Source organism: Xiphophorus hellerii, chromosome 1 (genome assembly GCF_003331165.1).
Source record: "Xiphophorus hellerii strain 12219 chromosome 1, Xiphophorus_hellerii-4.1, whole genome shotgun sequence".
NCBI classification, from domain to species: domain Eukaryota; kingdom Metazoa; phylum Chordata; class Actinopteri; order Cyprinodontiformes; family Poeciliidae; genus Xiphophorus; species Xiphophorus hellerii.
Genome location: NC_045672.1, coordinates 4,885,544 through 4,951,624, shown reverse-complemented (window position 1 = coordinate 4,951,624; position 66,081 = coordinate 4,885,544). Strand labels below are relative to the sequence as shown.

Sequence of the window (66,081 nt, the reverse complement as noted above, 5' to 3'; positions counted from 1 at the left end):
GCCATAGCTCTTATGTAAAACCGCAACAACAATTTCTCTAAAACGCAGCTTATGTATGTAACACTGCCATGATTTTTAGTGACTCATGGTGTGAACAAGTTTATTTGTGTGTGATTTCAATTAAATTTCTTATTTAGACCACAACTGTGGTCTTTCCCTTGTGGGAAATAGTGTTTTTTCATCATTAGTGGAAAATAGACTTGCGCACATTAGAGATGGAAATGCAAGTGCTACCAACTGCACTGCTCTGAAACCTATCAATGCCATTGATTATGAAAATTATTACTCTGCTTCCCCTGTCACTTTTATGCTCAGGAATAACACTGGAGGTATCATAAAATATTTTTCCCAAAAAGTCTTTAGCTTTCATGTTAAGCTGGACTTTTGCAGCACGACAACATAATTTTGTTGTCTAAGTATCTTTCTGAAAACAGAGACATCATGCGCAGGCTTCAGTAAACAACAGGAAGGAGCTCTTCACATGCTCTCAGCAGAGAAGTCTTAATCTAAGAGTGAAAACTTCAAAGAATACAAAGACTCCAAAGTAAGATATGAGATTTTTCTTCTGCTGCAGATGTCCAGCCAGCCAAGCAATCTTTTAACGTCGACGGGAAAGATGGATCTCACTGGTGTGTGGGGGATCCTTTACTTCTTGGCATGAGACACGCAAGTTATCAGCTGCAGCAATACTGAAATCATTCGCAATAAATGCATTTCATAAACTCTGCCACAAACAAGCGACAGAAAGCAGAGATGTTGGTTTGACATCACAGGTGAAAGAGAGAGAAAGCCAATGATTCCTATGTAGTAGTTGAGGTGTTAAATGGCACAAATGAACCTGGGTGGGCAAAATAAAAAGCATTTTGTTCATATAAAACATTGGGATTATGTGCTTGTTTAGAAAACTGGGTCTTTTTCTGCTATTCTGTGCTGCTGAATTTCTCCAATTCAGCAGAAATGATGGAGGCGAAACAGAGGACCTAACAGGACAGACAAACTGGAAGTCCTGCCTGCTGCATTTCAGCTGTGCAGAGTTGTGCTACAACTGCAACACTATTTTGAGTGTCAATGCCAATTTTTGATGTGACATTCCTACACATCAAAAATGTGTAGGAATATCAAGTAGATAGCATGTTGTAGTGATGGCAACTGCATCAGAGTTTGATTACGCATTCACATCTCCTCAAATGAACTGGACTTTCTAGACAAATGAACCAGAGTTCAATTAAAGCAGACTAAACAAGCCTGGTGTGGATTCACACTAAGTCTTGGTTCAGTTCAAGTGAACTTTGTTGTGGTTTGAATGCAGATTAGGATGCCAAGTGGAACAGAGACCGCTCCAAAAATCAGGAAGCAGGTCAAAGGGCCCTGCGTGTTCAGTCCACAGCCTTGGACATTTGCCCCTCAAAACTGTTGCTTCTGCTCTGACTGATAAACCAGATTTATCAGTCAACAAAATTGACCCTGATTTTTTGTTCAAGGTCAATTTGTCCCTGAACAGTATATGTGTCTCAAGTTCAAACAGATTCTGATTCTGAGAATTGATTTCGACAGTTCGGTTTGACCATGCAGAGCTGTTCAAGTGCATGGCATTCTGGGAAAATACAACCAAAACATACACGTTTGTCTACCAGTAGATAGGGTCTTTGTCAAACAGGGTCCTCTTGAAAAGCAAAATGTAGCAATATCCTCCTTAGTCTCAGTAGAGTGTTTGAAAAGTTTAAAGGTTCAGTCATTTTGTTGGCACAATAAAAACAGACTTTTAGATTCTTCATGTGTGGGTGCTTCATATTTTCCTGTGGCATCTGTCGAAGACAGCTGTAGATTTGATTTCCCTGCTGCTGAACAGCGACAGCAGAACAGAAGCAGCTGCATCAGACGGACTGCTTGATGTGTTCTGCATAGCAAATTATCGAGTTAGGTTTCTGGATTGATGGAATAAAAGGGAAGGCGCACCGCTTGGAAACGTTTCCGCACACATCCACGAGATTGTCGAACCTGGAGGCTCGCAGACAAAGACGGGTGTGGAAACATCTTCAGGAAAAACGGAGCCAAAGTTAGTTATCTTCATTGTAGGTCTGTTGTAGTACACATGACTCCTAAGAAGTCTCCACTGTGCACATTCTTTGTAACAAACCATTTAATGAATTACCAGTTTAATAAACTCTTTTATGTGTGTGTTCGGTTGGGTTAAACGCTTTCCCCAGAACATGACACTCTGCAAAGTATATCTAGCGTACATTGGGGTCTCGTGTTGTAGAGCATTGTCCTTCCTGTTTGAGGTGGAAAAAGGTAACAACTGGCTTCAAACATTTTCCAGAGCTATGAATGTTTTTTCTTTGAATTTCTTTATAAAGAATTTGTAACAGCCTCCCCACCATATTTTTTTAAGAGCATTACAGAATAGAACATGATGTTTCTAATAATTATCTAATATATGTTTATCTTAATTTCGTATTATTTTGGTAAAGCAGATTGCATGCTTTGCCACCACCGACATGGCCGATGCCACGTGTCAGATCGCTACAAATGATATTAGTGGGCCATGTTTGACAGTGACTACCAAAGAAGCATTTCAATATTTCACACAGAAACACATAGGGCTATTGCTTATTTATTCAATCAATTTCAGCTTTATGCATCACGATGGCTTAAGTCGTTTTAGCTTCTCCTATAACAATTTAGGGGGATGCAAAGCAACATAAAAAAGACATTTCTAAACCTAAATTTGCTAGATTTGTACATTTCCAACCAGTTTTTCAAAGTAAATACATCATGACTAATTAGTCAGTAAGCCAGGTCTTTCAGTAAGTTCGAGCCAGAGTAGTTTCTATCCATAGATGTTTTGTTCCGGATGTAAGTTGTGGGCAGCATAATTGTTTTTGCACAAAAAGGTATGCAATTATATGTGTATGCTTAAAAACCTAAGTCCTTTCCGATGTCTAGCACATGCTGTGTAATTGACGTCCCCAGAGCTCATACACAACAGGCAGCTTTGGTCCCCACATCTTTTTTAAATGCCACACTTTGTTGTTTCTAAAGAGAGATGCATACAAAAATCGCCTGTAGCAGTAGTTGAGTGCTTCCTTTTGTTTTTATCCCCAATCAATGCAAAAACGCTAAATATTACTAAGTCTCCAGCAAAACAGACAAATGTTGCTTGATTCATCACCAGTTATTTTATATATATATATATACACACACAAAGTCTTAAGAGGTGTCTTGAAAAATCACAAAATATAACAATAAAGTTTCTAAGTGCCTCTTTCCTCCAGCTGCTCTTAGCCCTCCCACTCATCCCCGAACTCGGCTGTGCCTCTCCACTTCTTGGTTCCACCCAGTTTGTTGGAGTTTTTCAAAACTTTGATTCACGCTTTAACAGGGGGATTAGTTGCACTTTTGTCTTATGCTGCACAATACAGAAACTGTCTGCTGTGATGAAGATTCCCTCAGTTGAGCAGGTTAGACGCTCAGAGATGCTCCAACAGCAGCACAGCCTGACCTACTTTCCGATGATCATTTTCGGCCGACTTCATATTCAACTCATACGCATTTGATCACAAAGAGCATCTGTAGACTGCAGTTCCAACAAAAAACTTTCTCTTGTCCTGATGCCGTAGCAGACTGTCCACGTTACACCCTTCATCCCAGTAAACACATTTAAATGGGAGAAAGACTTTGCACTTCAATAAATGTGACTTATTGTGTGTGTATTACCACCTACACCATCACACACTGCAAGGCCAGGAACAGTACACCAGCAGCCTGGGAAAAAATAAGATGTACATAAAATTTCAATTTGAAATAAACTAATAACTTTTCTCTTTGCATCTGTGTTACTGCTACAACAGTGTTTCCTCATAGACAGTTGGGGAAAAAAAATGTTAAAACAGAATTTCTCAGCTCACTTAAGTGAAAAAATAAAAGCTTTCTTCTCAACTCATACCAAGGCAGTTATTCTTTAAAATCCACATTGTTTTTAACCTTGCACTGAAATTGTGCATTAACACATTGCGCAGAGCAACCTTTTGTAAGCCTTCAAATTTCATTTTCGACCCAACATGCTTTATTTTTCTTTTCCGCTGCCATAATTTTCATTTAGGGAGAATGAAAGGACCTTGAACAACTGTGAAGATGTGTTGAGAGACAAAAATGTCGACTACTCTTTAACCACAAACTATCCCGGAAACAGTGTCTTTCCATATCATGTGTATTTGCGTTTCCCAGTGACAAACAAAAGCCCTCAGGTAAACAGATGTCTTAACTATGCATCAGTTTGAAAAATATCAACGCTTGCGAATCTCTCGGAAGACGTTTCCTGCAGCACCCAAACAGGTGCCTCACAGAGGACGAGAACCATTTGTGTGTGGATGCAATAAACGTGATTAAGTGTGTGCTGGCAGGCCAGAGTCCTGCCCAGTAAAAGAAATGGAGTTATCCACGGCATGGGAAGAGCTGCAGACACACCGCTGGCTGCTAAAGAGCTTGGAAGAAAACAACCTGCTTTCTGTTGGGTTTGTTGGCAATAAAGAGGCAGAGCTGCTTTGCAACACTGGTTTGAACGGTGCCGGCTATTGCCAAGTAACCGTTAGAGCAACAATTCCTCTCTTCCTGTCCAGCGATAATATCTCTGCACGCTGTGAGTGGATCATTAGCAAAGGAGACCCAGCCACAAATGAAGTCCTGAGCACATTGTGATGCATTGAGGTGAGCTCTACGGTTGTCGTCTGACATTACTTCTCTGCATTCTGACAGAGGAAGAGAGGAATACCCTGCAAAACCCCTTCTTAATTAAAATGCGTCTGCATTATTAAATTAAATCCTTTTAGATGAGAAGAGAAAGATCTTAAAGGGCAAATTTCTTCAAATGCTTGGGATTGTTCTCTGCTTCTTCATAATCTAATGTTGGGTTGAAAAAGAACTCAATTAATTTTTATTTCTTTTTTTTTTTAGTGCTGGGACTGGGTTCAGATTTTTAATCAAGTGAATTGCAGGGTCTGTAATTAATTAACTGAAATCACATTTTTAATCAAAAGCCATTGATGAATGAAAGAAGAGACATTTTCAGTTCCAAAACCCCTTTGCTGCTAAAGGATCGAATAAATATGAGCTCAACTAAGACATGTGTTGTTTTGAATCTGTTATCTAGATTACTCAAATAATGATGTTCATATTTTGAACGTGTTAAAATCCATGTAATTAATTAATCAAAAGTAGGGCATCAAAGACCCTGGGTGCTTCTTTATAAAGTCCCACATTTAAAAAATAAAAAATGCAAAATTGCAACATCCACTTTAAAGCACAATATTTATTTCTTTACTTACCAGCGTAGAGTAACTGATATTTTTCCTTTATTAGTATTTAGCCCCCCCAAATAAAGTCTTATCCCCCCTTTGGACACCTCTTGCTAAAAGTCTAGTTCCGCTACTGGGAGCAACTTCATAAAATGTATTGATAATCTGCCCGTTCACAGATGAAACTCTCACTAACTGTCCAAGCGTCATCAAAGCGGCGCCAATAGCGAGCGCGCCTCCCTGCTGTGCCAAATATAAAAGCAGCTGCGCTCCGACCTCCACGGATCGGTTCGGCTTTTCTCAAGCAGCTGCAGCTCGCGGATCAGCGCACAGATCGCGATCCTTGGATGCTTCAAATTCAAAAGCAGAATGGATTTAAACTTTACGCTCTCGGAGCGCAACCTGGCCGGCTTTGGCGCGCTGGCGCAGCGGCTGTTTGGGAACAAGTCGCTGTCTCCCGTCGGGAACGACACGGGCGCTCCCAGACCCGAGGAAGAAGACCTGGAGGTGAACACCGACATCTACTCCAAGGTGATAGTCACCGTCATCTACGTGGCTCTGTTCGCCGTCGGCTCTCTGGGGAACTCCATCACCCTGTACACCCTGCTGACCAAAAAGAGCCTGCAGAACCTCCAGAGCACCGTGCACTACCACCTGGCCAGCCTGGCCGTGTCGGACCTGCTCATCCTCGTCCTCTCCATGCCCATCGAGCTCTACAATTTCATCTGGTTCCACCACCCGTGGGTGTTCGGGGACGCCGTGTGCAGGGGCTACTACTTCCTGCGGGACAGCTGCTCCTACGCCACCGCGCTCAACATCGCCAGCCTGAGCGTGGAGCGCTACATGGCCATCTGCCACCCGTTCAAAGCGAAGAGCATCATGTCCCGGAGCCGCACTAAGAAGCTTATCAGCGCCATGTGGATCGCGTCCTTCGCGCTCGCCACTCCGATGCTCTTCACCATGGGCCAAATGACCCGCAACGGGGAGAAGATCTGCACCACCATCGTCTCCGCTGTCACCATGAAGACCGTGCTGCAGGTGGGTGGAGATGGTGCGTGTGCGGGGGTGTGAGTGTGTGTGTGTGTGTGCTTCCAGCTGCTGGCCTTTGCGCAGCGAGAGTTACGGAGCCCGAGATATTCACTGCAAATATTCACACATCAGAACTTATAGAATAACCAGCTGTGAAAGGACGGAGTGTGTGTTGCGAGAGATGGAGGAATGCAATGATGAAATTTGTGGTTAAACTGTGGGGTGAAGGCTTTACGCACGGCTGTGTGTCTGATTCCAGTTTGCGCTCCGATGTGTGCGGTCAGAAGACTGCACAGGAATTTACAATGTTATGTAATAGGGTTTATTTTGTTAAAATCTGACATTAACTGTACCATAAATCAACATTGTTTCAAACTTCATCAACATATAAAAAAAAAGTCATGATTTTATTTTCATCTAAAGTGAAGAAAAATGATTTAAGGTTAAATCCATCGGTGCTGAAGGAATGCTAGAGGTGTGATAAAGCTATTTTGTTCACTTCTAATTAGGGTTAGGCGATAAGGAGTTAAAATTTGATTGTATTTTTGTAATAATAAAAAAGTATTTTTTTTATTTAAAAAAACTGCTCTCTTTTGTATACAATACTCTCTATTGTTGTTTTAAAACAGGTTTCTCCAGGACACCAGTTGGATAAGAAAGTCTGAATTTAAGCATCAAGCTTCACATAGTGAGCAGAAATGGGCTTTTTGATTAATGATTGGTTTAGATTTTTACCAAGAAAGTTATGACCTGTGGGTGTTTATTATAATCTGTAAATAGAACGTCACTTAAGAAATCCTTAACTAATGTTAATAATAACAACATGTTTAGGTTTGGAGATCTGAAAACCTTTTCTTTTGTAACAGAATTGTTATTGTGTAATTAGCGTTCTTATTGCCATGGTGAATGAATGTTAATGTACATTTTGTCTTTTCTTTATCTAATGAAGCGATATTTTCAACCAGATGGCAAAAGTATAAACCAAATCAGTAATACTTTTAAAATAGATTTATGACAGATCATTATTTCTTGGTTAATGTCAGGTTGTCATATAACAAAGACATTTTGAATAATGTCAACTTTGTATTAAAAGTGTCATGATTTATCGAATGACACTTTATAACAACAGTCATAAATATTCATGAAGACTTACTCATGTTTATGACAGGTGTTATGTCATGTTTGTGACGGAGTCATGTCAGTCTTATTCACAACCCGTCAAATAAAGTGTTACCAATTATTGTGTAAAATGAATTAGGAATGCTGCAAACAACTAATAATACCCAAGTTGTTTTGGCCAAACAAACAAATTTGCTCACACATTAGTACACTAAGATCAAAGATATAAGGAGTTTGTAAAGATATCTCAAATTTACTATGTTTTATAAAATCCATTCTGCTTTTAAAGAACTCCACTTTAAAAATTCAGTAGGTTTCACTGACCTTTGGGTGGCTTCGGAGGCCACCGAGTAACAGATGTGGCACATAATGAGTTTTTGATTCATGCCTGTCTTCACATCTCCCTCTCTTGGTCTCACATTTTTGTCTGTTTAATGCCACCGCTGCAGCTGCTTCTCCTCCTATCCTGTTTCCTCTTCCTACCATCTTTACATTGCGCTGACTTAAAGGCAGGAGTGATAGTAAATCCTTAATGTATTGCGGTGCTAAACCGTTCAGTGGTTTATAAACTAAACAATATTTTAAAGTCTATCTGAGCTAAAGGGAGCCAGTGGAAGGCTTTTAGAACTGGTGTTATGTGCTCTATCTGCCTGGTTTTAGTCAGAATGGCAGCAGCAGCAGCAGTGTTCTGGATCTGCTGCAGCTGGAGGATTGATTTGTTAGTCAGACCTACCTGTCTTCATTTGTCTCTGAAGGTTCAGGTCAGAGTCCATCACTGCACTTAGATTTCAGGCCTGATCGCTAGTTTCTAGCTCTAATAACTGACTTTTGATTGTTCTTCTTTTGCTCCAAAGACAATAACTTCAATTTAGTTTCTATTCAGCTGGAGAAAGTTATGGCACATCCACCCAGGTAGGGTTAGAGTTCAGGCTGTATGGCAGTACCGAGACTGGAAGTCTTGATAACTTTATGACAGGAATAATTATCTATTGCATCTGTGACCAATTTATAGTTCTAACCCAAATGTTCGTCACACTTTAATGGAGCCTTTCCGCTGCTTTCGTCTCTCTTTGATGTCTTATTTTGTCATTGATGGTTTAAGATTAGCTGAGAAACACTGAATTTTGCTTCGCTGGATTAGAAATTGCCGAGATGACTAGATAAAATACTGCCACAGTTTTTTTTTGCTATTCTGTGCCAACTTGCTCCTCTGCATCAACATGCTGTTTGCCTCGTCCCCTCATACCCTCTGTCTCGTCTTTGTTCTTCTCCTTCTAATCACCATGCCAACATAATAATCGCCAACTGGAGCTGCAGCGTTGCTGAAAGATTGTATTCTAGATTGCTTTGGTTAAATTTATACATAGAAAAGGCACAAGCATATATTTTCGCTTCACAGAAGAAAATCTCTTCCAAAACATTCATTCTACAGAAGAATCAGTGACCAAGATAAGCCAATATCTTGCACAGAATTTTCTAGGAGTGCATGTTTTTCTGATGTTTGCATGCACTGACAGGTTGTGCCTGTTGGTTTCAGCACCAGAGGCTCCACGCATTTAGCCTCTTTCCACAACAATCAGGAACTTTGAGTGGCGAGACGGTACATGTGTGCCTCACCAGGCTTGTAGATGCTTGGAAAGACAAAATGCAGAGGGGACGGAGGAAGACGGAGGACGGACCTTTGTGGATTAATAGGAGCACAGAGGGAACTCTGCTCGGGGTGATAGTCCAGCCGTCTTGAATTCTTTTGCTGCTTAATCTGCACCGTAAATGGCAAAAATAAATAATGCAGCTACTACTAGTTAGTAGAGTGCAGCAGGACTGCAACAAAAAAAAAAGTGAGATCCAGGAACAAGATCTTGCATTCCACAAATGACCTCCCCTTGTGGGTAAAAGTGGTTTTCTATATGTAGTAAATTCAAGTACACACGCCAACACACCCCCACATTTCTCATCATTATCATGCAGTCAGTCAGTGGAAAGCTGACTGGATATGTGGCCTGGCTGTGATGATTTCTGTCCCTGCCTGGCCAGTTAATACCTGCTGCTAATATATTAATCCTTCCTCAGTCTGTTCCCGATAATTAGATGTGTTATCAATTCATGAAATACCAGTGCCGTTTAATGTGGATTCACCACGTTGCCTAATACTGATCTGCTTGCCCCCTCTCAGGTTGATGTTGATAAATGCCTATGCTTCTTTGTCAAAAGTATTGGCCCGCACTCTGCAGGTCTGACAGCTTCAGCTCTTCCGAGAAGCATGTCTGCAAGGTTAGGAGAATGTCGAATGTCATCCTTCGTGAAGCGCATTTGTAAGGTCAGACACTGATGAAGGACTCTGTCACAAGCTCCCCTCTAATTCATCCCAGATGTTTTCTATCAGTTTGAGGTTAGGACTCTGGCCAATCAAGTTTTTCCATACTAAGGTTATTCATCTCACAGCAGGAGGATGAAAATGACCTAATATGTATTGTTATGCTGGAGCATTAAGAATTCATTTCTCTGGAACTAATGGTCAGAGCTCAACTCCTGAAGAACGGCTCTACATCATTATCCCATTTGGGCCAAATTTTACTCTAGACCCAGTGAAGTCACCAAAGTCCTATTCCCACAGTGGGGCTCTGGTGGTTTTTAATTACTGCTCTGCTGGGTGGGGTTGTCTTTTAGATGAACAGTCCCAGCGTCAGAAAAGTAGCTAAATGTGATCTGCATGTAATACAAACACAACACGACCAAACAATGTCAATGTCAAGGAAGAGAGCCAGAAAAGACTGCCAGCAGGGAGACAGTTTCGACAAACGGTGGGTCAAATTTTTGTATGGCATTTGCCCTTTTGGTGCAACCAGTGATCCTAGCCCCTAGCCAATCAGTGACCGACATTTTTCTGATGTCACATCCCTGGTTCCAGCACACTTGGAAGCAAAGTGACAAAGGTTTCAAATAAAGGGACTGGGATCCTATGGCTGTTACTAATGGAAACCCCATATAACTGAGTACAGCTTAATCTAGCAGCGCCGAGCAGCCACTAGTGGAAACGAGTCAGAAGTACTGTTGTCCTGGTAACTATCAAACCCAGACTCCACAAATGGACTCTCGTCTCTCTATTGGTCTAGACTCCAGAAGCTATATGGTTTTCTCCACTTAGTTATCTCATGTCTTTTCTTCCTGTGGCCTTGTCTTGGGTTTCCTATGTGTCCTGTCCTCAGCTTTAATTTTTTGTATTTTTACATTTTATTCAGATTGTTTTCTTTTTGATAAATCTGACCTTTTTTTAGTTGTTTGCAACAAAGACTGAAGTCTCTAAACTTCTTCAAGAAGCACCGTGCGCTCTGCCACGTCTTGTGGATGTTTTTGGTGTTGCACCTCGAGTCCAGTCTGGACGACGGGACAGTTTCTAAATGTTTACCCTCAGCAGCTTAAAAGTGTTGGTGTAGTGCCATAGAGCAAAACATTGGTCTGCTTAAGATTGAGGAAAATGGTCTTAATATGTAAACACATTACTTTGTGGTATTTTATTGTGACAACAGTGAAGGTGGGAATAAAACGTATTACAGAAATCTTCAGACTTTCTGGGAAAACATGTCTGTGCTCGGTCAGAGCACCACAAACAGGAATACTGCCTTAAAAGTAAACAGAATCATCATCAAAAAGGCGACTTCAATAGACTATCTATGTCAAGTGGTTCCATTTCTACGTCTTAACAGCAGAGAAGAATTGTCTTTTGAATGTATTGATGTTTCTCTGGGCAGTTTAGTGGTGCAGGAAGAAGTCTCTGGTTTCCTGACCGAGGCTGTTGTGCTTGGAGTTTCCATGTTTGGGCATGAGTGCGGGCTTTTCTGGTGTGCTGACTTCCTCTCACTCTTGAAGAAACATACATGACATACATGTTATTTTGACAGATGACTAACATCTTCTTGAAACATGTTAGGTGGAAAATATGGACTCAGATTTAGTAACCAGACCTGCTTTAACTCAGTAGCAAATTTTACAGACCGAATAAGAAAACAGTCAAGCCCAGAAAATTAGAAACTGTGGAGCTGTCTTTTATGATCTACATATGTCTGCATATGTGGAAATTATTGAAAAGATCACGCCGTTGGAGGAAAGTGAACTTTCTCTAGTTCCCATAGTTTCTGTATATTTTCCTGTTAGATAAATGTTTTTTATTCCGTCGCCTCAGTGAGCACTTAGAGGGAAGCCGGTGCACTTTTGAGCTTGTTTGCCTTTGCAACATTAAGTGGCCTCATGCTGTGATGCAAGGAGGCGAGTTGTTTGTGCAGCATGGTGAGTTTGAACTGCAACCCTTCCAGTTCATCTGTGAGGAAAGACTTTTGCATTATTCCTCCTTTGCTTGGTTACGATGCATGTTTTTTTTCTCTCCGAGTGGCGTTAGTTTCAACAGTGTTAGCATTTTTCCAGCAGGTCTTCTTGGGACTTGGGACCGGATTTACATAATCTATAGGCTGAAATTTAGTCCATATCCATGTATAAACCAGCTCAAGCTCAATCAGTATTGACTAAGAGCATCTTGTCACATATCAGCCTAAGGGATTTAGGTCTAGATTTTACCTTACATCAAATTGTAAGGTAATACTTAAATCACCTTACAATTTAATGACTAAATTGTAAGGTAATGAGTGTATTTTGGTGTAAGCCGTTCCACTGAAACTCGTATTTGTTGTCATACTGGAGTGTCAAACTCTGGCCCAGTCTCAGGTTTTTTGCAGTTCAGCAGGTTTTCTTTCAGAATTTTCCTGTATTTAGCTCTATACATATACAATTTCCTTGTTCCTGCTGAAAGTTTCTCCAGAGCATGATGTCGCCAACCACCATGTTTCATAGTTGTGATGGTTTTTGGGGTAATGTGTAACGTCCAGATGTATTGTTTCATGGGTGTGCGTCCTCCTCTATATTTTTGCTTCATGGCTGTAGCAAACTTTTGAGGGAACTTTTCCTTGCTGTTGCTGTTGCACTAGGCTCTTTCACAGATGGTGGTGGATTTTCTGTGAGATGCTAAAAGCTTGGAATACCATCTTATAACCCGACTTCTTTACACAATGCGTAGTAATACGCTGATGCAGGAAAAAAAAAATGCTAAACTTAGTCTGTCTACAAACCTGGGTCTCTGTTCAGTTGAAGTTATTTTTGGTGCAGTTTGATTTTATGAGAATGGCAAGTGGATCAGAAACCGCTCCAAAAGCAGGAAGTGAACTAAATCACAGGGTATTCTGTGTAAATACAACTAAAACAAGCGTGCAAGTCAAACATTTGCAGGTGAAATGGCTCCTGTTTTTTTTTCTTTTTCTTTTTTCAGCTTTAGGACAAAAGAGAAATCTTTAAGCTGCTTAAATCTGACACCACTTCATTGTCATTTGCATTTTGTGAACAATGAAGTTGCGCTTAATGTCTTCTTCACAGATTCTTGTGTCGTTTCCATCAGTGAATCCTGGTACATCGCCACTATAAACAAGGCGGGACCAGGTTGTTCAGAGAGCTTGGTCGGTTTGACAGTGCAGTGTCAAAATCGAACTAAGTCTACCTGACCACTGGGTGTGAGAACATACCAGATTTCACTGAATATGTTGAAGTTTTGTGGCTGTGACAAAATGTGAACAGTTGTAGAAGCATGAATAATTTTGCAAAGCATTGTAGGTGAGGGAAGGTGGTGTTAGTGTGAGCTGGGGTTTTGATGTGTGTAATGTTATGTTTTCCTCATGCATGTCTGGTTTTTCTCTCTGTACTCCTGCATCTACCTGCAGCCAAAAAGCAGTCATGACCGGTTGCTTGGTGACTGTAAAGTGACCTTAGTAGGAGATGCAACTGTGGATGTTTGTCGCTGCACTGAACTGCTGAGCTCTCTGCGGTGTACCCCACCTTTAAACATGCTGATTGTGTCAATTGGAGGTAATTCCACTTAATTTTAATTCTATGTCCTATTTTCGGTTTTCCATCTTTCCAGTTGATATGCTCTGAGCTTTCAAAAGTGTTATACTCACTTTTGAAAATAGCCAAAGTTGTCGTTTAGCTATTTTTAAGTAAGATTAATTATTTCGATTTGTCCTTTTTTAAGTTCTGGTGGACTGAACCCCTGAGTGTCTCCTCGCTGTTAAGCCTGAGCCAAAGTTGTCTCCTTACAGCTTCAGTGATTTCAACTCTAAGGGATCTGCTAAATATCAAAGTTATGTCAGTTGTGACAGAATGCAGTAACTCTTAAGACTTTTCTTTAAAGATTCGCCAGGGCTACAGTCCTCCTTCACTGTCCTCCTCTATGGTCTTACTGAGACGACTTGGCCAAGGTCTTGTTGGTTCACCTACCTAACAGAATGGCTGTGTGTATAAAAAGCAGCTCAAATCTGAGCCAGAGAGGAAAACAGCACATTCACTGAATGGATGAGCTGCATCTAAACCCTGATCATGTTTTTGAGACATAGGAACAAAGGCCGAGATAATGTGCTTGAAAATAAATTACTTTTCTTTTGCAAGAAGCACATTAAGTTCATATCTCATTCTAGTCCAATGTAAGGTTGTATTTTTGCAATAAAAACAAAAAACATTCTGGGCATTTTGACGTTCCTTTAAAGTAGTTTTCTGGCAAACATCTTAAAAAAAAATTATCTAGTTTCAGCAGGTGAACAGACAGACAGACAGACAGACAGACAGACAGACAGACAGACAGACAGACAGACAGACAGACAGATAGACAGATAGATAGATAGATAGATAGATAGATAGATAGATAGATAGATAGATAGATAGATAGATAGATAGATAGATAGATAGATAGATAGATAGATAGATAGATAGATAGATAGATAGATAGATAGATAGATAGATAGATAGATAGATAGATAGATAGATAGATAGATAGATAGATTTGTGTAAAGCAATTTAGCTTGTCTGGCATAAAGACAGGACCAAGTGTATCATCTCTAGAAATTGATTTTTCTTCTCGACTGCTTTTCTTACAAACATATGATTTTAAATTGTTTTCAGGCCCATTATATGTCTCTTATCATGCTCACCATCCATTACTTTGTGTTTTTTTACGACCTCAGAAAAGCTCTCAGGATCTAACTAGTTCGCTCTTGCTTCGTCAGAACACACCAAACAAAATGCCTAAAATAAAAACACCCACACGTGTGTATGCGTATACATTTACCGTCGACACCTTACTGAATATTTGAAAAGGTATTTTCGTAAAACACCACCCTTGGGCGTTTGGCATTTTGTTTTGTTTTCAAAATATACTGAACAAATTTGGTTCACGTGTTCCAGCAGTCTAACAAGGTGGAAGCTCTAGAAATCTAGACATACCTCGGTTTTGAAGTCACGTTTGAGGATGGCCGTCACAGCAGCAAAAGAAAAACAAAAACAAAACAACAAACGTTGGACTTCTTTTCAAATAGTTTAAACAGAAAATACAGAGATGGAAAAACAAGCCCCCAGTCGCAGTATGAACTAAACAGCAGTCTCCATGAAAAGCAGAAAATTCAAGTCCAAAATTCAAAACTACCTATTTAAAAATCATATATACACATAAAAAAATGTCAAATAGTGAAATGAATCATGTCTCCCAGTTTGAAAGGCATGCAGTAAATACAGTGTTAATGTTTAAAAGCCAAAAATGTTGGAACATAGGGAAAAATACCTTATTAATTCTTAATGTATTGACAAGTACACCTATAATAAATATAAAATACGTATGAAATCATTTTTCTGAAATAGAGTAAGGATGCTTGCTAGAATTGTATTTTCTGAGAGCTTAACGATAACATTGCAAGAGGAGAGATCTGCTTTTCATACTCTGATTGGGAAAACAGTTGAAATTGATTTTTCAATTTCAAGAGAACAGAGAACGGAGCAGCTTTATTTGTTTTCTTCCACTTTTTCTCCAGTGAGTTTTTGTTTGGAAGCTTTTTTCATTGCTGCTTATTTCACCTGTCTGGCTTTCAAATTTAACAGGTTAACAAGAGGATTACAAAGCTTCGTATGGATATTGTTAAAATGCATCGACTTCTGTGTTGTTCATGTTAGACACAACACCAGACAGAAACCAGGTTCATTTACGACTCTGATTGTCTCTGCTGGAAACTGTAGAACAGCACGGGACACGCTGTTTTTAGCTGTGGGAAGACTTTGGTTTAAACACTGTCAGAAAAGTTTAAATATTTGGATTATTCCCTGCTGAAAGTGTGATGAATACCGTTTATTTACACACAAAGACCCGGGTCAGGCGGATCACCAGGGACGAGATCCTCAGGAGAAGAAAATGTTGTCTAACAGATATTTTAATAAAACACTTCCACATGTTTAGGACGACTTTAGCTTTAACGCTTTAGGCACTTCCTAATTTTTAGTGTTTCCTCATATTAATGATCTAAAATGTTAGTTTATGACACATCTCAGGCATGTAAAGATTCAAAAAATAAACAGACATGAAGAAATAGTAAATGAAGCAGCGTCTCATTTTTGTGTCAAAAAAAAAAAAAAAAGAACCAGAACACAACATTAAAGTCTGGGTATTTGTTGCTTATTTGGATGCTTAGAAAACTGGAAATATAAATAAACAATAAAAACTGAAGACAAAGCTTTCAAAATGTTTGTCACATCAAGAGAATTAGGAAATGTTTCCCCTACTTGCAGTTTCCCCAGGAAACTTGACTTGGTAATTATGTTATTCACAAACCGACTTACAGAGTCTTAAGGCAAACACAAAACAAAACATACAATTAAAATAAATAAAGAGTGAGCATATTTGTATGCTCTACTAAAAATTATTTATTTCTTCACTTTTCTTGTGTTTTCCTAAATCAAGTACATATTATTTCCACTACTGCTTGCATCACCTACTGTAAGTATTGGTTTGATGAATGTTATATAGGAAATAATTGATTTGAAAAATTATTTCTTCTGCTTGAATTTGTATTTATGTTATTTATGCATGTTTATTCATTTCTTTATTTTTGTCTTTAAAGTACCAGAGATTGCACATTATTTCATAACTTTTTTTCTCTGTCTGATTCTATAATTTCTGAGTATTAAATCAGACGGTCTCATCAACTTCTCAGGTCTTGAGTAATCTTTTTACGAAAAGCTTTCCTACTCTTATTTCTTCAATGGATGCTTCTCACTTTTACTTGAGTAAAAATATCTTGAAGCACTGCTAACAATATAATATTCCTGAAATGTATTTATATACTTTCATTCTTGCAGTTTGCTTAGTATCATTCATTATCAATAATTATTTGTATTAATTAATGGTAATATTCCTGATGTGATTCCACAACAGACACTCTGGTGTTTTTTCTGATTACCGTCTTTACATCAAAGATGTAATTAACGATGGAAAATACATCATTTGTTGCTGGTTTATTGTGGGTGGAGCCAGACATTAGCAGTGAATGAAATGATTAGTATGGACCATGTGTCTGTTGCTTTCTATTTGCAGGAATATATTCATTAGTAAAAATAAAGGACTTAATGGGAGATGTTGGATGGCTGAGATAATTGATTTTTAAATTTTTTTTATTCATTTAGCTTACAAGTTCTGTCAAATATGCCTTGCAGCGTGCTTAACATGGACTTTCTATGCTAAATATTTTAGTTCTAGTTAAAGTTCTGTTGTGTCCTTTTAAAACACACACCAGGCTGATGTGAATATCTACGAGCAGCTGTAGAGGTGGCCTCCAGCTACAGGTACCAGTGACCTCAACTGGAGTAATGACACTTCCTGTCTAGTCCTGAGGAGCTTCTATCGCTGTGTGGTGGAGAGCATTCTCTGCAGCTGCACCACCGCGTGGCACGGCAGCTGCACTGCTGCTGAGAGGATGACTCTGCAGAGGATGGTCAAGGCTGCACAGAGGACTGTGGGGAGCAGACTTCCCTCCACCATGAACCTCTACACGGCACGATGCAGGAGGAGGACGCTCCTCATCATGAAGGACTGTTCCAGCCGCTCCCCTCAGGCAGGAGGCTGAGGAGCATCCAGAGAAGGACCACCACCCTGTCTTCTGCCGTCAGACTACTGAACTCAAGCTGCACCTAATTCAGCTTCATAGACACACTCACACGTTTTAAAAATATACATAACTATATATCACATAAATTACTTTATTATTTATTAGTGTCTTAAAATCCAATACTCTGTACCAATTTGGTTCAAAATTTGGACTTGAGTCAAACAAGCTGAGGTGGTATGACAATAAAAAATCCTTGAATCCTACAGAACAGAATGTTTCTCAGGTTTGAACGTATTGCGTTCTTTGCCTCTCAGCTCCTGTTTGACATGAGGACTGCAGGTATTCATGGACTTGTCAGGGCCACTGGAATACAATGTGCACACAGAAAGCAGAGAGGAACGAAAGGCAAAGCTACTATTACGTAGCAATCCTGTACAGCACCTTTCATCAAGATTTATGTAAGAGAGTATTTATAAGGCTTAAGAGAAACAGTCTGCATGGCCCAAATGACTGGAAGTCTGACACTCTGCATTTGCATCCTTTTCTAACCATAATCCTGGCAATAATATAAGTCTGCACTTTGACTTGAAGTGCAGACTGCATTTTGCATGAAAGATTGATTCAAATATGTGATTCATCCACAATTATGTAAAGATTTGAGTTACCTTTCACATCTCACAAACCTTAGATTTATTTGGTAAGCCAAAAGACGAGCGTATTTTGAGTTATTTTTGTTGTACCTGACAATGTTTAACATTTTGTTTTGAGCTAAAACACTGACTGTAGATCTTATAAAGAAAGGACCGCTTGAGAATAATTCTTGCTGAGACGAATATTAATGCTGCATCATTCATACAGGCAGCTCCCAGACTGTTAACACCAACAGAGCACATACCGTCTCATATGTGTTGTAATGCTGATCCAGGCTGAAACTGAGTTGGGACACAATCAAAAAGAAATCTAAGTCCAGTGAGTAAATTTAGTCATAGGAGGAGACGAGTGAGACTTTGTTTTCGTGTAAAACAAATGTACACATTTTACTTCATTTTCAGTTACACTGAAACTTAGAGTATTTAAGTGTAGCTAAATGTTTTTTTTTATTTTATATATATATATATAAATATATATATATATATATTTCTACCAAGTCATTGTTGATGTTTTTGGTATTTGGTGCATTTGCTCATTTTAAATATTAATTTGCTCTGACAAGAGTTTCCTTTTTTTATTATTTTGTATTGACAATAAGTTTTTTGTCATTGTTAAATGCTGTCTTGGTAGCAACTCATTAATTCTGTTAATGAGGCTGGACCAATTTAGGAACTTCAACTTTTTTATTAACGGAGGTCCCTGACTTCAGGTGTGGGTGGAAAAAAACAACAATGTAGTTCATTAATTTTCGTCATACCAAAAATATTGATACATTTTTACCTCTTAGATTGAATCTGTTGGCCTAATCAGATCCAAAGTCTGCATGTCTGCATTATTCTGTCTGTTTAGCTCTGTCTGCATTTTCTGTTTTACCATCATAACAGCAGTGTGAGCTTAACTCTGACGGTAACTCCGTCTTCAATAATTGCTTCTTCTGATGGTGTTGGACGGCCTTTGAACTTAGTGTCTCAACAGTCAGCAATATCAACATCATTACCCAAAGTCAAATTCCTGCATTTCCAGCACTAATTAACCACTCAATAAAACAAAGCTAAGAATTTACCTCCATCCCATCAACACAGAGGAGCCACTACCCGTAAAACCTTAAATAAGATCTCCATATTTTGTATTAAGTTTGTATAGTTAAAGCCTCCTGTTGTATTAAATGCAGACTCTTTTGAACCATGTGAACATCTGTAAACAACTCATTAACTCTGTTAATGTTACACAGACAAATAAGAATAGTAGTGTTAAGATGCTGGCAATGGTGCTAATGGTTCAAAAGCTCGATCCATTAAAACACTTCAGTATTCATGTAAAACTCAATAACCAGTCTGTTTCTTTCACTCTGCATGTCTATAGTTCAGAAAATTGTTGCGGCAGTAAAGGACATCCATTCTCCGGGCTGTTGCCGGGGATACGTTACAATGAGATAAACAGTTCTGTGAAAACGTCTGTACAGCCACACTGAACGGTTTACATAATATGACCAGTGCATTTATGGTCACAACACAGTATCTCAATCAGATGTAAGTCTGCACTTTGACTTGGCCGCTTCAATACCTTCATTTTGCTGGATTTTTATCAGAACCACTCAGAAGTGAACTTTCTGGTGTGCTTTGAATCATTTTTCTGCTGAGCAACCTTACAGCACTCAGGCTTATATGGACAAATGTTTTCCTTTAGGATCTTCTAGTGGACAACAAAATTAGTGCTTCTGTAAATGAAAATAAGTTTTTCAGGTACATTTTTTATATTTAAAAAAAATGTGTAAATATATATATATGGCTATCTTTGGCAGTTCTTTGGGCCTGGTGCCTGTCTCAGTCATTGGGTGAGAGGTGAGGTATATCCTAGACGGGTCGCCAGCCCATCGCATGGCGTCTAAATAAGTAAATCAGGGCCTTTATGATGTAGTTTGACAAATGTGAGTTGGGCCTTTATGATATTTTTTAAGTCATAAAGGGTTTTTGAATGGGTGTGATCATAAAGCCAGCAGGCTTTACCTGCAGCAACCCAGTCTATCAGAGCCAGCGACTTAATAGACTGGACAAAATCATCAGGAAAGCTGGCTCTGTACTGGGACTAAGGCTGGAGACCCTGGAAACTGTGGTGGAGAGGAGGACACTGAAAAAGTCCTCTGAAGTAATTCTGTCTATTATGGACAATAAACAGCACCCTCTCCACCACATAGTGGACAGACAGCGGAGCACCTTCTCACATAGGCTGCTCCAGCTCCGCTGTCGTAGGGACAGATACAGGAAATCCTTCCTGCCACATGCCATCTCACTGTACAATAAAAGCTAAATCATTGTTCTGCACTAATCAGTCCGATTTTGCACAACTGCACTGTGGCACACTGTACATATATTTACATATACATATCTGCAATTTTTGAATCTTTGCAAGGACTGCTCTAAGTTGCTTTTTTATATTAACAGCATTTCATATTTTTACAATTTATAGACAACTACTACTCAGTGGTAGTTGTTATTGTGTCTTGTCTCTATGCTGTAACTGCGAAGTAATTTCCCTGCTGGGATGAATAAAGTACTTCTATTCTATTCTATTCTATTCTATTCAAACTAAGTGTCCTTTGTTTTTTTTTTCTACACCAGTAACAGTAAAAACAGATTAAGCGAGGTTTATAGTTGACACACTGAACTGGACATGAGGGGTCATCCCTTTACCTGTCCTCACACAATATTATTTCCAAAACATGATGCCTTCTCGTGTACTTTTGATATTTTTGTAGGTTTTAAAAATGTTTCAACACAAGAACATGGTGGGCTGCTAGTGGACTGCCCTAGCAGCCCTACCATCGGGCTTAGCAGGTTTTCTGGGGGAATCCCCTGTATCTGCTCAGAATTTATATAGCGGACAGAAAAAAAACAATCATTTAAAGACTCACCAAAGTGCAAAAAATGAGTTGAGGACTTAATTTTGCACCCTGGATCATATTCTACTGGCAGGCTTTGTGGAGCTGGCTGGTTTAACCGGACTGAACTACACCTTTGTTTTAAAGGTCAGGGAAGGCTAAAGTTGGTGATTGAAGAAAAAATTTGTTCTTTCCAGACCAGCAGGGCTCTCAAAATCTGGTTCATTCAGGGGGCGGGGGGTTTCTGCAGCAGTACAGAATTAGAGTAAACTTATGAGAGGAAAAATGCAAAACAGAAATTGCAGATCATCGTACACATTAGCTGTAGTTTAACAGCACTCTATGCTGTAAATGATCTGCTAGTGTAACCTGAATCTGGGGGATGGTTTATTACAGGAGAGAATTTTGTCCAGTTTAATTTTTATTTACAAGAAAAAGGAAAACAAATTGAAAAACATATTGTAAGGAATTCGGAATTGGTGGCGTCCTAATCATCAGCTGGGTCAACCAGCCGCCCGTTTCCCCTTTTTCTGTTTTCGGGCACAATGTTTCCTTTTGACCGTTGGTCCTCGCACTCTGCTGTGCCAGTCCATTGTCCTCAAGAGCCGCCGTCTCCCAAGCGCGGATTTCAGTCTTGGTGATATATTACCAGCTGAACTGTCTCAGCGTTGTACACAGGCTGCATCTCAGACAAAGAAATAACGAAGGTTAGTGGAATCCTTCCTCTGCTTGAGCTGGGAGACGAAGTCATGGCAGATAAAGGCTTCCTCATTCAAGACCTCCTTCATGAAGTTGGAGCCAAACTCACCATTCCTCCATTTAGGCATCCTGGCCAGTTCAGCAAGAAAGAGACAGAGGAGACCCAGACCATTGCTCCACTGCGAATCATTGTAGAGTGAGCAATCGCCAGAGTAAAGTGCTACCACATCTGGGATTCTCCGGTGCCTCTCACTTTAATAGGAACTGTCAATCAAATCTGGCACAGCTGTTGTGTTTTGGCAAATTATCAAGGCCCATTTTGTGTTGCAGACTAAATTATTTCTGTAGGTTAATTGTTGTAGTGCTGTGTAAAAAGTTATTTAAATGTCTAGACTTTAAAAAAAATATTCAATTAAAACACACTTGAGCAGCATACTGTACTATTCTTTTTGTATTTTCTTGTTTAAGTTGAATTGCAAGGAAAACAAATCAATTAATATATATCAAATCTAACTAACAATAGTTGCACATACTTAAGAAAACCTTAAGAAGCTATTTTAAAACACGGGTTACAAGACAACTGCAGTTAAGAAAACAAATTTTCGTAAATTATGCAACTGCCTTTTAAAGAAACTTGCACATCTGTATACGTTTCATGAGTAACAACTATTTACACACAGCTTGAGATTGGATATTTGAAATACAAAGAAACAAAAGGATAAGTTATAATTAAGTTTATAATTCTTATTGCATTGACATGAACACATCAATGAAGGTGTTGAAGTAAAATGAGTCCAGTTTAGATTTCATTTGATCAATCAAAGACTCATCACGCCACACCCGCTCAACAGTTATTGTTGTTAGTGTGTCCGTGACAAAGTCGCACCATTCCAATCCGCTGATTGCCAGCTGACCCTCTACCTGCCAGTAGTGTGCGTGTGAATGCCTCAAAACAGCCTGGCCATCCTGAACCTTGAGGTGAGCAACCTGAGACACGTCATTCTTCATGCTGCTTTTTACCTCAACCAGTCCAAACGGGGGGGATTCTGATGGGTCACACACCTTGCCATCTGGAGTTGCACCAAGATATGATGTGTCAGGGCGAACAATGAATCCCACAGGGAGCACATTGACCCTCAACATCTCAGCATAGTTTGCAAGCACCTCAGACTCCATCTGCAGACCACGCTTCATGGCGGCAGTTTGTCTAGTGGACCCCCTGATCATCCGAGATGCCAGTGCTGTGGCAGCAGACTCCTCCTCTGCACTTCCTCTGCAAGCATCACGGAAACGGCTAGCAGTGAGTCTTGGTTGTTGAAGTTGTACCCATGCAGGACATATGGACTGCTCTCTTGTTCTGGCCTCTATTTCATAAGACATTTCCAGTGACACTTGCAGAGACTGAAGATGCATAAGTTGACCGAGTTTGGGCACAAAACACATATTCGGAAGACTATGCAGCATCAAAGGACGAGAAGGGAAGTCTGGAGCCATGTGGTGCAAAATGATGCTACCAGATGACTTCTCAGGTGGGCATTGATAAGACATTGGTGAGCCCTGTGGCACAGGCCCAAGATTGGATGGAACCAGCTCCAAATTTGAAAGACCATCTAGTACAAGAGCCATAAGTGGTTGGGACTCCAGCTGGCGTAGTTGTTCTCCTGATGCCAGAATGTCGGGATCTGGAAGTGCTCCTGCAAACATCAGTGACAAAATCCTAATAATCATAATAAGTTTTGACAAAGGAAACATAGGTACAAAAAAATAAACCAAAAGTTATACCTGTGTAAGCTCTGTAAAGTGTGGAGTGCAGATATCTTTTCCCCATAGTTTTGGGCTTCCTCACCACCACGTCGCTGACAAGTTCAGGATGTTTCCCCTTACAAGAAATACACAGAAAGATGTCAAACTAAAGAACAAATAAAGGGATGGGTGAGCAATTTGTTAGGACATAATGGGACTGATTTGGCACAGTTTAGATTTTTACCCAACTAGCAAATAAAACTAATTGACAGCAGTTGAGCCTGTATTTTTTTTCCACTGCCTACAAAAAAGACATTTTCCAAACAAATTATGAGAGAAATTATATTTGACACAAGTAATATTGAGATTGCAACAAATGTTATATGGCAATTATAAAATACAAGTGGGAAAGGAACCTAAATGGCTGTGCGACGCAATCAAAGGAGGAATAAATTGTGTACATAACTATAGTACTATTATTTTAAAATCATATATATGACAGTATATGTAATTTAGTATATGTAGTATATTTAGTATATGGTAGGATATCACATACCATGGGACAAAGTGTTCCACTCTTTTTTTCTTACCTGTGTTCTTGGTCTGTGCCATCTTTGTAAATCACTTGTGCAGGAGGAACAGTTGGCAGCTGGAGTTGGGAGTAGTGGGCAGTCTGGTAAAGAAGTGCAACTACATGATTGCAAAAACCTTTACCAGCTGCACAGCTACAGGAATAATCCAGTAATTCAGCCTTTTCTTTTCCAACACCCAGTGATATCTAAAATAGACAAGTGTTTTAGCAACACATATATACATCAATACATATGGCGTGCTTAGCTTTAAACAATAGATTCTAGTTTGAAGGTAAGGTTCAACAATAGTAGAAAAAAAAAACACAGACCATGTTGCAACCGCAACAGAAACAGAAAACAAATAGTAACAACTGAACTGGAAGATGTTAGAATAAGCTCTGAGTCCAGAAATTGTACTTAAAGTTCTCCAGCTGTCAAATACGAACAGGAACTGGAACTAACGAACAAGAGCCAACCGGCTTTCTGACTGTTTCAAACCTGCAGCTTGTGCGGTTCCTCATTTTTCTTCATGGATCTGAAGCATCGAGCTCTGATAACTTCCTGTCCCTCGACAATATTTGACACTACAGGCTGCAGAAGAAAAGCATAGTTTCAACATCAAGCCTCATCTAGTTTCTCATAGCTAAGTTCTAGCATGCTGTTTTTCACAAACTGTACTGGCAAATACATTTCAGAATGTCAAAATATATTTGAAAAGTTTAAACTATGTCTGTCGCCAATATTCCACGTAATTTAGCAAACTAAGTTAGGCTTCATTACGATGTTTGTGTTCATATCTTGTAGCTAGCGGTTAGCTCGCTAAGCTACGTCTTTTCTTACCTTGATAGCTGTGGATTTATTCTTCGTGGAAGAACTTGTTTCCTTTCACACGTTTGTTGGTGGGCGAATTCGCCGCTGCGATTTCCTCCGCATCAGCGAAAGAAAGTGCTGGCAAATTAAGTAATGATGATGAAAAGGACCGGAGGAGGAGAGACATTTTTCAGGGTACTCGAATTACGGTCACCAAAACGGAAGTGCCGCAGTCCTTTGAGATGCAGCTTCCGGTTGCCGCGAAAAAGGTCTATAGCCATCAGCTAAGCCGAGCTGCTTTCAGCCATAAAGTTTTTTTATTCAAACTTGAGCAGTTTTCTGGTGTTTCTGCTGAGGTAGTGACATCAGTTTGTGACATCATGCACATTAACCTCACAAAGAGTGACTCTCCTTGTTGAGCTAGGCTGCATCAAAACATCATAACCACTGCAGAAGAGAGAGAGAAGCAAGCAGAAGGATTGTCTCCTAACAAGTTTGAGCAGTTTTTGGATTTGTCCAGACAAAAAGAATCAAAAATGAGTAAGAGCAACACGGCATCGTCTTCTCATTCTTGCAATGACAACATCCAACTTGCTAGAGAGACACAGAAGCTACGTGGCATCTTGAAAGATATCAGCATGATGTCAGCAAAGAGACAGTCGCTGATAAAAGCAAAGGAGGACCTGAAGATGCAAGCGAGAAACATTCAAAAAGCTGCACATGACATACAGAAGCTGCTTCAGGAGAAAGACAGTGAATTTAAAAAAGTGTTTAATCAAAATAAAGCTTTAAAGGAGGATAACACTACATTGAAACAGATGAACACTGCCTTGGACCAGAAAATCACCTCCTTGAAGCAGACAAACACCACACTGAAGCACAAATACACTACATTGGAGCAAAAAAACACGGTCATGGGTCAGAAATACACAACACTGAAGCAGAAATACACGTCACTGCAGCAGAAAAACAACACGTTGGAGCAGAAAAACAACACATTGGAGGAAAAAAACACAGTCTTGGGTCAGAAATACAGCTCATTGAAGAAGATAAAAGCTGCCTTGGACCAGAAAATCACCACCGTGGAACAGGAAAATGCCGCCATGGAACAGGATTTCACCGTCCTAGCAGAGGATTACACCGCCCTGCAGGAGCAATGGAACACCTTAGTACATGAAAACACCACTCTGCAGCAGAGAATCCCCTTTTTGGAGGTGATAAATCGCGCCCTGGACCGGAGAAACCAACACTTGCAACGGGACAACATCATGTTTGAGATGGCGAACAACGACCTGCAGCAGCACAACAACGACTTGAATCAGAGAAGAAGGGCCCTGGAGCGTGAAAAAACCAAGCTGTTGCTGTCAGTCACTTCTCTGGAGGTGAAACGCATTGTCCTGGAGAAGACGAGCACAGACTTGGAGGAGGAAAAAAGTACACTGGCAAAAGAAAACACCGCCCTGCGGCAAAAATACGCTGCCTTGGAGGAGGAAAAAAGAGCCCTAGAGCAGAAAAACACCACCCTAGAGCAGAAAAACACGGCCCTGGAGCAGGAGAACTCCACCCTGAAGCTGAAAAGCACCACCCTGGAGCATATAAACACAGCCATGGAGGAGGAAAACACCAACCTGCAACCTGAAGTGGACCAGCTGAACAACAGGCTGAGGGACAGAGAGGAACAACAGAACCAGCAGCCATCTGAACAGGAAACCCACGAAAACAGCCAGTCGGTTTCAGACCAGCCACAGATTCGGCCGTCTGTTTTCAGACGTGTGATCAATAGATGTCTGAATTGGTTCCAAAGAGGCACTTTCAGGCAATGGCTTGAAAGATGGCACTTCTAAATACAGAAGTGTCATGAGGGCTCCAAACTTCATGCTTGATTATCGGTGGCAGAAGAGGATAAGGACAACAGGACACAGGGGTCAGAGGAGCTTGACACATGGGGCCATTGACGGAAGACCTTAACACTTGAAAGATGTTGGCAGGAAAGGCAGGGCTTCATAGCGAGGCTCGTTGGTCTCCGGGCTGGCCTCCAGGGCTTCCTAGCGAGTCCAGTTGGTCTCCTGGCTGACCTTCAGGGCTTCCTAGCGAGTACTGTTGGTCTCCTGGCTGACCTTCAGGCCTTCCTAGCGAGTCCTGTTGGTCTCCCGGCTGACCTTCAGGGCTTCCTAGCGAGTCCTGTTGGTCTACTGGCTGACCGTCTGGGCTTCCTAGCGAGTCCAGTTGGTCTCCTAGCTGACCTCCAGGGCTTCCTAGCCAATCCCGTTGGTCTCCTGGCTGACCTTCTGGGCTTCCTAGCGAGTACTGTTGGTCTCCTGGCTGACCTCTAGGGCTTCATAGCGAGTGCAGTTGGTCTCCTGGCTGACCTCCAGGGGATCATAGCGAAGCTCTTTGGTTTCCGGGCTGGCGTCCAGGGATTCCTAGCGAGTACCGTTGGTCTCCTGGCTGACCTCCAGGGCTTCCTAGTGAGTCTCGTTGGTCTCCTGGCTGAACTTCAGGGCTTCCTAGCGAGTCCCGTTGGTCTCCTGGCTGACCTCCAGGGCTTCCTAGCGAGTCCCGTTGGTCTCCTGGCTGAACTTCAGGGCTTCCTAGCGAATCCCGTTGGTCTCCTGGCTGACCTTCTGGGCTTCCTAGCGAGTCCTGTTTGTCTCCTGGCTGACGTTCAGGGATTCCTAGAGAGTCCTGTTGGTCTCCTGGCTGACTTTCAGGGCTTCCTAGCGAGTCCAGTTGGTCTCCTGGCTGACCTTCAGGGCTTCCTTGCGAGTCCTGTTGGTCTCCTGGCTGACCTTCAGGACTTCCTAGCGAGTACTGTTGGTCTCCTGGCTGACCTTCAGGGCTTCCTAGCGAGTCCTGTTGGTCTCCTGGCTGACCTTCAGGGCCTCCAAGTGAGTACTGTTGGTCTCCTGGCTGACTTTCAGGGCTTCCTAGCGAGTCCAGTTGGTCTCCTGGCTGACCTTCAGGGCTTCGTGGCGAGTTCCGTAGGTCTCCTGGCTGACCTCTAGGACTTCATAGTGAGACCCGTTGGTCTCCTGGCTGAACTTCAGGGCTTCCTAGCGAATCCCCATTGGTCTCCTGGCTGACATCCAGGGCATCCTAGCCAGTACTGTTGGTCTCCTGGCTGTCCTCCAGGGCTTCATAGCGAGTCCAGTTGGTCTCCTGGCTCACCTTCAGGGCTTCCTAGCGAGTCCTGTTGGTCTCCTGGCTGACCTTCAGGGATTCCTAGCGAGTACCGTTGGTCTCCTGGCTGACCTCCAGGACTTCATAGTGAGGCCCGTTGGTCTCCGACAAGGCTCAGGAGGGCAGCCAGGATGGGACACATCCCCAAGGTTCCCGCTCTTCCTCCAGCATCTACCAAGGTACTTGCTCCGCTGCCAGCATCCCCCAAGGTTCCCGCTCTGCCTCCAGCGTCCACCAAGGTACTTGCCCTTCTACCAGCGTTCCCCAAGGTTCCCACTCTGCCTCCAGCGTCCACCAAGGTACGTGCTCCGCTGCAAGCATCCCCCAAGGTTCCCGCTCTGCGTCCAGCGTCCACCAAGGTACTTCCTCCATTGCCAGCGTACCCCAAGGTTCCCACTCTGCCTCCAGTGTCCACCAAGGTTTCTTGCTCCGCTCCCAGCATACCCCAAGGTACTTGCTCCACTGCCAGTGTCCCCCAAGGTTTCTACTCTGCCGCTGGCATCCTCTTAGGACCTTCAGAGAATCATAGCGAGTCCTGTCGGTCTCCTGGCTGACCTCCAGGGCTTCATAGCGAAGCTCTTTGGTTTCCGGGCTGGCCTCCAGGGATTCCTAGCGAGTACCGTTGGTCTCCTGGCTGACCTCCAGGGCTTCCTAGTGAGTCCCGTTGGTCTCCTGGCTGAACTTCAGGGCTTCCTAGCGAATCCCCATTGGTCTCCTGGCTGACATCCAGGGCATCCTGGCAAGTACTGTTGGTCTCCTGGCTGACCTCCAGGGCTTCATAGCGAGTCCAGTTGGTCTCCTGGCTCACCTTCAGGGCTTCCTAGCGAGTCCTGTTGGTCTCCTGGCTGACCTTCAGGGATTCCTAGCGAGTACCGTTGGTCTCCTGGCTGACCTCCAGGACTTCATAGTGAGGCCCGTTGGTCTCCGACAAGGCTCAGGAGGGCAGCCAGGATGGGACACATCCCCAAGGTTCCCTCTCTTCCTCCAGTGTCTACCAAGGTACTTGCTCCGCTGCCAGCATCCCCCAAGGTTCCCGCTCTGCCTCCAGCGTCCACCAAGGTTTCTTGCTCTGCTCCCAGCATACCCCAAGGTACTTGCTCCACTGCCAGTGTGCTGCAAGGTTTCTACTCTGCCTAAAGATGTCCACCAAGGTTTCTTGCTCCGCTCCCTGCGTACCCCAAGGTACTTGATCTGCTGCCAGTGTCCCCCAAGGCTTCTACTCTGCCGCTGGCATCTTTAGGACCTTCCAAGACTCATAGCGAGTTCTGTCCGTCTCCTGGCTGACCTCCAGGGCTTCATAGCGAAGCTCTTTGGTTTCCGGGCTGGCCTCCAGGGATTCCTATCGAGTACCGTTGGTCTCCCGGCTGACCTCCAGGGCTTCCTAGTGAGTCCTATTGGTCTCCTGACTGAACTTCAGGGCTTCCTAGCGAGTCCCGTTAGTCTCCTGGCTGAACTTCAGGGCTTCCTAGCAAGTCCCGTTGGTCTCCTGGCTGACCTCCAGGGCTTCCTAGCGAGTACTGTCGGTGTCCTGGCTGACCTTCTGGGCTTCCTAGCGAGTACTGTTGGTCTCCTGGCTGACCTTCAGGGCTTCCTAGCGAGTACCGTTGGTCTCCTGGCTGACCTTCAGGGCTTCCTAGCAAGTACCGTTGGTCTCCTGGCTGACTTTCAGGGCTTCCTAGCAAGTCCAGTTGGTCTCCTGGCTGACCTTCAGGGCTTCCGAGCGAGTCCTGTTGGTCTCCTGGCTGTCCTTCAGGGCTTCCTAGCGAGTACTGTTGGTCTCCGGGCTGATTTTCAGGGCTTCCTAGCGAGTCCAGTTGGTCTCCTGGCTGACCTTTAGGGCTTCATAGCGAGTCCCCTTGGTCTCCTGGCTGATTTTCAGGGCTTCCTAGCGAATCCCGTTGGTCTCCTGGCTGACCTTCAGGGCGTCCTAGCGAGTCCCGTTGGTGTCCTGGCTGACCTTCAGGGCGTCCTAGCGAGTCCCATTGGTCTCCTGGCTGACCTCCAGGACTTCATAGTGAGGCCCGTTGGTCTCCTGGCTGACCTCCAGGGCGTCCTAGCAAGTACCGTTGGTCTCCTGGCTGACCTTAAGGGCTTCATAGTGAGTCCCCTTGGTCTCCTGGCTGATTTTCAGGGCTTCCTAGCGAATCCCGTTGGTCTCCTGGCTGACCTTCAGGGCGTCCTAGCGAGTCCCGTTGGTGTCCTGGCTGACCTTCAGGGCGTCCTAGCGAGTCCCATTGGTCTCCTGGCTGACCTCCAGGACTTCATAGTGAGGCCCGTTGGTCTCCGACAAGGCTCAGGAGGGCAGCCAGGATTTGACACATCCCCAAGGTTCCCTCTCTTCCTCCAGTGTCTACCAAGGTACTTGCTCCGCTGCCAGCATCCCCCAAGGTTCCCGCTCTGCCTCCAGCGTCCACCAAGGTTTCTTGCTCTGCTCCCAGCATACCCCAAGGTACTTGCTCCACTGCCAGTGTGCTGCAAGGTTTCTACTCTGCCTAAAGATGTCCACCACGGTTTCTTGCTCCGCTCCCTGCGTACCCCAAGGTACTTGATCTGCTGCCAGTGTCCCCCAAGGTTTCTACTCTGCCGCTGGCATCCTTTAGGACCTTCCAAGACTCATAGCGAGTTCTGTCCGTCTCCTGGCTGACCTCCAGGGCTTCATAGCGAAGCTCTTTGGTTTCCGGGCTGGCCTCCAGGGATTCCTATCGAGTACCATTGGTCTCCTGGCTGAACTTCAGGGCTTCCTAGCGAGTCCTTTTGGTCTCCTGGCTGACCTCCAGGGCTTCCTAGCGAGTCCCTTTGGTCTCCTGGCTGACCTCCAGGGCTTCCTAGCAAGTACCGTTGGTCTCCTGGCTGACCTTAAGGGCTTCATAGCGAGTCCCCTTGGTCTCCTGGCTGATTTTCAGGGCTTCCTAGCGAATCCCGTTGGTCTCCTGGCTGACCTTCAGGGCGTCCTAGCGAGTCCCGTTGGTGTCCTGGCTGACCTTCAGGGCTTCATAGCAAGTACCGTTGGTCTCCTGGCTGACCTTCAGGGTTTCCTAGCGAGTCCCGTTGGTCTCCTGGCTGACCTTCAGGACTACATAGTGAGGCCTGTTGGTCTCCGACAAGGCTCAGGAGGTCAGCCAGGATGGGACACATACCCAAGATTCCGTCTCTACCTCCAATGTCCACCAAGGTACTTGCTCTGCTGTCAGTGTCCCCCAAGGTTTCTACTCTTCCGCCGGCATCCTCCTAGGTTTCTGCTACGCCGCCGGTGTCCTCCAAGGCTGCTGTTCCGCCGGCGTCCTCCTCTGATTCTTTTGGTTTTCCTTAGTTGTTTCCATTTAATTCTGCCTAGTTTTCCATATCTGTTCTTCATTGGTTATTCTAATTATGTCTATTTCTTGTTTCAAAAGAACAATAATTCAATACAAAGTGTTTTATTAAGGAGAAGACAACTGTTTCCTTCTCCTTAAACAATAGTTTGCATTACCAATGTGCACAAAACTTTACTGCTATTCCACTAAACTCTACAACATGCAATTTCACAAATTCGTTTTTTCAAGTAAATAAGAAATGCAACTAAAATCACGCATGTTGATCATGTGGCTCGTGCTGTGGAAAATGTGTTTCCATTGCAGTTTTGCAAAAGACAATCATTTCGATAGGGCCAAAAGAACCACCTCATCCTAGCACAAAAACTTGTGAGTTTTTTCAAAATTGTTGTGTTTTATTTTCGTAATTCCACGTTTACGGTCAGTGGAAATGCAGCTATTGTTGGAGACCAACAGAAGACATGATGACCCACAACCAGTTCCTTATAAATCTGTAGTAACAGATCAGATCAATGGTTCCTGAACCCATAAAGTAATCGGTGTTTATGACTCCCAGATGTCTGCTGGCACTCAGTGACAGTGACATTCAAGTCTTAATGGGACCAGTAGTGGTTCATTTCAAATCTTTTTGACCTTCCATTGACTTTTTTCTTTTAATGAATGTAAAATCTAAAAAAAAAACACTAATTTTCGCTGCTTGCTGTTTCATCCTCCACCCATTAAATCGGTCTAATATCTCAGTTTCCTTCCACTTCATTCCTAATTATCCACATCTATCAGCTTTCTTGGCTGCTTTTTTGCGATTTTCTTCCCACTCAGCTGGAATTTGGCACTCGCAGAGAAGCCAGAGCTCACCTTGCAGGTCCCCCTCTTCTCATATCAGCTTCAATCAGTCATCAGAGCCCAGGAGGAAAGGAAAACTTCTGAAGTCAGCCACCTTGTTCATTAAGGCCATTAACATTTTTCATCCGTGATTATCCCCTTGAAAAACACCATCAGTCCGTCTGAGCGTGCGCCTGAGTCACGTATTTAAGGGAATGCTGTCGGGAAGGAATGATGGGAAGTTCTATTACAGGTGCATTGATTACGCAGATGCCTAATCTAATTACCACTTGACACATCTGTACACATTTTAATCAGACAGCCAGCTTCATCGTAGCTGCCATAACTCCTGTCTGGCTTCACCTCCTCATTCCCTCCCCTTCTTGTCCTTTTTCTTTCTTGGCTTTCACTAATCTCCTTTGCACATGCCCTTTGTTAGTATCCATCAGCAGCAACGCCTTTCAGCTTTTTCTCACTTTGACTCACTACAACCTCAATCTGTAATGTATTTTGTTGTTGTTCTCCACGAAATATATTAAACATTACTGATGTATAAGTTGTATTTGACATCAGTCTTTATTTCAGAGAAATAATCTGCTAATAACCAACCCACCTCTCCTACAACTGCTAAAAACTGCAGATCAAACCTGAAGCAGGCGCCCTCTAAAATTGAAATTGCTTTTTTATTTTCTTCACTCTGCTAATCTTTACCAGGGTCATGGAGGGCTGGTGCCTTTCACCAGTGAACGATTGTCAGCTGTCAGAAACAACCCAACTCCACAACACTAAGGCCAAGTTATTAAGGATTTTAAAAAAAATGCAATCAAAACTTGACATTGTATAACATAATGTATTTTTTTTTGTCCTGCCTGCCTTGATCACACACTGAATGTAGCGTCCCGGTTGAAAGGATGGTCTCTCAAACTGATGGTTCACAGTCCTTTATTTTACAGCCGTTGTGTGTGAACACACCGTAAGAGCTACAAAATATACAAATAAAATACCATTAGTAACTCAAACAGTGTTGTTCTAACCTTTTACCTTAACAATGAATATGTATGTAATTTTTCATGCTATAATTATGTGTTACAATACACGTATTTATTAAACTCTTAACATCCCTGTGGCATGAAATAAAATACAACGTATTTCAACTGTTGACCGTTGACCAAAGAATATTAGCACCATCTAGTGGCAAAACAAAACCGTCACACTCAATAGCGAACTACAAGTTCCGCAGGAAAACTAAACATATATTTACACAACAAAACACTCACATTGTTCCCTCATCAACCAAGCGCCTATTAACTGATTGTCTACACCTAAATTAGAATCACTCCGTAATTATCTCCCTTTCGCTCCGACCCGTGCGCGCTCTCTCTCTCCGCCATGACCGAGCAGTTGTCTAGTTTGTCACCTTCCGTTCCAAGCCCTTTCACAATAAAAGTATAGACTGTCATGTCAACAAATACTCCTTATTTACATGAGGAAACACAAAATACTAGTAAGGTCATTTACACTGAACACCAAGAACCTGGGGGGGAGGAAAGGGGGGCAAAAAAAATTCAGGCTAATGAATAGAAAAATCATAATTATAGTAATGACAATAGCAATACTTAAAATGAGAGCGTGTACAGCATGTTGTAGTGATGGGCTATCTGAAGCCAGGCTTCGAGGCTTGTACCCAGTAATAAGGGGGCGTGTCCGATGAAGCCCCGTTTCGAGGCTTGTGTTGTCTTGTTGAAAACCACGTGACTGGCAACAAACGAGGCCTCGCATTGCATGGGTCACGTGACTGCTTCATTTTGCGTGTCGGTTTTCAAAATAAAAGCGTGATGAGCCGCTGCTTCATTGGTTATTGTATTTGATCGCATCAGGGGTTTTGTCTTCAGCAGTGGCAGAAATTAAAGGAACTTTTTGTAGTTCATGTGTGTTAATGATTTTGACAATGGCACTCATCAAAATGTAATGTTTATTGGTTTTCTCAATGGTTAATTATGCTATATTTTATGACTTTATATTTGTGTTTTTTATTATGTGACGCACTTTGAAACCTCAATGTTGCTGAAATGTGCTACACAAATAAACTTGATTGAAAAGGAGCCAGCAAGAAGAAAAAAATCTGACATCTGGGAATACTTTGAGATGATCATTCACAAGATTCTTAAATAAAAATTAAACCCTTCACCTCCAAAATTTTCACCTTCTTGAAATTTCCACTATTTTTTTTATTCTGCAAAAATATAGCAGTCTTGCACAGCAGAAACAAACTTAAAGCTGTTGGAAGAGTAAAATTCTGGCCTGATGAGTAAAAATATAAGGGATCAGATCAGAGAGCCAATAGAAATCCAAGAAAAAGAGAACTTTTGAAGAATTTTAGTTTTTAGGAGGCAAATCAAAACTCAAATACTGTCTGCCCCAACAAGCACTGCACTCTGAGTACACTAAAACAAATGTCTATTGTCCAATCAGTTGATGACAAAAGAAAACAGCCACTGACAGTCAACATATACCAGGATTGGCTACAAATTCTAATAACTAAAAAAAGATGAGTTAACCCTCTGATGCATGAATTATGATCCTTCGTGTCAGAATTTTTTTTCCATTTTTTAAAATTCTTTTCTTAAGTCATAAAAAAGGTAGGAAAATTTTTTTGTAAAAATAATTTTTTTTAAATTTTTTATTTTTATGTGATCAATTGTAATTTTGTCCAAATACAAAGTTGTTATTTGAAAAATACATCAGTAGTATTGTTCCTTAGGGGTTATCTGATGTCACAATATTTTTTTTACTTGCAAGAGTCGTCTACAGTAGAAGGAGGGACCGGGTCGGTTCTCATGCTTTTTTGTCTGTCGGCCATATTGTATTTAACAAAAATAATTTCTTGCATTTGCAGCTGATGGCCAGTAGTTGATGGTATATTTTATGATGCATTAGTGTCCACTTCAGTGGTCTGTGTGCATTTATAACATAAAAATCCACAGGAAGCACAAGAAAATGGCTTTTAGATAGCTGTCCACTGTAGTGACCACTATGCATGAAAGGGTTAAATAGGATTTAATTGACACTCCTGTTACTAAACATGAGTTTGACAAAAACTTTGTGACACTATTGCATTTACTAATTGTTTTTAAATATGTCTGTCTGAGTGACAAGGTTGTCACAGTTTGAACAGCAGATGTCACTAGTGAGAAATGAATGAACCACCGAGTAACGAACCTTTGGGCAAAGCAATGGGCCGGGAAGCTTCATTGCTTCATGAGGCTTCATTTGGCCATCACTACTCACAAAGAGCCAAGAACCCGGTTCCCAACAAATAATAATAATAATAATAATAATAATAATAATAATGCATTTAAATGCAGTTATTCACCACCGAAGTAGCACTAATCTCCTCAAACCAAAAAAAACATTTCTTAATTTTTTAAGAAATTTGTTTTTTTTTTAATTCAGCTAAATGCTAAAACAAAGAGACATGTTTTTTTTTGTTTATTTGTATTGCTATCTTCTAAAGTCAGAAGTCGACGTACATTTCTTTCATATTCAATAATATTGCCTTTAAAACTAAATAACTTGTGTTAAACATTTTGGGCATCCTTTCACAGTGTAAAGTAGTTTGCTGTAATTTGTACTCTTTCCTCCTGAAACAATTGGTGTAACGGTCAGTGACTCGATGCAATCTGCTGCGTATCCTTGTATAGAAATGTTTTAAGCTACTTTGATAGCTTACCGCTCTGTTTGGACTGTGTGTATGATTGAGTTGAAGCAATGTATTTTTTTGTAAAGTACCTTGAGACATTTGTTGTGAATTAACGCTATACGAATAAACTGAATTGAATTGAATAAATAAGTCGCCGTAGGCCGCCTGGCTTCCAGATTCCTGTTCTCTGCCCAGAAATTTTCTATTGGCCTGAGATCAGAGCTTTGTAATGACTATTCATAAAACCTTAACTTTGTTGTCCTTAAGCCACTTTGCAAACTAATTTGGCTGTATACACAGGGCCATGGTCTGTTCGAAACATTAATTTGACCTGAAAAGACCAACTTATTTTCAACAAACTTCCAGCATTTGATTAAAGGCATGGCACTTTTAGTGCATGGAAATGTGTTTGTGTATGTAAAATATTCCTCACCATTCTCCCTTTTATAGCCAGTATAGATTATTTTGATCATGCTTACTGACTTGGTACTGAAAAAGGTTTGTCCTATTTAATGTCAAACTTGTGGTCTTAACTGTTATAATGATAACGTCACCTAGTATTTGTCCAGATTAACTCAACCAGTCTTTAACATGTTGCCCTTTCCTAAACAGGTAAATGCATTCCTGTCCTTTGTGTTGCCGATGGTTGCCATTTCCGTGCTCAATGGGGTCATAGCCAATCAGCTGCTGCGGATGTTCCAGGAAGCCGAGCAAGACCACCGCATGTCCATCACCAGAGGAAATCCCAGCATGCTGAACATGACAGTGGAATCCAACCGCGCTCAGTCGCTTCGCCATGGAGTTCTCGTCCTCCGTAAGTACAAACTGCTAAAACTTAAAAATCCACAAAAAAGTCGTTTGAATACATCAAAAATACTTTTGTCGTCAGGTGGCAGATTTTCTTCTTCCTTTCAAGTCTCAACTGTTGCAACTGCGTCTTTTTGAATTCTTGTGCTCACGTTTAGTTATCAAAAGCTAATCATAACTTTAAGGTATAACAAGTTTTAGTTGAAAATGTTTCGCAATCAAAGTGTGAGAAAATGGTGGGAGCCATTTGAAATGTAAGTAAGGTAAGAACTGGCTCTACAATGAATCTTTGGCATTTTCATTTTTTGGCATTCAGCAAAATTTCGCTCAACACGTATATTGTAAATGTGCAGCTGAATAACAATAAAGTCTATGTCTGTGTGATCGCTACTCTCACAGGTGGGTGAAAACGAAGCAGTCAAAGATTCCTTGTCACAGGCCCATGAATTCCTTTTATATTTTCTGTATTGTCTGCAGAGAAGCCCTGTTGAAATTCTGGGCACAGGAAAGTAACTGTTCAACCTGCATTCAGACCAGGAATCCTCTATGGATCGCTGGTGTTTGAAGAGACCACAACCACTGATCACCAAAATCCACAAAGACTTCAGACCTCCTTTAAGATGCTAATAACATATTGGACTAGTTTTTTTATTTTGTAATAACTACTCTCTGCTCCATGTCTGCACTTGGTTCACAAAGCAGTTAGCTTTGACAACAGACCAGGGCAAAGACATTCTCATGTATATGGCAGCTTTCACAACTTCTTTGGCTTCTGATTGTAGATTTGTCTCTTACCAATCCAAAACTAAATCTACAACCTAAATATGCTCTACCTTGCAAACTACCATAAAAATGTTTGTCTTCTGGCAGAGGAACTAAGGCGTTTTTATAAACTCACTTTTAAATCTCTACTTAAGACCCAACTATTGTTTTTGATCTTTATTACTCTACTATATCACCTTTGAGTGTCTGTAAAACCTAGACATAAAAATAGTTTCCCCACAAAACACAATCAAGATGCTTCGTTCAAATGTAGCTAAACAGCACAGAGATGTAACGTTTGCTTGCCAGCACCGTTTGAGGGACAAATCTTTATTTCGAAAGACTTTGATTATATATGCGTTGATAAAAAACATTTTTTTAAAAACCCCAGAAAGTGCTTTGCATACATTTGTGCAAAATTCTGGATTGGATTTGGCCATCTATGTCAATGAAAAAAACAACAACAAAAAACACTTTTTTTTTTTTTAGTTTTGTAGCTGTATTTTTGAAATTAAATAATTAAATCTGCTCTTCAAAAATGTTCTTTTAGTCCGAGTGAGAATACTTTAACATGTAACTGCTGCATATTTAGCAACAATGACAGCCAACAAAAAAAAAAAGGGTTGTAAATTTGCAGAGTGAAATGAGAAATTGATTTCCTGCGGTTGGGAGAAGATGTACAAGGCCAAGCACACCCTCTGCTTCTCAGTTTTCATTATCAGTCATAAAGGAATAAGCGACATATACAGGACGAATCTGGAGAAAAAACCTGGAAGCAAAGGCCATGGAAGGCTCATAAGGAGCCCTTTGACATTCATTGTATTAAGATTGAGATTGTAAAGTAAAAGTGAGTAAGGGTCCAATTTATCTATGGTGAAATATGTTGATGTTCAAATCTCACCTTGGCAGCAGTACACTTATCTCCTGCAAAATCCCAGCAATCACGGACGACTCTAAAATTTCCTTTTAATCTGTTACCGCAAACAAACTTAGAATAATTTACTTCAGTTTGTTTGACCTCACCGAGCAGCTGTGGACTCGCATCAACCCCGACACCAAAATGAGATGGAAACGACATTTGAATGCCTCACATTTATGCTGTTCTTGTGATTTAATTAAACCAAATTAAAACACATTTTGCATAAGAAGTGGGAACAAAATTAAGGTCCATGTTAAAAGGATTTACCTCAAGGAGACGTGAGGTAGAGTTTGAAATAGAACATGCTGAAAGGGTCTAATCTTTTAATTTTATTCAGAGGAAGACTTTTTTTTTTTTACCAACACATTAGCCAACCAGCCAGTTGGTTACCTTGTTAGAGGTAATGTGTTTGTTCGGAAATATAAGACCTTTAAGAGCCATTTGGTGACTGCACAATTTGTACATTATAATGTATTCTCATGATTAAATGACCAGCTGAAAATGTGAGAGCTATTTTCTACAGAAATGTGGGCAAAAATCATCTCTCTGAATGTGGCACATCCCTCAAGACCTGCAGCTGTAGCTGCAACTAGATGTGGCTCAATCATGAATTTCCCCAGGGAGGCTGAATTTAGTAGACGGTACACTTGTCAGAGACCATGTAATATTTTTTATCCACTTCACCATTATGTTAGCATGACCATTGTTGTGCCCTGTGCAATTACACTCGAGAAAAAGTTCTGGTTTGCAGCCCAGTCTGGGCTTTCTCCCCTTGACTTGGACGTCTTCAGTCAATTTTTGACTGAGCCAATCAGGAAACAGAAGGAGAAGTCATGAACGATGACATCAATTTTCTGCACTGTTTTAGAACTGTAGTCTGCCTGTAGCTTTAGCAATGGCAGCGGAGGAAGTGAACGAAGCCATTCAGACCGTGTTGGCCACGCTTCCAAATATTGAATTATCATCAACAGCCGCCTCGTTCAGATTGCCATTTCTCTCTTCACTGTGGAGGGGGGTTGTGTACAGAGCAGGCAATTTCTAGTAAGCTTCTTAAAGTCGAACTGGTGCATCACATACGTCACATTAGCAATTAGGTAAAAATTCAAACTCCAACAGAGTCTATGCTTCCAGGACACAATCGTTTCTGCTGAGAGCCTCTGGATGAAGTGAAGTTTAAAACAAGGTTTTTTTTTTGTTTTTTTTTTACCAGGCTACCATTATGTTCTGCTTTAAGTTGGTTTTTGGCAAGAAATCTCTATAAAATACAGCTTTGCCATTTGCAACATGACAGCAAATGAAAAAAGTTAGTTGAGAATAATCCAGTGCAGGTTTGTAGCGTCTAAGTGTTGTATTTTTTTTTTAGCTAGAGTAGTTTAAAGATGCTGAAGGTAGTGAAGAATTAGGTGGAATCGCCCTTTAGCCATTTCCCAAATCGAAAGCTGCAATTGGAGACCAGCTTCAGTTTCGTCTTAGTTCCTGTATCTTCCTGATCATGCAATGTCAGCTTAGAAAAATAGCTAAACAAGAACAGTAGGAAACAAATTCTTCATTTTTTTCTGTTTTGAACCAATGTCATCACCTAATTAGGATGAGATAACATTCTTGGTACATTCTTGGTATCTGAACTCTTAGTAATTTTTTAATTTGCTGTTATATTGCTGTTTTTTCCACAAATGCTGACTCTATTCAGAAATGAATCAACAGCACATTTACAGGCAGATTAATAACTGTCCCAAATGACGTGTTTAGCTGTTGCCCAATCGAGTAATTATCTTCACCGGCCTCGTCTCTGTTCTGCTTTGATGCATGTGTGTAGTCAGTGCTTAAATCTGCTTGCTGTGTGTTCTTCCCACCGGGACGTGCGAAGTGTATTTACAAAGTCTTTGAGTGGAGCTCATGAACACACACACATGCACCCCCGCACTCTGTGTAAACACAGTGAACGGAAACTGTAACACTTGCATGAAATGAAATAATACGAACCTTCCCTGCGTCTGTTGGCACATTGGGAATAATGTGTTGATCAATGTTGGAAATGCAGTTGCTGACCTGCATATTGATGGATCGGTTGGTTTTGCCCCAGCTGTTGCATCTGTTCACACACACACATTAAACAACATCTTGTGCATATCTTAATGATGCTATTAGCGGTGAGGCTTAGGCGCCCACTATAGAATCTTGTTCCTGCGAATGACTAAATGACAGAGTATTGGAATGTTACTTCCTATGTTCACTCCCTGCAATGCTGTGTTTACAATCAGTTTGGATAGAAAAGGAAAGGGATGAAATGTTCCCCTGTTGCTGAACAGAGATTTACTCAACAGAAAAATGGATCAGTGCATCCCTTTGTAATCTCATGAAGAGGATGCTCATGGTTGACCGTAATTTTCTTAATTTCATAAATAATTCTTCTTTGCACAATAATCTCCAGATGCTCTGGTGTAGTTTGAAGAAAAGAACCAAACCAGTATTTGTCACCAGGTTGTTTAGCCTTTTTAAGACCTAAGTGTTCCTAAGAAATACAATCTCCGTTGTCCCATCAGTTTTGCGGTTGCATCTCCAGTCCAGTCTGTTGCCCATACAAACACAGAGGTATTTATATTCCTCCACCACCTCCACTTCTTCTCCCATGATCGACGTAGATGAGAAAAGATTCGACTACGTGAGGAAAGCTACATGACTGTATGTGGGGGGAAAAAAACAAAAACGTACGCTTCTGAAGAACAGAGTTCTGTGCAGTTCTTAGGACTAACAAGTATCCGTCAAAATGTTTTCACTTCTGCTTTCTGTTCCCTCTCTCTTTCTGTTCACAGCATTTAGAATGTCTCAAACAGCGAGTCGTGGTCGTCATTACTCGGACTGCTCCTTTAGCTGTGCCTGATTGATTGAGGAGTCAAATTTAGCCGCAAAACTTTCAGGGGAATAAACTCTGCGCATGCTGAGCGGGAAAAGCGTGCATGCTGCCGGCAGTCAAGTTTATTTGTATATCACATTTCAGCAGCAAGGCAGTTCAAAGTGCTTTGAATAATAAAAACACAAAGTCAAAAAAGACACCATGCAGTCAACAACTGAGCAAACCAGTTGTAAACCCAACATTAAGAGGATTGCCATTATCAAAATCCTCAATAAGCATTATATTTGTTGGAGAATGTTTCATTTCATTCATTGTGGTTCAAAGGCAGCTCTAAACAGGTAGGATTTTTAATATTGATTTAAAGTAACTCAGTTTTTTGGCTGTTTTGCAGTTTTCTGGAAGTTTGTTCCAGGTTTGTGGAGCAAAGAAGCTGAATGCTGCTTCTCCATGTTTGGTTCTAGTTTTGGGGATGCAGCGCTTGATAGCAGTTGTTGCTGTACACTGGAACAGACTTGCTTTTTTGTACATATTTATGTTTAAGTGATTTTTTTATCTGAAACACTTCAGTGTGACAAAAAATTAAAAACAGCAGACACAGAACACGTTGAACTTCGATCACTGCGAGAAACAAAAATGGCGGATTTGTGAAATTGGCTAGCCGGAAGTCCATTATTTTTCTTAGCGGAATAGTTCAATTACGGAGACGTAATAGTTCAAAGAATATTAGAGAACCAAGAAAACTGAATGGATTGACCCAAAAGAGAATAGAAAGAAATGTACACAGCATCTAGACAAAACTAAATTAAACTTTTTCTGCTTTCCTCGATATTCAAAGTACACAACAGAGTGGATTTTGCATATGTCCTCTTTAAATGAGCACCTTTAAGTTAATCAAGGACTTTCTTAGCGTAGACCTTTGAGTCTCAGTTGAATGTAGACCACTCCAAATGTCTTCTTATGATTTCCAGGAAATTATGCCAAGTTCTTTCTAACCTGTAAGAGAGGTAATTTAATTTGTTAGAAAAAGAAAGTAATAGAATTATTACAGAAGCTCTTTCCTTTCATTCTTTACAAGGACAGACAGAAACCGGAGTCTCTCCATCTTGGTCTTCTCCGTTTGCCGATCAATCACCTTTCGACAAAACAGTCTGAATTATTGAGGTCAATTTTTTTCCTTTTTTTTCCCTTTTGGTTGTCTTCATGGAATCTATGTACTTTTCTTTTTTAAACTCATTCATTCTCCTCACATGCTTGACCGTGTCTAGTCTTTTAGTGTCCCGACTGTTGGAGAGGCAGAGCAAAACTTCAATCAGCAGCAGTTGATCATAGTCAATGAACTGGTTAAATTAATAACCCGGAATGCCGGACGGTTCATTTAGATTCATCAGTTACACTTTGGCTCAATCCAGTTTGCATGGACGATGTCATCTATTCATCTCAAGACAAATGATTATCTTTAGATTTCTCAAGCAAGGTTTCCCCGCAGATTCTCTTGGACATTCTGAATCCTTCTTCACGTCAAGCAAACACCTTAACATATAGTTCCTGATGATAGAAAACTTTCAGCTGGAGTACAATCCGCAGCAGTTTCCTTCATCTGAGGCAGTTTTGATACAAACCAATTATAGCTCCACGCTTTTTCTTGGAGGTAACCATTGGTAACACAAGAACACTTTGATTTTTCCCTCTTTTAAAGCAATCAGTTTGCTTTCTAGATTGATGGGTGATTTCAGATGGACTCTCACAGCTTCAACTGAGTATTATTTTTATTATTGGCTAGGACAGAAATACAGTAAAAATGGGATCCAGTCGTCAACTTGAATGGGAATATTATTTACAGTATATGGCGCTTTTTATCTCAGTTCTTACTAACCGAAGTAAGAAGTCAATAAGATCTAAAAACATGCATTTATTAAAGTTTGTGGCAGTGAGTTGGTGCTTTTTTTCCTGATCACTTTCAACTTTAATGAGAAAACAATCATCTTGCACGTTATGTTGTGCTGTTGCCAAAACTACAGCAGCATCAATGCAAAGATTATGAGTAATGGCTTTATGAGCAAGTGTACCTACTTCATAGCTTCCTAATGATTCAGGGAAGCAGCTGCATTAGGTAATACACACACGGTCGCACCACGAGTGTGTTACCTAATGGACTGGCCCATGTTTTGTCTCATTTTCCGAGAAAAACATAGTGAGCTCACTTCAAACCACGGCCAAATCAATGTTGAGCATCACCACAGAGAACAAACAATATTTGCACCATTTACCAATTTGTTGCACTTCCTTTCTGTTTGTCTCAGGATTGATTTGAAGATGCTTTTACGGATTTCAAAAAGTGTTAATGGTCTGCCTTTGCTTTTATCCTTTAAACTTTGCTGACCCTTCAGGTTTTTCCCAGACAGCTTTCTGAACAAAACACACAATGAAGCATACTTTTATTATTGTGCTTCTAGTCACGGCTGCAGCAATTTTTGATATTTTTGTATCAAAAGCCATTAATTTTTTACATTATTACTTCTTTTTTTTTTTTTTTTTAAAGGACTACATTCACTCTTATTATTTATAACATTAGCTATGTTAGTTTTAGTCTGAATACAAATGAATTAGAATTCCATTTATTTATTCTATTATCTTTTAGCAGTGCCTTTTTTACTGTTATTCATTTGTTGTCAGTCCAGATTGCTATCCTGTCTCTAGTGTTTCCTTACTTTAACATTTTTAGTTTTCAATTAAGAGCATGGCTACATAAGTATGTTCACCAGTCAGAAAAGTATTGATGGACTCGTCAAACTACGATGGATTTTAATTGTTTTATTAAAAAAAGGAGATAATTGTGTTGGAAAACAAGTGTGTTGTTCTGTCCTCAGAGCAGGTCGGGCCTCACTTCCTCTCAGTTTCTCCAATATCCCGGGTAATGTTAGAGAAACATGTCTTTGGTGGTGCAACAGTCCCCATTTACTTCATTATCTGAGACAATAATAAACATGTTCAGAAAATGATATCAATGCCCGTAAGCTTTAGAAAGACAATCTCAGCTGCACTTTCTCTGTGTTTGTTTGCAGGGAAGTTGCCTCTTCCTGTGTCCTCAAATCCAAACACATGCTAATTTATGGAGGAAATCCTTAAGGATGAGTATTGCTTCCTGTCCCAACCACAGTTACCCTCTTACCGGTCTACAGATATTAAGAAGACAATAAAATATCAGACTTTCGGGATGCAACAAAGGAGACCATTAGAAAAAACATTTTAAGCATTTGTCTCCTTCAGTGTGACATATATTATCTGTAATTAAAATAAATATTTTTGTTTTTTTGCGAGTAGAGGTATAAAAATGAAAAAATGCTGTGACCTCCCAGTTAAGCAAGTGTTTATGCAAATGCGTCATTTTATTCACCTTTTGGTCCAATTTCCACATTTACCTATAACATCAGCTAGGATCTTTGTCAACCAAAAGTCACAGTGTTTGCTAAAAATCTTTTCTAAATTATGAGAATTGAACTATATATATACTGTACATGAACATATATTCCTGAGTGATATTAATAATTAACTTTTTTTTATAATTGCTAATATTGTCTCCTGTATCAAGACAGTTTGTCTAGATTCAATTGGACATTTTGGATTTTTAATTGCCAAGCAATCACAACTCACCCTTCACAAAAAATAATAAAGTTGGACGTCTGAATTTTAGCTATGCAGCTTTCATAACACGTCTTTTCTTACTATCCTTTTGAATTTACATTAGATTTTCTAAGATTCCTGTCAGATTAAACAAGCTGGAGCCTTTTAATGAAAATTTCAAGTGTGACTTGGGTGGATTTTGCAAAAAACAAAACAAAAAAAATAGTGGATTAGTTTTATATGTGCTTTAGAAAAATATATGATAGGGAATGCGAGTCAAATGAATTTGAGGAATGATTAAATCCAAAACTACAACATGAAACAGTATTTTTATATGGCATGTAGAGAGCTGATTAATGTTGGACAGCAAAAGCATTATTGCCGATGAATACTCTGACTAGCTAACAGAGTTCTGTCTGTTACTGAATAACGGTGTGGCTCACTGACCGAAACTTTATCAGGCGCAGACACAAAGCTTTATTAATCCCTTCGGGGTTTTCCCTCACAGATATTGTAATTTATTTCTCCCACACAGCATTCTTAGATATACATTAAAAAAAAAACATTAAAGAACATTTTTAACATTAACATTAACACCCCCAGTTCTTCAGTCCCTTTATTTCTGATGTGCTCCTGTTAGAGAATCCTGTGACTGAGCAAGCGCATGAGATGTGAATCCACATGCGATACATTACTCTTTGTACACAAAAATATATGCACTCACATCAGTTATTGGTGGGACAAATATGACACCGTATATGGAAGGTTACTTTTTTGACGTTCTAACATCCACACTATCTAGCGCTCCACCTGTTTTTGCTATCACTGTATAAAAAAAATCTATTTAAAATGAGTAAACAATGCTTAGCCTGGTGGGGGGCAAGTAAAGCCCACCGGGTTTTTAATATACGGAGGGAAACCCTGAAATGCCTGTAATTTAGCAGACCAACATAGTTGTGTTGTGCAATTCTGCATACGGACTATTCATAAACCAACACATCCAGCAGACAGAGAGAGAAATAAGGTAATAGTTATTATGTCAGGTTCATCTACCAACAGGCTGTTCAATTTCTGACAGCTGTTAAGCTCTGAAGCATAAAATTGCTTTGAGTGCCAGTTACAAAAATGGAGCCATCAAACCTCTTAACTCAACACTTACTCAACCCAAGTTGGAGCCTTTGCCATATGGTACAAAAATCCCACAATGAATAACAGCAGCAGTAGGGGTGGACAAACTGTTCTGGTGGATCAAGAGGTTCGTAATTTTGACATAGCTGTGTGACTGGAGCATGGGTTGCCATGGTTTCAACATCATTTACTCTGTATGTGTTGATTGAATATCCAGTTGAGACCAATTGGTGGGGAATGATAGTGACGTACCAAATGCTGAGGTGTGACCTGCCAATCTCAATCTCTTTGTGAGCATCCTGAGAAATAACATTTACTTCCTGCCCTTTTTTTGATGGGCTGCACATGGAAGCACGTTCTGTATTCATGCTGCTCAGGTTCCACTGCTTTTACCTCAGGAGCATTTATTCAAGCACTCCGCTACGTTTATCAGCTCATGTTCTTTGGTATTTGAAGGTAGTAGAAAGAGAGGCAATTGGCTTTTTGAGATGTGCTGACATTTTAGCAAGCGCTACACATTACCTGAGCTGTGACTTTGCAATCTGTAGGGAGTATCAAAAACAGAGCCAGAGGAAGCTAGCAGAACCAGTGGAACTGAGAAATGCTGCTCTGTTCAGGGGGGATTTTGGGTCATACTGAAAAAAGAAGACTGAATTTGAGAGGTGATTTAAAGTAAAACAAAAGACAGCAAGTTCTTCTAATGGGTGGGTCCACAATATGGCATGCTTACCTATTTATTACAGAGATGGCATTTGGAAAACACTTTGGAAACATTATATCATATTCAACTATTTCCTTATTTGAATTTATACGTTTTTGTTTCATTTTTACTAGCAAATCACTTTATATAATCAAATGTACCAACCAAATTTGTTAAACACACTGAATTAAGTTAGCAAAACTTAGTAAATTGAGATGGATGAACTTAATGAATTGAGTTGGATGGTCATAATATATTGAGTTGGTCAGACGTGGGATGTGAATGCGGCATTGAACTCAATTGTTTCAAGTCAAAGTAAAAAGTTCCTTTAAGTTAAAGATTTGTAACTTATAAGACAACTGAACACAAAAAAGTAAGTTGTCATCACTAAACGAAAAGAATAAAGTGAGATTAATGTAAGTAAGCCCATAAAATGAGCTGCAACCAAAAACACTTTTTAGAGTGTATGCCTCCTACATAGCTGCTTTCAAAGCTGAGGCCGGGAAGTTGATTTCTTAGAGACTGTCTTTATTAAGTTTTGGAGATGGAGTGCTTAATGTTTAAGTGATTACTGGCTCTCAAATCCTAAATAGTCCCAGGATATTTGCTTTGGAAGGATGGGCTACTCAGAGTAACAGCTATAATAAATCAGATAGGATGCAGATACGTCCAGCAAGACTTGTGCCATTTTATTTCTTTAATTCGTATCTAGACAAAGATATGAAAGATATGATACATTCTGGAAGAAATTAAGAGATGACTGCACTGAACCCCTTTTAAAACCTCATGGTTATTCCACAAAATATTATATTATATACTGTATATTCTGAACTCTTCCTGAGTTAAAACATTAGTATTGCTGTCACTAAATGAATATTGTTCCGACTGGCTCAAAGTCATAACAAAACGGGAGACCATGCAGTGGTTAAAGTGCATAAAAAGGAATATTTCTTAAGACAAACAACAATGGATTGTGGATGTCAGTATCAGTGGCATAATGAAAATGCTTGGATGTGTTGTATGAGTGCATATGCAAGTGTTGAGGTGCAAAAACAAAGACAAACTCAAATGTGCAAAAGGATGGGGAGCTGAGGCCTGGCAACAAAACACCACAAGCGTCAAGAGCAGAGTGGACGTCGAAGGCGACCCAGAAGGTGGAGATGGCCAGATTTTAAATGCTCTGTGCTCCAAATGAACAAATCAGCAGCACCTATAAAGAGGAGGAGCACAAAGACAGACAACAAGACACCTGCAACCCAGCCCAGAAGGCCCAGAAGGCCCAGGGCCGTAACAAATATGAACTTGTTTTCTTTGCTTTACTTGAGTTCTGAACGCAGTGCATCTTTTTTGTTATTTCGACATGAAAGGCCAGAGAACACACAGAGACTGCTGGTTGGATGTCCAGGGGATTTCACCTAACAGGTATTAGGTGGAGTCTAAAGGTGGGGAAGCTAAAGTGTTCGAGCAAACCCCTTATATTGCTGTGTCTCCAATGGGTTTTATAAATCTTTATAAAAGCTCAGGATGTGACGATGTCAGTGCTGATGTTTTTGCATGGACATTAAGCATGCCAAAATGAATGGTGTGGAGTTCATAGGGCAGCATCATACGCGGTATGTTACTTTCCCTCTACTTCCTACATGCCTAATTTTATTTGTGTTTCATATCAGTGTTTTCATTAAAGACGTTGATATTTGTGAGTGAAAGTAGAATGGACTGAAAGATAATTATGTGGATCAGTACCGTCTGGTCTGGTGACGAAAGTGAAAGGTGTAGGGGAAGTTGTCAACTGGAAAAGAGATCTCTAAGTTTTCCTTGTGAACCTGCAATTGGTAAGTGGGTGACAATAAATGGATAGATTAGTGCAGTGGTTCCCAAAGTGTGGGGCGCACCCCCTATGTGGGGCGCAGTGCCATTGCAGGGGGGCGTGGGGAGCGGTATGGATGAATGTGAAAAAAAAACAGTTACACAAAAGTGTTTCACTGTAAAGATGGTTTGTAGTGTGTTTTGTTGCAACCTGAAGTGTGAAATAAACTTCAGTGGAGTTTAAAAACAAAATATGTGTATAAACCTATACAAAATATTGGTATTTTGTACCTATATTTTGTAAAAGTACAAAATGGACCAGACAAAGTTGAACAATGTCTGACATCGTTATGTCTGGTTGAACGATGTGTGTGCCCAGTTGATTTTCTTTTTCTTATTCATGGGGGATTTTATTGTAATCCATAGAGGGCCCAGAAAATCTTTGGACACCATTGGATTAGTGGATGATTTGTCTGGGAATTTAAGTACATTTTATATATATATTTTTTATGTTTATGAAGTTTTGTACAAAATATGTTTGCGAAAATCACAGTAGTTGCATTTGTGTCCCCTATCCCTAATGAATGCTGATGTAAAAAGGTTTTTGTCAGTGGTGCAGGAGGTTGACACTGGCAGAACATTATTGTATTAAATAATAAAAAGAGGAACAAGAGAAAATGACGGTAATGCTCTTTGCAGTTCATCAAATAAATTTGACAGTAATCCTTTCTAGTTATCATGCCATCATAATTTGAAACTTTTTTCTGACTTGAATCTATTTTTGCTCGAGGGGTATAAGTGAACATCACTGCACTGTGCTTCTGGATAGCATTCAAACTTCAAAAATAGCAGCTGGCTTCAAATTACTTTGCCTTTTGAGCTCATCTACAATCAAATACAAATTACAAGTAATTTTCTTTCTGTAAGGGCAGGCTCCGGGGTTTTTAGTGCATCTGGACATGGGGGTGTGACCTGTTTGTCTTTTTAATCAAACGCTTGAAGGTCATAATTATCTCTATTATTACTGCCTCAATCACAGCTTTGCTCATCGCTGATTCTTGAACACTGTTACTCCAATCATCCGAACATTATTCATAGCTTAAAAGGGAGACTTTTCACTTTGTCGTTTGAGATTTATGTATGCATTCTGTTTATTGGCATCTGATTCGCCCCAACTCTGTCCTGTGTTCAGGAGCTGTGGTCGTTGCCTTTGTGGTCTGCTGGCTGCCCTATCACGCTCGTCGCCTCATGTTTTGCTACATCTCCGACTGGTCAGAGTGAGTAGTTTTTTGTTTGTTTCTTTGGTTTTGGGGTTTTTTCCTCAGTCTCTTTTGCTTCCATCTCCAATAGCTTATTCGCCAACAGGGCATCAGCGTTTTTAGACCCACGTATGTTTGCTTATATTCATAATTTTAAAAGAACATATGCACAAATGAACTTAAGTATTGACTAAAGAAGTCCTTTAGAGTCATCGGTTAAAAGCGTCTGAAAAATGGAAGCAGGCGAGCTACATCTTATTGATTAGATTCAATTCTTGTTCTCTCACTTGCCTTTTCCATCTCTTTCTCTCTAGTTTTAGTCCATCAAAATATAATTTGTCTGATTAAATCAAACAGAGCGCATTTGAGAATATTAATATTAGTCACTCTCATCTGCTCTTACATACACAGTGAAAAGAAGCAATAGACGTAAAGCATAAATGACCATGAAAAGGTAAAATACACAAGGATCTTTTTTAGATGTTTTTGTACATCATGTTAAAAATTCTCAAGGTTTAAATTTTTTGTTCTCATTTTGTCCAAATTTCTCACCATTTCCTCTTACCATTGTTGAGCAGTAGCAGCTAAACTCCCTCTGCACATGTAGACTGACCCAACACCAGACCGGTGCCAGACGGACCCACTGTGTCTGTGCTTTGCCAAGCCAGATTACTGGGAAAGCCCTGACAAAACTGTGTTTTTCTCACTGGCTGGTAGAGGGTATTTACCATGGCTGAGACAGTAATTATTTATTTACATAATTCATGCATCCATGACTTGTGATACTGTCTTTCACTGTTAAACCTTGTCTCATTCCTAGACAAAGCAATTTTCTTGAGCTGTCTTTTCTCCCACAGACTTAAAAACCCGACTCAGTTTTCTGTTCCGTCTGTGTTTCTCTGCTACTGCTGCCACTACCTCTCTACTTTTTCATTAGCATAGAAGGCCATCCTTGTTGAGTGCTTGTGTTTTTTTGTTGTCTATGCTCTGTTTTTCTTTCTGGAAGGTCGTTTGCCATGCCGTTGGTGGCAGACGACCGCTCACGTCGAGCATGATTCCGCTGGAGGTCCATTCCTGTTAGAGGGGAGTTCTCTCTATCATCATGTCTTGCGCGCTCAGTATGATTGATTGCTATACAGTTAATGTCTTGATGCAATCAACTGTCCACTGCGGCCACATGCTCATACAGAAGGGATGATTGCCGCAAGTCTCAATGGAATCTGCTAGCTTTCTTTGCAAAACTTTCATTACCAGTTGAAGTGATAAACTATACCTGATTGCATTTATTCAAAACAAAGATCAAGTTTGAATGTATTTATTTGAATTTAAACCTGACTGTTTGGATTAAATATGTATTTCTGAATTTAAATGAGATGTTTTTTTCTTTGTTTTTGTGACTTCAGGCAACTATCTTTTGTGAATTAGTGCTCTGTAACTTAAGCGAACCGTATTGAATTGAATTGCTGGACTAGAGTCAGCAATTGAACTGGTTTTGTAGTCCTTTCCAGACCGATAGATGTCATTAACCGTGTTTCCATCGAAGTTTTCTTTATGCACATTTTTCGAAGTATTGCACTAGGAAGGGTCGAGGGAAATGGTAAAATTCAAAATAACCTCCTCAATTTTGCAAAAGGTTTTTATGCGAGCTTGAGGTGGTTTTTGGCTTTTCCAAAAGCCAATGTTCTAGCCAATGTTGTTAATGTTCTAAAAGGCCGATGGAAACACATTTGCAGAATAAATTCTGACATTTACCTTACGTCACCGATCAGCTTCATTAAAACCGTTTCTTTTTTCTACGTCTCCATACAGCATGTAGCACAGCCAGGACTAGCAGACATAACAGAACAATTGCAATTAGCCAGACAGCAATACAATCAAACCATCAATATCTTTATTAGATGTTCAAATGTGTTTGATGATCTGAAATGGAACAAAATTAAAAAGAAATGTGAACGGTGTACTCTATCATCATATTTTACACTCTCATGATATTTTCTTCTCTTTACTGATATCTCTCAGCATTCGTCTGGGCTTATGTAACTTTTCCTCCATTAATGTCCTCCCCTTCTCTCTGTAGCTTAATCTCCTGCTTCCTTATCGTCAGTCTCTATCGGAGATAGATTCAGTCACTTTAAGGTTTTCCATTCCTTTTAAACCTTTTTGTAGCATTTATAAGGTACAACATAAATAGATCGCATCAAATGAATTTACTTCTTTTACAACAGTTTCACCGTGATCCTCGCGGAGAGGATGTGTCTGCTATTTTCATTCCTCTGGAGATTAGATTTGTACCACATGGATTTGGAAAGCTGACGTACGTGACTGTGTATCTGTGAGATTCCAGCGTGCGGAATCTTCTTGCCATTGGTTTCCTGCTTTCACAGCATTAATATAGTTAGTGGCTGGCAGGAATCCCAAGGCTAAATCTTGAAAACCTTTCAATAATGGCTTGTGTTTTTGGAAGTGGACCACGGGCTTAGAAATGTGCATTATTGGTTTACGCAGCGTCATCTCTTTGGTAATCAGAGCAAAAAGATCACTTGAAAGATAATTAGTTTTGGTAATTATATTAATGCATTTGTGTTTTAGGTCTCTCAGCTATTTCGTCAAAAAGACTGAAATTCCAAAGGCGAGCCGTTAATGATTCTTTGTGCGCATCAGATGTACTCTCATGAGTTTGATCATGTCATCAGTTTGTCACTAGATTGTACAGAAGTTTGTTAATGACATACATATTTCAGCTAGGAATCATGTATGGTGTTACAAAAGATACACAGTCAAATATTAACAACAATTTGGATTATTTAGCCTGTAATGGGAGTTCATTTGCCAGTCTTTTTTTTTTTTTACCAGGTCTTTCATTCATTCATAAATGTCACAGTTTCAAACGATGTAAACAAAATATTTAGCTAATATGCAAATTTGCTGGCCAACAAATGGAAGTGGACTATAAAAATAATAATAAAATAAAATCTGGGTCTTAGAAACCTTCATATAAACTCCTGCTGGAGTTTATATGAATGTGTAATTACTGTTGCTATAGAGATCCATTGATTAAAAATCTGTACCGCCATTAAGACGGTTCATGCTATGTTTTAAGTTGAAATGTTGTAAATGTTGAGAGGAAATGGAACAATCATGAAGACGTGACATGAGCAACTCTTCACCAGCCAGCAGTGGAGCCAGATAATGTTCACAGGAGTGGTCAGGCTGGAACCGTTGCTCACTTAGGCAGGGCCAACTGATTGGTACCAGAGCCACTTCATCAGAGCATTGAAATGATTTCACTAAAGACAGAAATTGCTTGTTCCAGAGGTGTGCTCCACTGGTAAGTTACCTCCCTATGGGAACAAGCAATCACTTGGCATAGGATGGCTGGGCCTACCTCTGGTTCACAAGACCCAGCTTTTATTTTGGTAGTCCACTTCCAGTCATCAGCAAGTGAATTTGCATGTTAGCTAAATGTTTAGCTCTAAGTGAATAGCTAGCATGCAAAGCTTGCGCTGAGATAAATAGTTGGAGCTGGCTGAATATTTTGCTCTGAGCTAAGTATTAGCTGACTTCTATATTTGATGAATATTTGACTTCAAACAAAATATTCAACTTAACGCTAACTATTAGCTTTAAGCTTAAAGCTAAATATTTAGCATGTTTATCCTCTTAGCACAACGGTCAGTGACATCATGGTCGGACGGCGGGGAAGTGAGAGAATGTTCAGTCAGACCGTTAGTTCCCCAAAAAACTTCAAAAAGTGCACATGAGGTCAAATGTCATTCAGCAAAGGGTGAGAAGGGGGACAACTGGTGTGTCAAAACCAAACATTTCACATTTCTTTCCTTCCTTCTCTCTTCTCTTTATTCTTGCAGCAACATGTACGACTTCTACCACTACTTCTACATGCTGACCAACGTGCTGTTCTACGTCAGCTCGGCCATCAACCCCATCCTCTACAACCTGGTGTCTGCCACCTACCGCCAGATCTTCTTCACCACGCTGCGCTACATCTTCATGCCCTGCCGCCACACACCCAGGAAGCAGCCGCACCCCCTGACCCGCCACTCCATCAGCATTTCCAGCAACCACACCTTCTCCACCAACATCATCAAAGAAACAACGTACTGACAACTCGGAACTGTTCGCTGCCGTGTTGCGGCTACAGAAGGAAACCTCTGTTAGACGTTGGGTCACGGTGCTCTTCGTGGAACTGTGGTGATCATCATTTGTCCTGGTAAACCAAGTGCCCACCCAGAGACCACTGTCATTTGACTCCAACTGCACAATGTCTCGTGACTTCATCCAGCATCGCATGAAGTTGTGCCAAAAAAAAACGTGATAGCATAAAACTTGAAGAAGGAGTGAGAGATACTAACTGGTTCAATCATTCAGTAAGGTGAACATTTCGTTTCTTATGATGTTAAGTATAAACTTCAGAGACTCTATAAACACGGCCTTCGGCAATACTGTCAGTGCAACGGCAGCCATGGTGTAACCATCTTCTGTGAGCGTCTGTGGATAAAACTGACTTTGATGTTAGATGAAGAAAAGCAGGGTAAAGGGGCGTAAAGTCTGTGGAGGAAAACCCCTTTCATCATAGGCTCTTTACCCGTCCTGCATGTCTTGGTTTTGGTCAAGCAAAACTCTGTTGCCCAGCTCTCAGCATGTAGGAGGTCCTTGTTGTTCAGCTCGCCCTCTGATTTGAAGCAGGGTTTTGTAAATACACTCACAGGGAGAATGTTCATTTCTGACACTTTTCAGTGGTCATAGAAAAAAAAACCTATGAAAGCATAGCCAGAACAAAAAAGGCTGTGACTGATTGTTGTACTTTATGCATAGCCATGTCAGAAATTATACACTCTGGAAATAAAGTCGTTCCTAAACTCAAATGTCTGCATCTGTTGAAAGAAATGTTAAATCAAGTGAAGCACTTCTTGCTGAGTATTCCAGGCAGCTGCTGGAGAGATGTCCAGAGATCTCTGGATTCTTCTTTTTTAGCAAAGCAAGGATTGAAACCAACTGGGCTACTTTGCAGCTGAGGCACAAAATAATTTGAACAGAGGATAAAGGAAGAGGGAGCGCTGAGAGACCCACAGAGTTTTCAGACAAGTGTGATTTCTTTTTTTCTTTTACATTTATTTTCCAAGCAAATCAGCAGCTTGTTTATGACCAAACAATCAGAGCAGAGAGATTTGCTTATGTGAAAAGTGGCAAAAATTACAGTTTGGCTCTCGGCCACACAAACATTCTGTAACAGTTTAGAAGAAGAGCGTTTTCAAGGATTCATTAACATTTAACATTTTAATTACTGGCGCTGTAACTTTATAAATAATAACTAAACAAATATAAGACTATTGACAGAGTCCTTATTCCTCAATGAGGAGATAAATGTTAAATGGCTTGTACTTATTTAGAAAGTCATCAAGTCCAGAGGACCCCAAATGTGTGTGTCACATTTGTGAACCTATATGTTGAGCGGGCCTTCTGACCACCGGGCCTTCTGACCACCACCAGCAGGCAAGGCAGCTGAAGTTTCATGCCTAAGGACACAACAACTGAGGCGGACGAAATGTGGGTTCAAACCAGTAACCCACTGATTGTGAGTAAGTGAAGGTTTTTCACAAAGTTCTGAAGTCTGGAGTAATAATAATTGAAGTGATTAATTGCAGGTAATCTTGTAAGGTGAAACCAAACATTGAGTTTTACTATTGTTTTCCACATGCAGTATTCTGAACATCACCATGCGCCTCATTTCCACAGAGAGCTGCAGCACAGTTCGCAGGCTGGTGTATTCAGAGGAGCTTTTCTCCCCATTTGGACTCTCATTAGGCAGACAGGGTAAAACCCAAGGGCCTAACGTTGCGTCATACTAGTACAACAAGCATAACATGTCTTCTGCTTGCCATAGCAGTGATGTTTTTCTGTACCTCAGTCCATGGGCTGTGTTGTGCTACTCCAGTAGCTCCTCCCTGACTGCACAGCACATTTATTCTATGGACCTAGAATGTTGCAGTACGGGTCAGTTGTATGGGCAGCTTTTACAATTGAGATGGACAAAACAGCGTACAGTTCTGACTCGCTCCATACCGCTTAGTGGAAACTAGGTGTTAGCTTCTTTTTGCTGCTTGACACTTACACAATATTTTCAATGTTAGCAAAAATCACCGAAGCTCTAAATGAAAAATGAGTTCCACTATTAGCGAAAATGTGCCTATCACTGATCATAACGGTATGCCTACTCAGTGTACATACTGTATCTTCTAGTATATAAAAAAAATGACTGGATGTTTTAACTTGACTTTTATGTAGGTGTTGTTTCAGATGTCATTGTTTAAAACCAGTCAGGACAGAGTCATGCAGTGTGTCAAGGAAAATTGTTCATAGTTGCTTTGCACAGTGAAAGTTGGGGCATAAAGTCTAATTTCTATAATGGTATTTATCAATTTGTTGGTACTCACCGATGATGCAAAAACAAGCACTTTGAAAACATCAATAACAGAGTCAAGAGTTTTATTGGCGTCTAATACTTACTGGACTGTGTTTTTACAATAGTTCCTCACATGGTCAGTGTCTTTAAAAGAGCAAATTGTAAAAAGTAGAAAGAAAAGACAATGGACCTAATTTTGACCATGAGCACTAACTGAATTCACTCAAATTGAATGTACAATTTATAGTGTTCAGTTCGATTAATCAAAGCGAATGTAAGTTTTATTGTTGTATGTTTTAATAAGTCAGTCAAGTCTCTCTTGATGTTCTCAAAAAATGAATTGCCTGAAGTTGACTTTCTGTTCATGTCACTGATATTGTAAGTCACTGTTGCTAATCTTACAGTTTCTTCCTAATTTTTCCTCCTATTTTCTTCACACAGGATACAGAATGAAACTTCAGTTTATCTGACACAATCTGAAGCCACGTTTTTCTGGCTAAAACAGAACAAAAATCCCTCCTTTGAACAGGAGAAGGCCAAGTAATCTGGTGCGTTCGGTCAACAAGATGAAGCAGGATGTAGACGAGTGATGCTACTCTAGTCTGTTGGGGCGGAGAAAGATCTGGGCCAAAATGTGAAGCTCTGGATTTACCAGACCAATTTCATACCTTCATCTATGGTCAGAAGCAATAGCTCATGAGCGAAAGAATGAGATCCAGCATTCAAACAATTTTTGCAGCTTGAGTATTTCTGCAATAACAATTCACTCAATCGTTTTATGTTCTAAAGATTCTGGTGACAGAATTCCTCCTGTTGCGACAGTGAAGGGATGCTTAGGATTAGGACTGCCACTTATACAAAACACTAATAAACAGAAAGTATGTTATTTTTTGTAGTTTTGAAATTTATCAATGGCTTTGCAAAGTGCAGATGCTTCATTCTCTCAATTCCAAATTCTTTTTGGCTACTCCATTGTTATAATTCTTTATGTCGCCAGACTGGATTAGCCATTAATCTACAGCAAACATGGGAAAATGTTGTTTCTTGTTTATTTCTTGTTGAACTTTTGCCTTATAAGCTTTAAGTTTGGTAATCTAACCTCAGCACTACACATAGTAGGAAATAGTCATAGACCGTTGTGCATTTGCAGAATGTCTGCAGCAACATTATGGACTTAAGCAGGTTGTGTTGGTGTGTTGACAAGTTCCTGCTAATCCCTGGATGCACACATAGAAGAAGCAAATCCTCTTCCCTGAAACCCCCGACCAGTGTCACATACTGCATGGTTTGCTTTTTCCATGCTACCAAGTTCCTGGCAGTAGGAATGTGTGTGTGTGAGTTAATCAGTTGTGGGTGGATACGGTCCAATGGTTAGCATTAGTTTAGACATTTTAGGTTCAGGCTTTAGATTAAGCAACCACAAGATGGATTTTAAAGGAGGGAAACGGTTTCTAAGCATATTATCAGGTGGATTTTTTTTTCTCTTTTCAAACAGAAAAGAATACCAAAGTACAAAAACTGAGATACAAAGTTTGGGGGAAACAAACAAAACTATAACAACAGTGTTAATGTAGAAAGCATGAAATAAAAATGAACAAAACCTATGTAAATTGCCTGTTATGTTCAATTGTTTAGGTTCTAATGCAACAACCAGGCACCTTAGCAAATAACAGAGCAAGATATTAATCCGTCATTGAGTGTAAAACTTGACAATCTTGTTACGTTGTGATAGATTAATAACCCAAATCCTGACTGGTTACTGATATAGAAAAAAAAAAAACCTGCTAAAAAAATTATCAAATAAAATTGGTGTAAGAATTTCCTACAAATAAATATAATTTGGGTAAACTTTCATCACTTGTTCTGGATAGAAAGTATGTCAAATTTCAATCAATTGACAAAATTAGTTCATGCCCAGAAAATGTTAGACGCTAGCTAGGTTTCTCTAATTTCCCCAATGATTTAGTCTGATCTCGTTATGTTATTCATCTACAAATAACATTACTTAATTGTTTTACAGCAACAATGGGAGTTCTTTTGAAATGTGGTTGCCTTGAAGAGCCTGTGCTTTCTAAGTTTTCAGTCTGGAACTCTAACCCCGGCACCATGCGCACCAGGAAGCGGATACATAATGCAGAGCATTCACATCTGCAGCAACATTATGGACTAAAGTAGGTTGTGTTGTTGTGTTGACGAGTTCCTGCTAAACCCTGGATGCACACATAGAAGAAGCAATTCCTCTTCCCTGAAATCCCTGACCAGAGTCACATGAATGATCAGCTGTTTCTGTGTCTCCAGTTTCCTGGCAGCAGGAAGTGAGGATCCCCTCTATGAGAGCAGGTGCAGTAAAACCAAGACTTCAGTGCTTCTTTCCTAAACTCACCTGGTTTGTCCACCACGTTAAGAGAAACGAAACAATAAGGCCTGGGGTGTTTTCACACCTCACAGTCCAGTTGAGGACCAAAGTTGCAACATTTGTTCCATTTTCAGCTGGTGAGGTTTGCTTTCACACTTCACTGTGCCAAACGTTTTAAAAAACCTGTTCCCCTCCTCGCCTGTGGTGGAGCTGTACCAAGAGCGACTGAAGGAAATGGCACAAAAACCTCTGATTAAGACACTCAGTGCAACTTCCTTCTTCACACAATGTAAACAAAAATGAAGTAGCGTCAGATTGTAGCAGTTGTAGGATTTCTCTTTTGTCTTTGGTAAAAGATAATGAGCCATTTCTCCCGCTAGCGCTGGATTCACACGTTTGTTTTGATTGCATTTGCCCAGAACGCCCTGCACTATAGACCATTTCCTGCTTTTGGAGCAGTACCTGGTCCACTTGGCGTCCACATATGTATTCGAACCGCACAAGAGTTCACGTCAACTGATCTAAGACCTAGGTCTGTAGGCAGACCAGAGTTTGCTGTTTTTGGTCTGAATCAAACAAACTGGTATGTCTAGAAAAAGAAACTAAACCGGGCTGGTTTGAATGCAACCTTAGTTTGTGGTAAGGTTGTAAAAAAATAAAAATAGTAAATAAATAAATAAAAACAGACTTTCATATCAAGTTTACATGGTAACAAGTGATTTAGAGTTAAAACCCTCAGGCTGTCACTGTTTTGAATGTAGCCATTGACTGAGTCACTATAGCATGTAGTTCAAAACTCCAAAGAATTTTATTTAGATTAATCAAAGCTGTTCTTTTATAAAGATGAGCACTTTGTTCTACTCTTGTAGAAACTCTATTGGGTTAATGGTTTCTGCCATGACTCAAAAAACCTTCCAAATATCAACTTTTTTTAAATGCACAAAATAAAAATATGACCGCCAGCATGTTTCTCTGGCGCTCTCTCCTGCCGAGCCGCAATATGTAAGGGTATACTATATCGGGAAGGTTTCACCTCCACACAGACTGCTCGTTTGTGCAAACACACCACTTAGCAGAGAAGTGTTTGACCTTTTCTGAAGCACAGTCATTGCATTTAATCGCTGTATACTTGGAAAAAGAAATACCACTCATAATGTACATGGAAGTCCAGTGTCTTACTGAAGTTACATCAGCTTTGGAAGAGTACTTTGAGTTTTTACCAGAGGCCTGTAATGAAATCCTTCATTTGAGTGTGCAGACTTCAGTTTGGGTTCGTTCTGATTCTCAGAAGGACAACGGTGTTGCTTCTCAGACGTGGCCTGCCTCATCAACACGGCGGAGCCAAATGAAGCTGAGGAGCAGCTCATGTTACCTGCTGCAGGAGCCATCCAACAACATCAAGGCAGTGATGTGTCCAAATTAGCATTTATGAATTTGTATATATTGTCAAATATAGGATCTGAGAAAAGGGCTAGTTTGTGAGGCTGAAAATATGCTTAAATAATCATAATTATAACTATCTGAGAGGTGAGTACTTATATCGATATATTAATTGGTTTATAGAAGGGATCTGCAATCATTACCATCCAAAAAAAATAACATTTTGGCCTCTGATAAAAGTAAAAATGGTTGAGAGCCGCTAATATTGATCTGACCTTTCGAAAAACACAACTCATGTAGGAAATGAGTTGCAATTCTTCCAACAACTACCATTTTATTTCTATTTTGAAGTTTGGAAAGGAAGAAAAACATAAAGCATTTGCAAGCAAAGAGAGGATGGATGAAGTTTCTCTGGTGGAATGCTAGTATTTAGAAAACGATTTTAAAAAAACTACCGTTTCCAACCTGATGGCACAAAAAATAAATCCTAAAACGTGTTTTTTTAAAATGCTCGGTTTCTTTAGCATGCTTGGTTGCAGATCCCTGGCCTACATGTGAAGTTGAAGGTAGTTGGTCATTTCTGTTAATTCTTGGAATAATGACTCAATGAGATTTTAATAAACATACATTTTAATTGTAATTAATGATGCTAAAAGTGGTAGCACTGTTAATAGCAGACACAGCTGAGTATTATCAGTCTGTAAATGAGTTTCCTCAGTTAGGATCACAATAAAAATAAAGACATTTCATTGTTTCAGGATGAATAGAAACTTCATCGTTATATTTGTCCTCATCTGAGTTGTTTTCTGTGAGCTTTCTAAATGTTAGCAGTCGGTTATTTTACTTTCAAATGCCACAAGGGCAAACAATCACACCAGAATCTCCTCATTTCTGAGAGCACTTAGCCTGAGTTAATAAACCAGGAAATACTCTCATTACTGTAGACACAGTTAGACAAAAATGGATAGACATGGAGATAATTCTCAATTCCTCCACTCAGCCCCGCCGCTCTGCTGCAAGACTTTTATATTTAACTAGAATTTACCAGATCAAACCCCTCTTACTAACCGTAGGACATCTGTAATGGTCAGCTTTAACATCTGAATACTTTGAAAAGTCTTTTTTCTCTTTCGTGGCTCACATTTCTTTTGAAATTAAGTTGAAATAAATGATCAGTTTGGAGTAGAAAACGCTGACCAGTGAAGTCAAAAAAAGACCTGCTTCCACATTTTGCTAGTTCTTTTTGAACGTTTGCCTTACGTTTTCCTGTGTCACCATGTGGAATGACACAGGAAGAGCAGAACACCGGGGAAAGTCTAACTGCAGGGTAGGAGCGGCAGGAGAGCGAGAAGTTAATGTGCGACTCGAAGTGATTGAACTGTTGTTTGCAGCGAAAGAAAAATCAACTGGAGAGTAGATAATTTGTAGACCGACCGCAACTGAATGCCTGCTGCAGTAAACAATGAAGGAAAATCAGCAGCAGCAAGTCAGAGTGTTTACTAGTTTTTATTCTACCTCATGTTTGTTTCCTCTGCTTTTGTTTTCGACATGAACAAATGCAACATGTAAAATGTTTTCCAGAAATGCTCTGTTGGAGAATTATGTATGTCCCTGTTAAAAAGAGTAAAAAGCATAAAAAAACAACAAAAAAGTGGAGCTTTGCTTTGCAGTTGCACAAAATTATTTGGAAAAACAGTTAAAATGTCAACCTCTCATTTGATTGTACACACTGAGTAGACAACAAAAAATCAATGTTAAGGAAATAATTTTCAAAATTAAACAGTGGCAGTCCCAACAATTCCTGCAAACTCGTTTTGTGATTTATATTTTACTTTTTTAAGTGGATCAATCAAGGAACTAATCACTCAGTTTTGTCTGCATTAACTAAATAAAATATATTTGCAAGTATTTTCTGCCCATTGTAACTGAAGCATTTCGAAAATGTAACAATAATATGACATTTAATGTAGCTGTTCCTTAAAAAAGGTCATTCTAGATAGGAAGGAGAAAAACAGAGAGATTTCCACAGAAAAAAAAATTCTAGAAAAAAGTTGAAAATTTGAAAGAATAAACCTTTTGTGCAAGTCACATTTAATATATTCAGCATTTTTATAAAGAAAACTGAACATAACATTTACCAGATTATGTTATAAAATGGTAGGAAAAATACATAAGACTGCCTCTTTAAAATATCTGAACTACCCAAATATGGTGTGGTTCCTGTTTTGCAGGAACATATCTAATGTTTCTAACACTGAGAACAACAACACTTGGATTTCTGGAAAACGTGAACCTGCAGGGAAAACAAAGACGTTCCGTAATACAGGATCAAAAGCCTTGCAAGCTCAGTCTGAAGCTTCTTCAGATATGAAGCATAATCCGTGCTTATTCTGCCTCTGCACACCCAGAGACAGAATAAACTGGAATGTGTGAAGGACAACACGCATTGTGCAGAGCAGAGGTAATCTGCTGCTCACTTCAGACCTGAGTTGGGTCTGCTGGTCAGAGTTAAGGGTCTGACGGCATTCAGAGCTGCTTGTCAGGCTGCGAGCTGCGGTACGGCAACTAGCCTACCAGACTTTGAGGACAGCTGCGACATAAAAGGCAAGATAAGATAAGTTATCTCAGGATATTATTAATCCGTTCAGATGTTACAGATTTTCAGTGAGATTAAAGACAGACAAGTTCTAACTTTATTTAATTCTTTTGTACCCTGATGTTGCTACGTTTCCATGTAAGCATGGAGCTGACTTTTAAATGAGTAAAGTGAGACGGAGAGCAAAAGCAAACAAAAGCTGCTTAATTCAGCCAGTAAGAGCATTTTAGCAGTCTGCTGAAGATAGTAAGTCTGGTTAAATAGAAAATCTGGCGAGCAGGTAGATAATACCAGAGAAAAGGCTTGAGATGAATTTCAATTAAAACCAAAAGTTAACTAAAGTTGATCTGTTGAAAATAATTCTAATATATTTGGTCTAAATGTCTGATGTAGCAACAGGAAGATAACAGGAAACATCAGTTTGGAGAGATTTTTCCTTTATTCTGCCGGTCTTATTCTCCTTCATCTTTTATTTTGGACGAATTGGATTCGGCTTCACCAAACAGACCTCAGTCCTCTATGTGGTGAGAATTAGAATATGTCTAAGGGATTGTATCGCCTGCAGTTCTGTGTGGAGGGGAACACACACTATGTGCTGGAGACTGGAAACGATGATGTCACAGAGACTCCAGTAGCAGGGTACGTTGGTCCAATCCAGTGTTCAGGTTTCACCATGGGAAGTAATGAAATAAACACCAAGCAACACACCTTTCATGTGATCTCATCTTCTTCTATGTTTATTCAAAGAGAAGGCTTGGTATCTATCCTATTCATGCCACCATAGCAAATGGCATTAAAACAAATGTTTTACTTCCATCAGTGCAACAAAATGATTAAATTGATCTGTGTGTGGTTCAGTCAAAACCTGGGAGCTGAGATATGCATCATCAAACTTCCTCTATGGGAAAAAAGTCCTGCATGATATGCAAAGTATCTTTCAGATTTGTCAGTGATTGGAGACTGATCTGACAATCCCACTGAGGATCTGGTATACAGACGGAACCTGATATTTATATACACAATATAAAAAGTTATTTTTTCTCTGTCTCACTTTCTTGTTTTTGTTCAGTATTATCATTACTAACATTTTTTATTTCCTAAACGCCAGATTCAAAATGTTTCGTTTCTTTTTTTTTACTTTCAAATTAAGAAGCTAACATCCATTTCCTTAACATTTTATATAATTGCATTAAAACAAAACATCAAGCTTTTCCTCCTGGCAGAACTGGTTAATCCGAGTTTGGTTTTTATTGCCAATTTGCTGAAACACAATCCAAACATGTTGACTTTGTTGTCCTTTAGCCGTGTAAGCTACTGATTTGGTGAGTCAGTGCACCAGTCCCTCCTGCTGCAAACTCAATATCCCAACTCATGTACTTCACAAATTCAGGATTTTAAGCTTGAACTTCTCAATGGTCATTATATCCACGCACTTTGATTTGAGTTCATCAGACCTCAAGATCTGCCTCCGAAAATGAAGGTCATTGTCTTCGAGTGTTTTTGTGATCTGTAATTTGACTTTTCATGTTAATTTTACAGTAATTACTGCTACAGTGAATTACTGTAAAAGCAACATAAAGAGTTTTTCTATTTGCACGTTTTCTACCACAAGTTTTTCCTTCAACTCGACTTTCCATTCTCAACAGCTATAGCTTCTTTAGCTATGACTGTTCAGTTTGCTGCACAGCTGTCCTGTTGTTAGTTGTCCCCCATAATTGTATAACCAGCTCTGTGCTAAAGATAGTTTTATTATAATTTATCACCAAATATTATAAATTATAATGATAATAACTTATAACAATTGGTATTATTGAAATTTTCCAAAAGTTGTCTTTTGGTTATAATTAACTGTAAGTCTTGATCATCAGAAATAAACACTTAAAATCACACTGTAGTTTGTCTATTAAATATATTCCACTTATTGAAATGAATTACATTTTCATAATATTTTTTGTTTTATTTGATATGTGTCTGCACATGACATAATGATATTAATATAATTCTGTGGAGTGCAGTGATCATCTCTTTTTATTGGAACACAGATCCAAGGAATGAACTTTTGCTCCAGGGCATAAACCAGACAGTGAATTTTAACATTGGGCTGACACCATTGATGTGGCAAAGGATAAAATCTCAATCCTCTCCCCCCGTCTGGGAGCAAAACGATCAGAGGAGTTGTGATTGAGCGTGATGCGACGCGCAGAATTCTCAGTAGATATCTTAGCTCTTACAGTCAGTGGAGCTTCAGGACCTCTGAATTTTTACAGTTTATATCCAGGGTTCTGTTAAACTCCCCAAAGGAAGTCATTTTGTATATGCCACGTCATTGGCTTTTTGTTCAATCCAGGGTTTCAAAATACGTCAACAAATAAAGTGCTAAAGAATTAAACCTATATTTGGTAGTTCCTTATGTTTCTAACGTCACTCTCAGAAGATCTTACTGAATGACTGAAGGGAGGCAGAGGAAGGACACCATGAATACATTTTGACTTAGGCAAATGTTACTATTTATTACTATTTCCACCTTTGACTAGAGGAAAGATTAGAGGTTAATATTTCCTTAAATTATGAATGAAAATCTGAAATGAGAGGGCTTTATCTTTTCTTTATTTTTTTTTTTTTTACAAAATTGTTGAATAAAAAGGCTGAAAAACACAGGAGAATCAAAAGAATAAAGTGTCAAAGGTCTTCCAAAAATCTTAATAAGACAAATTATTTCTTAGGCTCTTATTGTATCGTTTCACAATGTCCTGCTGTAATAACTCATTAATACACATCCCTCATGCTCTATATGTCAAAAAAATCGACTTGAAGGACCTAGATCCTACTCTGTGTTATTTCTCATGCACATCTATCATCATTTCCTCTCCAACCAAACACTCATTTTATTCACACCATTCATTTTCCATCTAGTTCACTTATGGGACTTGAATGCTTTGTCTTTCTAATTAGCAATAAGCGACGATGCCAGATAATGACGTTCAAGTGTGTGCTTATGAATGCTCCAAACTCGCACTTATGATGCCATTTTCCTCACCGTGATTTGCAACATGAAGCAGAGTAATTGCCCTCCTATTTTTTTCTTCTTAGCAACTATGCTAATTTCAACCACTAAGAAGCTGGGCTGTGTGTGCCTGGGCCGCTTTCGTGCTTTCAGATGGCGATGAAAGCAGATGGGGGGGGAATGAATTATGATGTTCAGAAGACAGTTGTCACATTGTTCAAGTCTTTGGGATCATGTAATACGAATACTTTCAATTATTCACGAAGAATATTCCCACCTTGATGATCTCCTGCTCTTCGTGCGGCCTCTGTCTGGATGTGACATGGAAACGGTTGCTACAGCTCTGATCAGACAAACTGAGCTCCATATGCATTAGACATTTTCAAACTTAGAAGTGTCAGAATATTTATTTATTCAGCAGAATGTTCTATGTCACATGAACAAAACTTTAGAATCTGATAAAGAAGGCATCCTGCAGGAGGACCAGCTGATGTTGTTGACCTGTTGTTGATTTGACATTAGAACCACCGTCTTCAGTGGTGGTTCTAATTTGATTTGGATGTTCTGTGTTATGCACAAAATACTGTAAATTGATGATGGGTAAGTGAAAATAGCAACTTGCTTTGGAATCTTTTCAAAAAAATAAAATTTGAACATTTTGCAATGCTTTAAAGGGATCTGTTACACCAAATTCACTTTTT

General features: G+C 40.1%; 2 protein-coding genes and 1 long non-coding RNA gene across 4 annotated transcripts; 1 reads left to right on the top strand and 2 right to left on the bottom strand.

Annotated features, from left to right (window-relative positions):
* The first annotated feature begins 5,416 nt into the window (after positions 1-5,416).
* Positions 5,417-54,506, top strand: ntsr1 (neurotensin receptor 1 (high affinity)). Of its 2 annotated transcripts, none has more exons than XM_032571241.1 (4): positions 5,417-6,332; positions 36,470-36,581; positions 49,557-49,641; positions 53,490-54,506. In XM_032571241.1, the coding sequence occupies exons 1-4, from the start codon at positions 5,664-5,666 to the stop codon at positions 53,743-53,745; spliced, it is 1,122 nt and encodes a 373-aa protein (XP_032427132.1). In that variant the 5' UTR covers positions 5,417-5,663; the 3' UTR covers positions 53,746-54,506. The 2 variants fall into 2 exon arrangements, with proteins under 2 accessions (XP_032427132.1, XP_032427123.1); XM_032571232.1 differs by having other exon boundaries at positions 5,495-6,332; positions 36,380-36,581.
* On the bottom strand, positions 22,349-25,173 carry LOC116725293 (uncharacterized). The gene is made up of 4 exons (XM_032571251.1): positions 24,785-25,173; positions 23,963-24,150; positions 23,412-23,508; positions 22,349-23,323 (listed from the first exon to the last, which is right to left on the bottom strand). Exons 3-4 carry the CDS (start codon positions 23,455-23,457, stop codon positions 22,374-22,376), a joined length of 996 nt encoding a protein of 331 aa, XP_032427142.1. The 5' UTR covers positions 23,458-23,508; positions 23,963-24,150; positions 24,785-25,173; the 3' UTR covers positions 22,349-22,373.
* LOC116725303 (uncharacterized) lies at positions 32,621-34,551 on the bottom strand. Its single transcript, XR_004340375.1, has 2 exons — positions 33,345-34,551; positions 32,621-33,047 (listed from the first exon to the last, which is right to left on the bottom strand). It is a non-coding gene; the product is annotated as an uncharacterized LOC116725303 (long non-coding RNA).
* Positions 54,507-66,081: the final 11,575 nt, after the last annotated feature.

Coding starts and splice junctions, on each gene's coding strand:
- ntsr1 (XM_032571232.1), top strand. CDS start 5,664: ATGGATTTAAACTTTACGCTCTCGGAGCGCAACCTGGCCGGCTTTGGC. Junction 6,333..36,379: donor CCATGAAGACCGTGCTGCAG/GTGGGTGGAGAT, acceptor TTTCCTAAACAG/GTAAATGCATTCCTGTCCTT. Junction 36,582..49,556: donor CCATGGAGTTCTCGTCCTCC/GTAAGTACAAAC, acceptor TCCTGTGTTCAG/GAGCTGTGGTCGTTGCCTTT.
- LOC116725293 (XM_032571251.1), bottom strand. CDS start 23,457: ATGGGGAAAAGATATCTGCACTCCACACTTTACAGAGCTTACACAG. Junction 23,324..23,411: donor ACTTTACAGAGCTTACACAG/GTATAACTTTTG, acceptor TGATGTTTGCAG/GAGCACTTCCAGATCCCGAC.